Consider the following 72,089-nt stretch of genomic DNA (forward strand, 5'->3'; position numbering starts at 1 on the left):
GGCATAAGCACCCATTAACCCTTAAAGAGTACGCATTCCGAACCAACTGTTTCAGATATTCATTTTTCCCGCTTGCCATAAAAGAATGGAATAGTTTGAACCCCTCTATTACTACTAATACATCTTTGCAGAAATTTGTAACTTTGGTAGAAGAACAGTTGAGCGATAATTAAATAGATAATTAAAGTATAATTATTCAAGTACAACAGACCACTCGTATCACTGCATGTAACAGCATCTTTATGAACATATTACTTACAATGTATAAAATTGCACCCTTTTCTGTGAAAAATATTCTCTCGTTATGTGTTTTATTTTCTGTTGTCTGTGTTTTTTTTTCCCATACTCATGTAATTACTTGAAAATAACAGTGTTTTTAATGTATACCATTCCATTTGTATTCGCTTTGTACCTTCTTACTATATGCCCATCCTGTAAAAATCCCAATGCGATTGACAGTATGTGAAATAAATAAATAAATTTATTCACGGAAACCTAAAAAAAATAAAATAAAAGCGAAGCCGCCATGCGCCTGCCTAAAAGGCACTCCACGCGTTAGTTGACTCCCCCTACCGTCTGCGGCAAGTTAAAAAACAAGCGGCAGCTGGGCCGTTTAGTCCAATTTAAATTATGGAAATCGGCCGCACAGAACAATAATGCGAAGTTTCTAAGAATGCTCAGAATGTATAGATCGAGTTCCTGCGGCAAAAAGACGAGTTCAGATTCCTCTTAAGTGCACCTTTAAGGCGATAGTGACCGTCAATCACCTTGTATTTCAGTTCTGGTTTGTATAAATAAATAAATCTAAACATTATACCTCCATATCCACTGCAAAATATACAGTGGTTACGACAACGGCGTGCACTCCCCGAGACCATCAGGGACGCAAAAAAAGAGAAAGAAACAAGCAGCCAGAGCCATGTGCTTTCTCCCTTCTTCTTTTTCGTCGTGACAGCGTAGCAGTTTCAGGTTGGTCACGCACGCGTACGAAGCCGTAACAGCTTCTGGCCGCAACGAACTCGGGCGATAGACAGAATATCTGCCCACACGTCCTTCAGCCATCGGAACGTGCTCCTCAACGGGGGATCATTGTGTCTTGCGTCACCTGCGAGAGAATAATCGATGCACCCCTCGAGTTTGTTACACGCAACCATGCCGATAGAATAGCTTTTGTGGAAAACAGAGAGGCAGGAAGAGGGAAAGGGCAAAGCGGGGTGGATCAAGGCGAAGGGGAGGGAGCAGAGCAGAGGTCACACGGAGGTTTTGAACTTGCGGTGGAGAGGGAGAAATTGCCACGTGCTTGTTCGGAATTCGTGTTCTATCTGTTAACGCTGCTGATTAAAGCCGTTCCATCCAGCAGCTGCTGCCTTTTTATTCGTATTAATCTTTCTTGTTTTTTTTTTCCTTTAGCTAGGCCTTACACTGCCTGACGCTCAACTGCAATAAGAGGTCTCAATGTTGCCAAAAGCTGCACGCCTGCCGGCGCGCACACAACATTTGGTGCCCCCTTGACGCCGGAATCGACTGCTGCTGAATGCGCACGGAACGGACGGCGCGACGCTAACACCCGCTGTACCAACAGGCATCGTGATAGCAAGAAGTGGCATGAAAGATTCAAATACTTTCTGATCTGGGATCAGCGAGTTAGAAAAAAGAAGTTCACGTATTATGGCGTTACGTTGTCAGGTAGTTGTGGTGTAGTTCATGCCTGGGGCATGTTGTAAATTAAAGCTCCAGAATATGACGGACAGGAAAGGAAAACTAGAGCCAAATTAGCAACCGCAATTTATTTAACAGCTCTAATGCTATAATTGATTAAAAGAGAGTGGGGCATGGCGCGGGCTCGACACCTCGTGCTAATCAAACGCACTCTCGGCGTTCAAATAAATCTTATCAGCTATTAGTATTACTTAAATGAGCCTTTCTCTAAGCCCACACTTCACCGCTGAAAAAAAAAAGAGCACCAGGCAAGAAAAAGCTTGCACCCATTAGAAAACCGGGCTGCACCCTGTGGCTCTATCGTATACCTCGCCTGCTGACACATTTTACGGTACGGCTGAAAAGCAAAAGCCAGCCATGTGTTCCGAAGACTATGCACCAGTCCCGGCATATTTCGTGAGTAGGTGCACAGAAATTAACGCTTTTAGGAACGAGAGAGGAACATGAAACCAAAAAGGCGGAAATGGAAAGCAGAAGGCAGGAAAGGGGCGAAGATTAAAGGACGCTGTTGTGCACTACGAAATACAGCAATCTGGATGGGAAGCTACTGGCCTAGCAGTGAAAAATTCCATGCCAGTAGTGACTCCGCCCGCCATTCTCTATCGGAGCCTTGAAGGCCATCTGCCCCGTGAGCTGGTCTAATCGGTTCTGTGTTTCTCTCTTTCCCCGAACGACTGAACTTCGGAAGCGAAGTGCTCGTTGAGAGGAAACTCAGGCAAGATTCCCTCTGCGGGCGGCCGGAAAATCAAATGAAACAAACGTCCCGTGCGGATAGCGCAGCAGCTGCTTTGTTGGAATTCTATGGGCAGGCGGAGGATGATTGTCGCTCTCGCCCTCGAGAGGCTGGCCGTCAGCAAGACCCACTCGAGTTCGCCCCCGAGCTAGAAGCCGATCAACGGCAAAGCCGTATGGAGGAACGGCGGGAGACGAAGACCTCGCAGCGGCGAGAGTGGCGACAGGGACGGCAGTTCCTTAAGTTCAAGGCGAGCCTTGAACTTAAGGAACTGCCGTCTAGGACGAGGTTCGTGCTAGGAAAGCCGAGCGAGAGCCTGCGCAGATTGCATCTCCCAACCGCCGACTCACTACAATTGTTTAACTGGGCCATTCTCTAGTTAAGTCAATTTTTGAAGCGAAAGCCTCACTACGGGACCTCGTGCTTCGATCGCAGGGTGCCCAGTTTTGACCTTCAACTGACTTAGAGGCAAGCCATGAAAAAGACAAAAAGAAATGGAATCAATATCCATGACTGGGAGTAGAACCCGCGGCTGCTTCAACAGATCGCCTTTAAGGACCGCACAGCGGCCTCGTGTTAAACTGCATCACACTCTCGCGCTGTGCATTGGAGAGCGTCGTCTTCATCAACTTCCATCTGATCCGTCCCGCGGCACCGCCCGCTCACCGTCGTCCTCTACGCAGCACAAACCCGTGCTAGAGTTTTTTTTTATTTTTGCTCTGGGCTCGCAAACCATGTGCAAGGGAGACATTGAACGAGTATGGATTCGGAGACGTTCCATCATCTCCTCAAACATGGGTGTTATTTTCCACTGTCTTGCTCGCATACAGTCATTAGCCCATTTACACATGCCAGCGGGTAAAAAACGCGACCGCAGCGCACTTAGCGGCAGCTACAGGGCTCCTCACAAATAGGAACGACAAACTCGGGAAAGGTTTTTTAGAGAACCTTCATCTGGAAGCCCGTCCTGCGTACGCTCGGTGCTTGCCTAGCGGCAGGGACGCGCCTGAGCTTTTTTTGTGTTTTCTTTTGCGAGCAGCTCCGCTCTTTTTCGGTTCCGTCGTAGGCAAAGTACACGCCTTCCGTGAGCCGGCTCAGGCCGTGAAAAATCTTATAGAACTGCTTCGTCCTTGCAGGTTGCCTACACAGCACGACAAAGCCCATATGGTCTGTGACACGCTGCTCGAAGTCATTGATTCGAAAAAAGACAGTGAACTAGGTATACAACGAAGAAAACCACATTTTCGGGTGCCACTGCAGCGAACGCCAATGCGGTGATCGAGATAGTATGCCATGTTTAGCTTTCTTCTCCGAAGGCTTACCTTGCGCCAGGCATGAGAACGGCCCAGAGAGTTAATCAGTCGATGCTGTGAGTTCTTTTTGATGAGTAGCAGCATGGCACTTTGCTTGTTGTTCACAGGAATCACGCAGCTGAAATGTTCGCTTCTCACGCCGCCACAAGTGAGTCCGTCCTGCAGTGCATGCTACTATACTGCTCTCTGTCTTCAATCGGCGCCTGTATTCTATGGTCTTTTAGCATAATAGAAAGCTACAGATGAATAGATATTCATCTATTCATCTATCCATTTGTTTTGTTTTCAAAAAGGAAGGGAAAGTATGTGGGTGTATGTTATTGTTTGTTTGAGACTATTGTATGTTCTATAGTGTGTTTTCTGCGTTTCAGTAAAAGGGTGCGTGTTTTTATTTTCAACAAGGAAAGGACTATCAGATGTATATGTGATCAAGTTCTTGTTTCGGTTTAGAAAATTGTTTTGTGACTCGTCTTTGTAAACGTGTACTTGGCAATTGCCTATAAGTGTCAAGTGATTCAAGTGTATTTATGCCGGCGTGCTCGTATAATAAAGTGTCTTTGGTCTTCCGTCTACCATTCGAAGCGAAGCCTCGTCTCCGTTCCCTTCAAGGGCCCTTCCCCCCCCCCCCCCCCTCCCCCAGCACAATTCCGACAAACACATTTGCGACGCTTGTGGAAAGGCAAAAACAATGAAACTTTTCTTACTCTCTAGCCGAAGGTTCGCGTTTCAGAGAAGGAGGCGTCCAGAAATCAGCATTTCAATGCTCGGACTTATTTAGTCGGTACCGCTTCTTCTCTCCTTCGGTGCGGGCCACGGTGTAAGAATATATTTAGGTGTTGACACTGCGCTCGGCGGCGCGACCAGGACTTGTTCGCCGCTCCCTGCGCTTCTCTCGAACGCTGACAGATGGCGCTACGCACCCGGGGCCCCTAGCAGCGCTGGGCATCGAGGCACCCTAGGGGCCCCTAGTCGCCGAGCTTCGGCAGCCGTAATGCAGATGCCACGGGATCTTTCGGTGCCGCTGCGTGTACGCGTGCTTTGTGAAGTGCGGCAAGACAACGAAGGATTGAAACTGCTGTCGACACCAAATAATTTTGGGCTACTTCGTGTTTTTCTTGCTGAGACTGCATGAATGGGCGGAACAGCAGCGAGGACGCAGCCCTGTGCTGCTTCCGAGCTCGTTATCGAAATGCGTTCATAGCAAATTTTTTTTTCGTTCATCCGCACGACTGCTGTGAGCATAGTTAACTACACTGCCTCTTAAATATAAAAGGTCGGACTCAACGCGCCCACATTTGGCCTGAAGAGCCTACGCGTACATTCAAACATTGCTTGAGCAGTGTATTGCGCCAATGCTGCGAGATGACCGCCGTGTTGTTAATATGGTTAACTTCGGCCACCTGGAGTTCTTTAATTTGCACAGAAACCTCAAGGACGTTTCCGCATTTCGCCTGCATCAGAAATACTTACTCCGCAGCCACGAATAGAACCCGCGCTCTTGGGCTGTATTGCAGAACGCCACTGCCGCTATACACGCGGACGCCGGGACCAAAACAAAAATCCAAGTGTGCATTTGCGGCTTTTTAATAGCAAGTGCAGTCCACAATTAGGTACGCGAAACGCAAATAGTTACTGGAAATGCCACTGGCGTTGTTTCTGCCAATCTTATCCCTCAGGTCGGCACCGACGATGCTGAGTGGTTGTCTCTAGCACTAGGCCCGAGAACGTAGGTGTAATGCCGGCTGCGGTGGCCGCGAAACAACGCGAAAGGTGCCCGTGTGCTGTGTGATGTGAAGAATCCCATGTGGTCTAAGTTTGGAGCCCTCCATTGCGGCATCTATTAATGCCCATATGCCCCTTCGGGACATTAACAGCACAATTTGCTTTTTTTTTTGCTCAAATGCGGCCTGAATAGCCATTCTGTTGAACAAACAAATTTATTACTACAAGTAGCCTCTCTGAGAGATGTGATTTCCTGTAGTCACTAGGTTACGCACAAAACACAGTGAATCACAACCTACTGGGCTACTTTCGTGTAATCAAGAGCCAAGACCGTGACTGCAATTGTGATGATCACTGCATTCGTTTATTTGGACGATACACTGAGCGAATCATCCTCTATCATCTAGGATGAGCACAGCTTGGCCTGTTTCTTTTTTTCTTGACACTGCTTTGTCATGACTGCATTGGTGTGCTTACAATGCTGCCTCATACGCATGCTGACGTAATAGTGGAGGAGCTGTGCGAGTACTTCTTCCTTGTGATCAGCACATGGGAATGTCATCGTGTATGTATCTATCACTGCGTCTATGGTGTCCCAGTACACCGTGTGGCAGTCTGCATAGTCAACAAAAAACCGCTCCGTATGCTTTAGAAGGTCAAATATGTTGACGTTAGGGTGGGTAAGACCCCCTCTGGTCTTCACATTTGTTAGAGCTGCTTCAGCAAAAGAATTATTTTTTACGGTGAAGGCTGACAAGCAAGCAGCGCAGCTGGTAACTCTTCGCATCTTTCTGCACAAAAAACCGGTGACATAATAAAGTATGCAGTCTGCAGTCTGTGCATATATCGACATGCGTCGATATATGCACACTCGGGTTGGATGTTGTGGTACATCTCGCCACCGGGGCCACCAGCGCATACGTGCAGGTTGTGAAACTTGTGAATCACACTCTCCAAGTCGCTTAGGCCGCATGGAACAACATCGCCGCTTATGGCGTTGACAGTTATAGGGTGACCATAAATGAAGGCACGCAGTGACAGCATTCCGCTGGATGAAACTGTAGCATCTAATGACTTCCTCAGGAAAGGTGCCTGGTCGCGTTTCTTCGCCAAAGCCACTTCTGTGAAGACTACAGCATCCACACCAAAGCTATCAACAACTTGTGTTGCCCACGAGGTTCCTGGAAGTTGAATGCTGGATACATAACTCGAGAGACATGAAAATGTGAGCGGTTCCTTTTCATCTTGGCCGCTGACAGACACTCCCTCGTGACTTTCCTCGACTAATCCGAGGCTGCTGCATGCTGCCAATGGTGCTTCAGTCTGGACGTGACACAATCCATCTGGACCACCCTGATGTGGACTCGTGCGGTTGTCCTGACGAAAAATGAGAGAAATTATATCAGTGGAAATGGATTTAAGGTATTGTTATAAAACATATGCTACTATCAAAAGCAGCCAAACCCAAAAAGCTACAGGCAAAAGTTTCGCGGACTGCTTCAAAACCTAAGGGCTTAATCATGCTGTATGTTAACAACAGCTAAATTATTTAATGTCCTGGGCTGGGCAGTTACTATTAACCTGTATTGCAAGCAACTGTATCTCGTTATCCAGGGGCACCTATAGGTATCTATGGCATGCCGGGAGGACGGATACGGTTAGCAGAAAGTTATGTACAGGGAACACTAAGCACCTAGAATATTAAGTACCCGGAGCAGTGCAGAAGAGAACAAACCTTAACGTCATGAACGCCAAGGAAGACGGAGGTGGCACTTGAGGAGGTGCCTCCAAGTTCCATGGTGGGAGAAGGGCACGTTCCTTGATCACTCCACTCACATGTCTGCAGTTTCTTCTGAGGGCTCGATGATGGATCGGTGCCTTTTTGTTTTTCACAGACCGTCCCAACGGGCAGTGCGACAGCGGCGGGAGCGGGCCGCTTGCTTGACTGATCGCCACACGTGGCCGTAGACTGTCGTTTTCTAGGAGGCTTTCTTGACCTTGTCGGTTTTGTCAGATATTTCGGACACCCGGGAAAAATACTGGGCACAGCATTCGCCGACAGCACCGGGATCTTCTTCGGTACATTTAAAAGTACCTTGCCATTGAACTCGGCATAGTACGATTTTGATATCATATGCTCGGGAAAGTGCTTCGCGCAGACGTGGTCGCTCGGTTGCAATATCCTATCTGCTCTGGGAATTGCCCGGCGCCAAAGTTCTAAGCGAGCAGGCTCCGACGGAGCTTTAAAAAGTGAAACTTGATCCGGACAACTCCGGTAGCCCGAACTGCAGTTGGGTACGAAGCACTTCTTACCCATAATTGCGTCTAGCAGACTTCTGGACCCGGCTGAAGTTGACAGGTGTGTCACAGCAACAAACAACAGATCACAGACACAATGCACATAGGCCGCGACGACCGTCCATGGCGTCGGCCCGCGCCACCACGTGCGTTTCCACAACTGTCAATCCGGCTTGTGCCAAACCGCGACACAAAAAGCTAGTTCTAGCAAAATTTGCTCGTCCACGATGGAAGCTGACGACGTGGAAGCTGAGATCGTGGTGTTCACAGCTTGTGATGCACTCTCTCAGCCCAAAACATCGACCAACGCAGCCTAAAAGGGCACCTAAAGCAGGGCACGCCGGAGAAGGGAATATACGGCTCTGGGCACGCCGCTTGCCGCACCGAAAGCGAGGGGCCTCTGCTCCGCAGCGCCCCCGCGCCGCTGCGGTCGGCGCATGTACTAGAGGGCGAACACAATCTGTGCGCGCTCTCCGCCGCGGCGGGCGGCCAGTGTCAACACCTAAATATATTCTTACACCGTGGTGCGGGCGTTAGAGTTTTTCCATTGCATCAAATTTGCGACTACCTTTACGATTGCAAAACAGCTACGGCAGACTCCCTCGCTAATTGTATCCCAAATTTTCAGAATTTAAAAACACTCGGAATTCTTATTTCGTTCAATTCAACGACCCTGTTTCCTACATTTTTTATATCTTCAATTAACCTTATTATAACACCGAGTGCATTCATTATCTTGCAGCCTCTTCTTTCTTTCGGCCCTCCTCACTGAACCTTGCCCAATCCTCCTTCGTTCGTATATGCCATGCCACTTACGAAACAGCAATAACAAAAAAAAACACATTTGGGACCGCGTTCCAGGCAGTGGACAACGAAGAAGATTTAGAAAGGCAGGTGCCACGTTCCAGGCACGTGACAAAGAAGAAGACTTGGAAGCGCGTGCCACGTTCGCTGCCCCGTTCGATTTCCGCAGAACAGCAGGCCGCGCGGAGCGTCCGTCCCCGGTCCTGTCCAGGACCCCGTGGCGGCCAAGGCCCCCGGAGGAACCACAATGGCAGCCCCCGCCATGCTGGCCCAGGAGCGAGAGCGCGCGGCGTTCCGCCACAGCCTCATGGAACTGTCCCGATGCCTGGCTCGCCTTCAGCCTACGCCTTGGCCCAAGGTGAGAGCCGCCGCGGTGGCTCAGTGGTTGCGGCACTCGGCTGCTGACTCGAAAGACGCGGGCTCGATCCCGGCCACGGCGGTCGAATTTCGATGGAGACGAAATGCTAAAGGCCCGTGTAATGTGCGATGTCAGTGCACGTTAAAGAACCCCAGGCGGTTGAACTTCCGGAGCCCTTCTCTACGGCGTCCTTCATAGCCTGAGTCGCTTAGGACGTTAAACCCTATAAACAAACAAAACCAAGGTGAGAGGGCGACGGTTTCGAGAGCGGTGGGTGAGACGACCGTGGTGGAATGGAAGTGCCACGATGCTCTAGCAGAGGCCAGTTGCGAGTACCTTGAAATTGTTTCAAGTCAGCCGCCGCGGTGGCTCAGTGGCTATGGCGCTCGGCTGCTGGCCCGAAAGACGTGGGTTCGATCCCGGCCGCGGCGGCTGAATTTCTTTGGAGGAGAAATTCGAGGTCCGTGTACTGTGCGATGTCAGTGCACGTTAAAGAACCCCAGGTGGTCGAAATTTCCGGAGCCCTCCACTACGGCGTCTCTCATAGCCTTGGTCGCTTTGGGATGTTAAACCCCATAAACCAACCAACCTGTTTCAAGTCATGACTTCTTCACACCGGCATGGTAACTGAGATCAAGCGGGAGCATAGTTTCCTGGATTCCGATTTTGACAAGTTACGCTTTCCGGGCCACACGCGTTGCAGTAACCATGATAAGCAGTTAACCGCAGTGCAGTTTGCAATGTGGTTATACGCTAGGGTTCACTAAACCATAGTTAAGCCTTGGGCATGACATTAGGCTTAGCCTTCGGCTAGCTTAGACGCCGTTGCCAGTTCTTTGCTAGCTACGCAGCGTATGTATACGTATCGTGCCATCGGTTGAAGCGAGCACTGTGTGCATCGGTGTCAGATGCAGCCGTGAGGGCCGAATAACGAACTGAAGTGCAACTCACTCATGATCGCTTTACCCAGCAGCCTGCAACGCATACAACTGGTATTGTACCATGTCAGTCGCCCTGGTATGTCATGGCCCTTGGTAGTGAGATTGTCGTCTTTGTGCGCAGTGCTTTAGCAGCAGGAAAGATACTTCCCGTTGATCTACCTACAGGGTAGCACAGCTGACGTGGGAACTTGTGCACGGCTCTGTATCGATGTAATGGAGTTAATTCCCGACAGGTACAGTTACGTGAGGGATTTCTAGTTGGTTAAACGGCATGGGCATCCAGTGGTCGTATGCAGCTCAAGACCGCAGCCACAAGTGTCCCTTGAAGGAAGCAATTCAGTCAATGGCGCTGATGTTTCGTGATGACACCGTGGTCAATCGCCTTGCTCCTGCTAGCTATCTGTCACGCCACGCTAGCAGGTGCGACACGATCAACCACGACAGCCTGACAATGGGTCGCCGCCATTCGCTCGATGGTCTCCTCAGAGGAACACGTAGTCGAGAACTTCCGTGTTGGTTTTCTGCCCGAATAGTTTCCGATATGAGCCTCAAACATGTGACCAAGGCAATGGGTGCTCCTGAAACTGGTGTTTTAGGCCACGTGGTCTAAGAGGTTCTGGGGTTGAGTGAAATAGGCGACGCAGGTGGCGTAAGAGGGGGGAGAGGATGATTTCTTGTTAGCACTTGCTTCTAAGAGCAGGCGTAAGGTTTGGTTGAGGGTGTTGACTCCCCGCCATTACCACCACACGTGCCCCTGTGCCCGCAGGTGGCCAAGGTGATGTCCGCCTGCCCCGCGGAGATGTCCCGCGGCGTGTACCGCATCGACCAGCGGGGCCAGGACGCCGTGATCGCACTCAGCGTGTACCTGATGGAGTCTGGCTTCCAGCACCGCGAGCGCATCGTGCCCTACCTGATGAAGCTGCTGCGCGGCCTGCTGAAGGCCAACTTCGCCGAGGAGGTCAAGTACGAGCCCGACGAGCGGATCCCAGTGCGCGAGCGATTCTGCTTCCTGCTGCACACTGTGCTCTCGGACGTGGCCTACCACTGCGAGGAGTTCAGCGAGGAGATCGGCAACTGCCAGACGGAGTTCCTCGGAGCCCTGGTGCGCATCTGCGCCAGCGCCCAAGCCGCCAGCACGGCGAGCCCCGAGCCCTCCAGTACCGCGGCCACTCTCAACGTCAAGGCGAGTTCCCGCGTCTTAGGCTTCTATAATGCAGTCTGCGGGTCTGAATGCGTGTGGGTACTGAGGAAACGCGGTCTTGCTTCTTCTAGATGAGCTACCAATGGGATTGAACGGGTTACGACAGGATAGGTGTGTTACGGTTTGTTTAATCGCTGTGTCCTTACGGCTACTTCCTATTTATGTGCTGTCGTCGTGCCTTGAACGGTTATTGTCATTAGCCGCATGCTCTAACGTAGTGTCTGTAGTCGTTGTCTCTACTTTATGGCGTTTAACGCCCCAAAGATACTCAAGTGATGAGACACACTGTAGTAGAGGGGTCCGTATAATTTCGACCTCCTGAACTTCTTTAACGTGCACTGACATCGCACGGTACACGGGCCTCTAGCATTTCGCCTCCATCGAAATGCGACCGTCGCGACCGGGATCGAACTCGCGTCTTTTGGGTCAGCATCTGAGCCTCATAACCACTGATGCCCAGCGGCAGCTTAGATTGTCCTTTAAACGTGTCGTCTTTGATTGTGAGAATATTAGCTTTCTTTGTTTAAACTAAAATTACTTCACCTTCACAGTGAAGGTATACTAAAATTACTTCAAAGCAGACAGTTTAAAGGGCTTGACTGATGGAACATGCATCATCGGTTCTCAAACATAATTCACGGCAGGGCACCATTCCTATACTACCCTGTCCCATAGACTCGGTCCTATACACTTTCTACCGTGTTGTCAGCGTAAACCTGAGCAGTCCAATCAGCACCAGCTAAGACTCTCTGCAATGCTGGCAGCTTCGAACAAAAGCTACCATGTAAGTCTACGGAGACCTGAGCGAGTTTATTGTTGTCCATCCCGCTTAAAAACTGTGCAAATTGGCGCGATACATAGTCGTGGACCATCTTCGTTTGGCGCCATGCCTTGTTCGCGCTGTTTTGAAGCAGAAAAGTTCCAGTGGACAGCACTTGCGAAGCAAATCCGCGCTTGTATAGGGGGATATTACGCGGCTGCGGCGGATAAGTGGCGGTCTTTGACTTGAATCACGGACCAGGAAAAATTTTTCTTCAGCAAAGTTGAGCAGTGCAGCTTTCCTCTGTGTAGCTGCATATTCAATGCAGGTCGATACCAGTGTTAAGTTACTCTACTAATTAAAACCTACCCCATTCTAGGAGACTCCTGTGTGCACATTATGCGAATTGCTCAGGTCTGACGCGGATATGCGGCTTCTCGATCTCCCCCAGGTCGGCCAGACAGTGGTCCCGCTCATAATCGGCACCTGCCGCGCGCTGGGCCGCGCCAGCCTCGAACCGCCCTTCCTCATCTGCCACATCTTCCCGGCTCCCGATAAGGTGGACTACATGGAGGAGGAGATGGGCGCCGAGAATTATCTCAAGCGGAAGAAGCAGGCCGAACTGTACAACCCGATCCTGGTGTCGCGCCGCGCCATGGTCGACTACTGGATGCCCAGGGCGTACCGCGGCTCTGCCCGAGAGCGCAGGGAGGCCCTGAGGCCCTACGAGAACATCACCACGCCCATCGCGTTCAAGGCGTCCTCATTCCTGTTCAGGACGTTCGGCTCATGCTTCAGCCAAATGCGGATCATCAGTGAGCGCCATGACATCGTGCGCAAGAGCCACATCAAGTTCTCGGCGAATAGGATTCAGGTGAGCGTTGTATTGACGCGTGTGCGACCAGTGGATACCAGCACTAGAACCAACAAATAGGACAATGCATGGCTCCTAAAGTAAAATCGGAGTATATTACAGCAAAATTTTTCAATAAAACCATTCCAGGATAGGTTTACTTCATATAGCTAAATGCGTGCGCTCAGGTTGTTAGTGTTAGTTCTTTTTTCTTAGCTTTATAGTGTTACATCTATTGCAGAGTGCTGAACTGAAACTTTTGCTTGTGCAGCTCATGAAGTCCATGCGGGGGCAACGGCATTAGCGGTTTTCCCAGTACATCTCCTTTTTTGTACTGGGCGTGTTCCAGGTAATCCTGGCATTTGCCGACCGAATCCTTTCGGACGAAATGATCGAGTACCTTGACCGGTGTGCCGCGGAAGCGTACGAGAGCGGTCAGATAGTCATCAACCCGTACCGCTCCTTCGGCGAAGTCCTCAAGCTGGTGTGGATCACGCTGCTCCAGGAGCTTCTGTGCTTCTACACGCTGGCCGAGAAGGAAGAGTGGAAGGTCAGCTCTCCCCTCTTCTACAGCCTCTCCAAGGACCTCCAGAAGTTGGCCAAGCACCTGTTCCTGGCAGGCCAGAAGGACATACAGGTGAGGGGCATAGCACCAGGCAGTTTCGCTAAATCATGTCGCTACATGTATTTGCACATTGCAGGTCTTAATGGCTGCCACCATTTAAAGCTAGTTACCGGCACTGTACAGGAGTGCAAGCTCAGATTGATGTCATGCCCACAACAGGACGCATGCAAAACTGCTCAGTGGAAGAGCTATGAACCCGACGTCATAACCATTATGTGCAGATACCTTCTAGGAGAATTGGTCCATGTTTCTTACTGAAGAGGTGTAACGGTAGAAGGTCGAAAATGAAGGGGCCCGCAAGAAGTTGGAAGATGCCTGTACTCCGTTCTAGTACTTGTAAATTTTATACGTACTCCTAAAGTACATATTTTAAACAACGTATAGCCAGCCACTTATCACGCTAGATTCGACTGCCTGGGGCAGCAGATTAGAAATCTGAAGAGGGAACGGCCATAGACTCGGCTGTTCTGCTTCGTGTGAAGCAAGCTCGACATGCCTCTTCCCGTTGACAGGAGGCAGCCGGAACGCTGTGCCAGCCACCGTATGGAAATATTCCCCAGACGTTACGCAACCTGACCACATTGCGATGTCAGTGCACGTTAAAGAAAATATCCGGAGGCCTTCACTACGGCGTCCCTCATAGCCTGAGTCGGTTTGGGACGTTAAACCTCAATAAACGAAACAAACGAAACATTTTTTTTCTTTCACAGGCAATAAGCTTTCATACGAGTGCATTCGGCACGCGTCGCGGTGTTTTGGCAACAATGATGACTGACCTCTACGGAAAAACTAAGGTATAGACGGGAGGGGGACAGAAGGGCTCTGGGGATATCGCAAACAAAAAACAGGAGCCATGACAGGCTATCTCCTGCTCATAAATCTTCTGCAGGCTGCGACAGTGACAGGCTATCGCCTGCCCATAAACCTTCTGCAGGCTAAGGTTCCGAATCTTCTTTCTTCTGCACAGGTGAAGGCGTACGACGCGAGCGAGCAAGAGCAGAAGGAGCTGCAGCACACGTGCGTGAACCGGTTCCGCGTGAGCGTCCAGACGGTGGCCACCTGCGTCGACATCCTCGTCTGGTCCGAAGGGGACGAGAGCGGCGCCGACCTGCTCTGCGGCAAGCTGGCCGAGAAGCTCATGACGCCGCACGGACTCAAGCTGGCGCTGGGTGCGAGCCATAGACTAGCTATCTGGTCGATGGTTCGCGGATGGTTGCAGCTAGCGCCACCTGATGTATAGCTTAACACTAATTATCACCAAAAGGGTTATCTGCGCTTTAGACGTAGGAACCCGCCCCCTTCCCTCCCTTTTACAGTACTTATCTACAATTGGCAATGTGATCGTAGACGATTTGAGAGAAGTTACGTGGTATGGTTTACAGAAGCCGTCCATATAGAAGTTCATTCACTGAACTAATATGTGTAATTCTATAGATGTTATGAGTTCGCTTGCTACTAGCACCCTTGCGGCTTTTTTAGGTAGCTTCCATCATAGATATTTAGATTAACCTGTTTGGTTACGTACCGATATTTAATTTGCCCTTTCCAGACTATTGTTATATTGTTTGCAAAGCTTTGTTTGATAATAAAGTTGAGTTACTGATCTGCTAAACGGATATTGGTGCCTTGCTCAGTCAGCAGCGTTCGAACTACACCACGCAGATATGCGAGAAAGCAATGAAATCGACTGTAAACAATACAAGCCAATAACCCCGCTACTGTCCAGACAGTTAAATTTAGGCAACAAGGCACTCTTTTGTGACTACATTTTGTACCAAATAAGCCTTCTTGCAACGGGGATAGCGTTTAACGCAGTTTATATTTTTTGAACAGCTGGGAAGGGCGTTTGTATTACGTTAGCTTCGATGCATACGTACTGCACTGCCTTCTGTGCCACCTTTCGAAGTGACATCTTGGCAAAGGTCCACTAGATTACTTATTACGGTCTTGCAATGGCAGAGAGTGAAAAGGAGGTTAACAGGTTTTCAAGCAAACCATAAGCAAGTCGAAGCTTATGAATGATGTTCGTTGCTGAAACACGCACAATGAGTCAACTTTAAAACTAACTGCAAGCTGGACGCCTTTCAGCAAAGAGCGGACAAGGACGGCCAAATTATGTTCCGCTTTCTGTGCGGGAAAGCGTACAATACACAGTGAATGAGTGCCGAAAGTGTCTGTGCATTGTATATTCGTACGGCGAGGTTGAAAATTCGTGATTTCTCTTAGAAATGCTAGACGTCTCCTTCACCTGCTTACAGTGAGGAATCAAACATAGATGAGCTGATTACGGTTTGCATCAACATGAACGCTTACAACCCTAGCACACAAGAAAAAAGGCAATCGTGATGGAAGCACGTATACAAAACTGGTTGTTCAGGTCACCTTCCGATCCTGATCGTCTGCTTGGATGGCATCCGGACACTGGGCGAGATGTTTCCCCTGATCGTTGACGTGTGCGTCCTGGCGGTGCGGGACTTCCTTAGCGGCCCGGCGCCCGTGCTGCTCAAGCTGTACCAGTGCATGGAAGAGCTGACCAGCGGAGACCACGCCGCCGTTAGGACCATCTGCCAGGCAGCGCTAAGACAAGTCAGTGCCTTTGGATAGAGGTCGCCTAGAAGTGTGCGTCCGCTTGCGACCATCATCATCATCACGCACAATCCTCTGTAGACACTCGTTCCATTCATCTGCAGTGTCCCTTTTTTCCCATAGAGCCGATTCTTTATAACGGGTCACTTCTTAACTGCTTTCCGCATAACATCCTGGTGCATTGAGGATGCTCCAAGCGAGATTATTAGGCAACAACGCAAGGCCTACCGGATAATGATTGCCCGCATCGGTCTTTTCTTAGTTTCGCTCGCTCGAGTGACGTTCACAAGTGGAGGGTTCAGCCGGCAGTTGCCAAGAGCGTGCAGCGCTTTAAACGATCCTTTCGCGCCAAAATGTGTAAGGCAAGTAGATCTAGACTAACTTTTTCAAGCAGTAACTGCAAGTGGTCTGCAGATAAGTAGTCTCACTGTGTGGCATCCTTTCATCAGACCCTCTTGTCACTCATTGAAGGGATGAACATGTCATAGCCCACCCATGTCCACTCGTAACACGAAGTAAGTAATGGCATTCATATGTACGATTCCGTAGGTCTTTTGAGGGCAGGGCTGCAGACCCTCCAAAAAAGCTGCATTGGAAAGAATTTCACTCTTAAGATTCGAATAAATCACAGCAATAATGCTTCTTTCGCAGGTTCGCGATGCGGCCATCGAGTGCCTCTGCGGCCTGCTCCGAGTGGGTATCGAGCGAGACCCCGAGATCGTGCAGGCCTACCTGGCATCCGCATCGAACAGACTGTTCCAGGTATGCAAAAGAGGGCATAGTCACATAATAAAACGCTGTCGCGGCGTCAAAAAATCGGATGGAATAATGTTTCGATGCAGGATAGCTTTAGCATAGTTCACGCTAATAGCGGACTACTTATTCCTGTGATATTAATCGAAATAGCGCTCGCTGAACGTATGTGCGTTCACGGAATATGGCAACTGCTTCTTTCTAAGCTGGTTAACAGAGTCGCGTGGCGGGGGCTATAGGGGCCATTAATATCCACAGAGGTTATGTCGATCAGTAAGGAATTCAGTCGGTCGCACAACCAGATGAAAACTAATAGCTCAGATGATAGTCATGTAGCCGATGATTGTTACCCGCCCACCACGTGACATATGGGCCACAGCGCATTACGCCACTATTGGGTACCTGGGAATGACGTCCTTACGCGCGGACAACACTATCTCCACCCAAGTCCCTATAGCTGACCTAGTAAAAAAGCTGTGACCTCCTGGTCTTAATTATTTGTTAATGCATAGCTACGGCGTTGGGCTACTGAGCACGCCCTTATAAAAATGGTCTATAGACAGTCTATAGACTTCTGTACACTCTATTGCCTTCTTATAGATACTTCTTTTTCTCTATTTATAGTCTGTAGAAAAAGTCTCCTAAATGTGTGTGGCTACAAATCTAGATTGTCTATGGCATTTGTATTGCCTATAAACTGTTCTCTAACATTTTTTGATAGAGAGTCTATAGACTTTACAGGCAAAAGTGTATGGAAATTCTATAAACAATCTAAAGATATCTTTATAAGGGCGAGCTCACGGACGCCCGATTTTGATGGCGGGAAAATTTACGATCCACGAGGATACGCTCATTGGCGGAAATTAATGCAGAGCTCTCCACTGCGGCCTGTCTCATCACGAGGGTGTAACTATGTCACCCGACAAAAGCCTATCTGTTGCTGTGTTGGCAGGCCGAGATCAGCGGCGGAGAGGGCGCCCTGATCGCCATCAACACGGTGATGGCTCTGGGCAAGCTGGCGGTGGCGCTGCGGAGCACGCCCAGGACGGAGAAGTCTGTGCTGCAGTTCTTCCAGCAGCGCTTCTGCAAGCCTCCGTCGACGCTGGACACGCTCATCGTGGACCAGATGGGCCGCATGCTGGTCGCCAAGGGGAACAGGGCCGTGCGCGACGAGATCATGAAGATGCTCACCATGGTCACCCTGGTGTCCAACTCGGTGCAGGCAAAGCTCGCCGACGCCGACACCAAGTGAGCGTGCAGACACACTGAGAGATCGAAAGGAGGGTGTTACTCCTTCACGAAATGTTCAGCTGCAGGCAATAAGGAAGACAACCCTCACTTCACGCAAAACAACGAAATTCATGAGCATCAGCTCTCCAGAATTAACACAGAACACAAAGAATACTCGCCATCAGTTCAAGGCCCACTGTAAGACGAAGGCATCCCCCGTTAGTGCCAAATACCTTCCAAAGCTCAGGATAACGGAGTGGATGCCAAAAGAAGGCAAGCGTAACAGGGGACGGCAGAGGGTCTGTCGGGCTAATGTGAATAGTAATGTTTATCAAGGTTTATTTCAATTTCAAAGTTTATTTCCCACATAACACTACAGATGGAGGAATCCTAGAAAAAAGCTGCCCTTGGGCAGCTTGACGAGTCTACAATCCTAATTATTGACAGGGAGGCAACACAAGAGTTTATACAATTTTAAAAAACAAGCACATCAAGGAAGGACCAGAGAATACACGAAACAGCAATATGTATACATAATGAAACTTAAACCATGTTATTCAAAAACAAATTATGTAGTTCACGACGTGAAAAAGAAAACAAATCGTGGTTAATGTGGATATACCTATTTAGAAGAGATGGAAGAGTGTACTGAAGGCATTCCCTACCAAGATTTACTCGAGGTGTTGGCACTGTGCATTCTTCGCCACGTCTTGTTGAATAGACTGATTCATTTTCCTTAGTTCTGCTAAATTTTTAAGATTTGGTACATTTTTCTTGATTTCTGTTTTAAAAGTAACACTGAGGCGATATTTATAAAGATTATGTGCTTTAATAACTCTGGAATGACAAAAGAAAGCTGCACTTGGATGTCGGAATGGTAAATTGTATGTATTTCTGAGATATCTTTTTTGCATTAAATGAATACGTTCAAGGTTGGTGAATGTTGTAGTGCCCCACACTAAGTGGCAATAGTTTAAATGCGAGTTGAATATTGAATTGTATACCAGCATCTTAGTTTTTGTGGGAAGTATGTATTTTAGACGGCCTATAAAACCAGTCATTTGAGCTATTTTTTTTTTTTCAAGATATAATTGACATGATAATCCCATGACATACTCGCAGAAAATATAAGCCAGCAGGGGAAATATTTTTGTCCGGTGATGGGCGTAATTAGGATGTTATCATATGCCATCGAAATCCACCAAAGAACCCCAGGTCGTCAAAATTTCTGGAGCCCTCCACTAAGGCGTCTCTCATAGCCTTAGTCGCTTTGGGACGTTAAACCCCATAAACCAACCAACCAGATCACATTGCAACCACAACCGTTCACCGGTCATCTCATAATGCTTAGGGAGTAATTGCTGCATAAATAATGGTGACTTGTTCCATTACAGACTATATGCGCACTTTAGTCATCGTGCTATTACCTGAGGCGTCAGTCGCTGCGGCTTGATCTGCTCTCGCCAGGAGTGGTTTCTCGCGTAATGCATTGCTTTTATGCTGGTTTATAACGCGAACCACGTGCTCAGGTGCTGCCCAGCTGCTCAGCGCATACGGGACGTTTCACATGCACTTCAAATGCAAGAATCCTGCATTGTGAAAAATGTTTTCCTGCTTTTTTAGTTTCGGACCTTTCTGTGAGGGTGTTTAATAACTTCCGGCAGTTGTGGCAAGTGAGATTAGGACGAAACTGTACTGGCTGTTATGCTGAAAAGTTCGCGTTGGAATCAACCGTTGGACAGCTTTCCAGCCTCGGAACTGTGTAATTCAGAGAAAAAATTGCAACAAGCCACACAATCGGCTTCTTGGCAGTGATTTATCTTGAAAATTTTGCGCGGGGAACCTCTGCTGGGGTCTTCTTTATTTACTGCATAGCTGAAATATATCCTATCGCCTTTTAAAAGTATAGATGGCATATTCCAGTAGGGCACGTAGCAGTCTCAGTATGCCCCCAGCCGCAGCACATTTCGAAGAAAGATCATCCGCAGCTCCACGACGAACTTCGCAACACATGCGTCGCCCATGTTCAAAAGTGTCGTTTGTCACGAACCTAACGGGCTCCACCGACAGCTTTCCGCGCTGAAGTCGAAAATCGCACTGTTTCCTGAGCAATGCAAGTTCCCATTCGCTATCGCGCTGATTTCTGCCGGTGGCCATTCAAGCTATCAATCTGTTTGCTCATCATTTCTTCTGAGCATGAGAGCATGACAAGTAACATTCTTATACGCCTTTCTCCCTTTTCAGATTCCCCGGCTACAAACACGTTGCTTTGCCCGTAATCAAAGTCCTCGTCAAAGTGGCCTCTGCAATTGAAGGAGCCGACGAACAGCTCGAGTTGCTCAGCACGCTCCTCGAGCTGTTCGTGCAGATTGGCCTCGACGGGTGCCGGTACTGCGAAAACCAGCTGGCTTTCAAGGACTCCGGCTGTGCGGCCAATATGGGCGTCCTGATACCCGTCATCTCCGCATTGGTCCAGCGCATGGACCCGGTCGTTGGTGCAAAACCTCGCTTGCACAAGCTCTTCTGGGACTTCTGGCTGTACGCCTCTCTGATGGGCTTCACCGTACTGTCGGGAGTGTGGCCCATTGACTGGTATTACGGCACGGCGGACATCGCCCTCAAGTCACCCATCCTGGTCTGCAAGGAACACCTGAGGCCGATCCTGCAGTTCAACAACCCTGTGCGCCATGAAGCAGCGGCCATCGTTGACCTGAACGACGTCAAGTTCCAGCTCCTCAAGGAGCTCAAGGGAGGCACTGAGATCAGTACCATACTGTACAAGATGAACTTCCAGCAAGCCACTTACCTCTTGTCGGTGAACGACTTGGAAGCGCTGAGGATCCAGAACTCAGTGGCGACGAAAACGCCGTACCAAACTATGATGCAATACCTGGAGTTTCCGCTCATCCAGAAGGACAAGGGAGGCATGTTCGTCTGCATGTCTGCGGTGGCTGACAAGGTGTTTGACATGTTCCTGGAAGTCATGACCGATAAGCCCAAGCACGAGGACCGCGAAGCTGAATTAGAGGACGCGTTTGTCTTTCTCCTGGTGAAGTTCGTTGACCCCGAGAAGCAGATTCGCCGCGTCGCTGACAAGTTCATCTCGAACTTCATTGACCGCTTCCCGCACCTGCTGTGGAGCCGCAAGGTATGACGCGGAGTTTAACGGTTTTATTCTTGTCAATAAATAGCAGCTTCAAGTAAGCATATATAGGCGCCTCATGGGAGCATGTGGCTAATGCAGAAAGCAGCTGTTTTGGCGTCGTACTCAAAGCTTACTTTATTACTTGTGGTGTGCTGCACAGCCAAAGATATTAAAACTGCAGCGATATGATCGTACATGTTCGCCGCTTAAAATGAAAATGTGTTTGGTTTACTCCTTCCTAAGAGTAAATTTAGTTTCTCACTCGGTACACGTTGGATAGTTATTGTAGATAAAATGAGGAAGTGTTCTAGCAGACACGCAGGCCTGAAGAATATAGTCAACAACCATCGTAAATACTTTAAAGCATTTGTTATTGTGCGCAAACGCCCCCTTGTGTATGAATCGGCTGTGTTGCTGTGAGAAACGTTCCCCATGCTTTACCCAGCACCACATGGAGGCTTTTTGCTAAGAAGAGCAACTCTTTGTGCAAGGTAGTGAAAATTATTTATTAAAAAAAATCATTAATCGGAAGTCTTCTGAATGATCGCGGAGGTATACTAAGGGACACTTAATTGCGGTTCTGGCGGGCAGGTCCTCTGGGCTATGCTCGACATCTTGCAGGCTCTGGCCTACTCTCTCGAGCTCGACCCGAACGAGACCGGCCAAGAGGTGATTGTGCCATTCACCCAGTACTCGGTCACCCTGACCGACACGATGGAAGGCCGAGAGACCATCGTTCGCGACTTGGCCGCGCACTGCCAAGGCATCGTACAAGAAGCCGTGAAGTGGGCACCCATAGCCACCCGCTCCCATCTCCAAGAGTACATGGTCACAAACTCGGAACTAGTCGAAGCCCTGACTCAGCACACAGGCGTCGGATTAGCCATTGAGAGCATCATGCTGTTTGCCGGCCTGAATGCCACCTCCTCACCGCAGTCGACGTCACTGCTGGAGCGGTGGCCAGCCTGTGTTAAAAAAGACTACTCCGAATTCGTATGTTCCATGGAGATTCGATGTCGGTACTCGGGCGAGGTCGCGGGCTTGCTCATGAGCTCGAAGAACACAGAGTACACCAGGAAGGAGCTCGCGGCCAAGCTTCTTAACCAGCTGCACACTAGCTGGAAGACCTGCAACAAGAAACTCCACAAGCGGTGCATCTTCCGGATCTGCGCTCTCCTGGTCAGTATGAAGAGCCTCGACCGGAAACTCCTGCGAGCGCTCTGCTGGTCACCCGTCGAGTATTTCTCGGAGGAGCCGACCAGGAACGCCATCTACTGCTGGCAGTGGTTTCTGGCTGCCAAGCCAGAAGAGGAGCTGCGCTTCCTTCACGAGATGTCGAACGCGTGGCTCGCCACCGTCGAGCGCGAGCTGGGGATCTTCTCCAAGGACCCCGTGCAGACAGACCCTTGTGCCGTAGGCGAGAAGAGCGACCTCAAGCCCAAGGCGCCTTACATCGGCCCTCACGAGGTCTGGGTGAACTTCATCGTCGAGAAAATCGAGTCAGCCAAGTTCAGCAGCCAGGCCGAGATCGAGATCTTCACCAACCTCATCTACCGCTCGTTCTCCCCCAACATCGGCGAGGAGAAGTTCAGCTGCCGGCACATAGCTGTCGTCGGCACCAGATTCAACCTACTGAGCAGCGCCATGTCTCTTCTGCAGAGCGACGCCGATTCTCTGAGTAGCCAGATGATCCGGAGTATCCTGCGGGAGCGCGTGTACTCGGCGAGCCTCGACTACTTCTGCGGCCCGCAGTTGTATCCGACCGAGCGGGGAGGCAAACTGCGAGAGAACATACTCATGATGGTAAAGTTCTGGATGGCCATGCACAACGACAAGAAGTTCCTCCGTCGTACCAGCTTCGGCAGGGACATGGTGGGCAACCAGCTGGCCAATCGCAGCCAGGGATCTTCAGCCGGCAGTTCGGCTCTCGAAAGCGGGGTCACACAAGCGGAGTCGTACCCGACGACACCAGCGGGGTGGCAGCAGCAGGGTTATAGCCGGCAGTCGACCGAGAGCTCCTCGACCACGAGGCAAAGCACGACGACAACTTCGAGGGAGATGCGTGAGACTCCGTTGGTGACGGACTCGGCGTACGCCAGGGAGTACCTGCGCAAGCGATCGCTGATCCTGGCGCTGCTCTCAGTGGAGATCGAGTTCCTGATAACGTGGTACAATCCACTATCTCTGGCCGATAAGGTTGTGCCCGGGGAAGAGATCATCAGCGCTTGGAGGAGCCAGCATATTACGGAAAGGGGCTGGATTGAAATGGCCCAGTGCGCCTGGAACCTCTCGCCAGTCTTGGCAGTCTACTTGCCATGCCGTTTTCGGTGAGCTATATGGAGAACAAACTATTTCCATAATATAAATCAACACATGAATGAACCATATGCTGTCACTGCCTATATAAGTCAATCTAAAGCAGAATCCCAGATTTTAAAACTTTTGTACGTTTCTGACAATTTTATTCACTCTGTCAAAGCATAAACACTGATACTGTTACTTTACTAGACCGTTATTTCTAACTTTTCTCATGTGATAACATCTGGACTATTAGAATCCATCTGTTTATGGGAAGCGATGTTTTATCCCTTGAATAGCCTATACAAAAAAGTACGCAGAATGCATGGTTTAATGCTCAGTCGTATTAGTGGAGCACTTATGCTACTCTCAAAGCTCTAAATTTGTGTAAGGTAAAGAGAACTCTTGCTTACCATTCAAAATCTTGTGATCTTCAGGACAGCTATAAGGGATCCGCCATACGAGTGGGAAGCAAACCATGCAGCCTGCTTACTGTCGAGATAAGAATGTACATCTCTCATTGCCTTTTTTTTCTAGCCTAATATGTTTTGCACTTTTTGCTCAACACAATGACTCGCACATTATAGGCTAGACAGAAGCAGGCATTACTGAATATCGTTAGGTTATGAATGGAAAATCTCTGACAAGTGGAATATCCGTGACCGAAGTTGACCCAGGATAGGTACCCCCTTTCGTAGGATGTAGTCTCTGTAGTAAGCGCTATCTTCCTCACGTCCACAATGGCAGAAAAGCTCAGAGTAAACAATAAAAATGCGTACAGGGCACTTGGTGACTTTCATCGGAAACATTCCCGAAAACACGCACACAAAGGCACAAGCTAAGCTCTTGGAAAAAATGCTACGCCTCCTTGGCCAGGGCCAGTGAAATCACAGCTTATATACTATAGTTCCTTAGTGCTGCTTTGGATAGTTAGGCTAAATGGGGATGAATTGAAAAAAAAATTCATTTGCAGTCAGCTCGCTTCCTGCTGTGTTCCTCTATTCGCGGCCTTGGTATGCTTCGCCTCCCTCTTTTAAGGCGAAAGCCTTTAATGCCTCATGCTGTCGTTTGCAATCCATGTCGGCAGCCGTGTCGGCAGCCGTGTCGACAGATATGTGAGACAGTTACTGCGTAATTTCCGTTCCTCAAATACAATTTCTAGTTTCTTCATTACGGCCCCCCTTTCTTCTTTCACTGCCACTTCCTCCCTTCCTGTACTGTGCGGTTAAGGTGTCCACCGAGATGACTGAGAATTAGAGCGCCATTTCCTTTCCTCAAAAAGCGTTGGGTTCAAAGGGCAAGGAAGGCATCGCGCCGAACGCATGGTGGCGTTCCGCGGACTCCCTGGCAGCGCTACAACACGCTGTCGCGTTCCACTCCTAAAGGCGAAGCTTAAGAGCCATTAATTAGCTGTCAATTAGTGATGAGTGATTAATCAGTAATTATTCATCAATTAGTAATTTGTCATTACTTCGTCATCAGTTATGTGTGACGTCATCTAGTGGTGACGTCACCAGTGCCACAGAGGCAGTCAAAGTAGTGCGGAAAACGCTTTCGCTTCTACGCACTTTAGACAGTCAAAGTGCCCCCTGAATTTTTTTTCAATCATTCTCAATCAACTCTCAAACGTTTTTTTTTTTTTTTTTTCAGGTCGTCCGACGCCTTGCGCGCTGAGGTCATCAGGTTGGTGCAGGCCAACCCCGATCTCGTGTGCCACATGCCCGAGGCCCTCCAGTACATGATCACCCCGGACTTCGTGCTCGAGGACAACCCGGACCTGTCCTACCTGCAGGCCTGGGCCCCCGTCTCCCCCGTCAAAGTGCTGGCCTTCTTCTCTCGCCTCTACTCGCCGCATCCGATCACCGCCCAGTATGCCATCAGGGTGCTGTCCTCGTGTCCCCCGGACGTGCTCATGTTCTACATACCGCAGCTGGCGCAAGCCGTACGCTACGACACCATGGGGTACATCCGGAACTTCATCATCACGTCGGCCAACATCAGCCAGCTGCTGACGCACCAGTTCATCTGGAACATGCGCACCAACATGTTCCGGGACGAAGATGGCCAGGAGAAGGACGCCGACCTGTTCGAGGTATTCAACTCGATGATTGACACCATGGTCGGCAACCTGACTGGCAAGGAGAAGCTATTCTACGAGTCCGAGTTTGACTTCTTCACAAAGATCACCGCCATTTCGGGAGTGCTACGACACTTCCCAAAGGTGGGTGGGTGGGTGGGGGGGGGGGGGAGGATTTGTCGCCTACGACTGGTGTACACCATTTCAGTTTAAACGTATGGTGACAATCGTTCTGGCTTATCAAGTAGTAAGCTTTGTGACGCGTTCGTTGGCACTAATGGGGTTTCGCAGTCTTGCTTGACTTCTCAAACATATAACCATGAGCAACAGCTACATAATTTCCGAATTAGCAATACGACGGTTTTAAGATGATCGAACTCCCTAAGCGAAGTTAAAATCGTCTAACCCATACATTTTTTCGCTGTCTGTGGAACACAGCTACCTACACAGTAGGCGAAAGCTCAGTATTTCTTTAATTATGCACGAATACATTGCATTGTCTAAAATTTACCATTAAAATTTCTCGACACGCTCCATTCAAATTCGTTGAGGACGGCCATATAAGTGCGTTTGCCGTTTGCGATCTACTGAGCGTTAACAAGTTCAAAATGGCGGTTGGCACCCATAGGCAATTTTAAAGTTAATTCACATGTTCACGTCACTAGAACCTAGTGTCACAGTAAAGCGACTTTTAAAGGGACACAAAGGAAAGTTTGAAGTTCTCTGTATTGATAGGTTACCGCGTTCTACATCAAAAAGGGGCCACTCTCGCCGAAAACGAAGTTTTTTTGTTTTTATTTATTCAATTTTTGTTTCGCAAGTACGCTTAATAAAATACGCTGCGGGGCTAGTCGGTGATGCAAGACATATAGGATAATAATAATTCAGCGCTACTTATTTCGAGCGCAAAGACATGCATGGCGGGTCAGCGCCCGTCTTACCATGTCCGTCTGTGTGTTCCTCTGAAATAAGCAGCGCTGTATTACTACTCTAGAAAGAGCTTCGCAAGTAAATTACGTCATCATCATCAGCCTCACTGTGCCCACTGCAGATCAAAGGCCTCTCCCATGTCTCTCCCCCAATTAACCCTGTCCTTTGCCAGCTGCAGCCACCATATCCCCGCAAACTTCTTAATCTCATCCGCCAACCTAACTTTCTGCCGCCCCCTGCTACGCTTGCCTTCTCTTGGAATCCACTCCGTTACCATTAAGGACCAGCGTCGAAACAAATTTAGGTACGCGGATTCCAGAGGCTAGACAATATAGCCATTAACTGCAGTGGCAGCCAATCCTGTTCGTTTTTGATGTCACGGTTTTCATTGAAGTGGCGGAATCATAAGTGATTAGAACAATCAGAACTTGTTCATAAGCTTGCGAGGCAGTACGCATTTGATCCCCCTATTTACAAGAAATCCCTGGCATTTCAAGGCAAAAGTTCTATTCATTCACTCGTGCAGGGCCCGGAGCGCAAGCGGGCGTGCCTCTGCGAGCTGTCCAAGATCAAGGTGGAGCAGGGCTCGTACCTGCCCTCCAGCCCGGAGGCCGTCATCGTGGACATCGACTACGCGTCCGGGGCTCCCATGCAGAGCGCGGCCAAGGCGCCCTTCCGAGCGAAGTTCAAGGTGCGCACTGTGGGCATCGAGAAGGTGCAAGAGATCGCCACAGCCGGCTACAAGGACCTGCGCGACGCCGGTTACTTCAGCTCCTCGGACCTGCGCAAGGAGCACTGGCAGGCCGCCATCTTCAAGGTCGGGGGCCGTTTTGTTCGCTCAGTTTGTTAGCGAAGAGATAAAAAAGGATGGGGAAGCGAGTAAGAAAACTAGACGCACACAAAAAATTATTGGGGTTAAACAATGGAATATTGCGTTTACAATTCAAGTTCGCGCACTTCAGTAGGGTTCGCACTGTCTTACGCACGTCCGCTCATATCGCTCTCGCACCACGCACTCTCGCTGTGCTTCCTGCCGCTGACGCTGACGACGCGCCGCCCTCGCGAAAAAACACACGTCACAAACACAAAAGGCGTCCTGACGGCGCCGGAAGAAAATGGAAGAGGATAGGCAGGCGATGCGGCATGCACTCCGGACCGACGAACGCAGCGAGCCATATTCACGTGAGCGCCACTGGAGGCAGGCGATGCGGTATGCACTCTGGACCGACCGGCGCACCGAGCCAGATTCACGTGAGCGCCACTTGAGTCGAAGAGACGACTGCCGCCTTCTGAACGGGAGTAGGCGCCGATGAGAAATTGCGTCGTACGATCGCTTACAAGTTGGGATTTGTAATGAAAACTTCAGCGCAAGAAAATTTCGCTTTCAAGTCCCGGTTTCAAAAGGAAGACTGTGCACGTTCATCAAAGGCCAGTTTAAGCGTTCAGCGGCTTTCGGCTATGTTCTTACGAAAGCAAGACTTGAAAACTCCTTGACAGCTCAGCACCCGCAGATGTACAGTCTTTGTCAAAAGTAACCAGGCTGCACGTTTTTTTCTTCTCAGTCGTATATTAAAGCCTCATGCCAGCCCTCAAGCTTTAAATCTCTATATGGTAAGAAAAACTCCTGTTCTCACCTCCAAAGAACTTTTCGATCTTTAGGGAAGCCGTGAAGGCTCTGTTATACTTATGAGAAGCAAACCATGCAACCAGGTTACTTTTGACAAAGGCTATACGTAGCTGGAATCGTGTGAAACAATTTCACCACTGTTTCGTGCGCATGCATGAAATTCAATGTTCTCGATCACTACGTGTCGTTGAAATGAAGTGAGCAAGGTTACAAGCATGCACACAGCCTGCCTTCTCTGCAGGCTGCCTTCAGTACGAAGGCGTTCGCACTAATGTCCACAACAATGTTCTTCTAATACACTGCGGCAGAAACGCGGCTACAATATATTACCGGTGTGAACATATCAGCTAGTTCTCGCATTCCTTTCCTTCATTGCTGCCTGCGCGGAAATAAACTGGTTGCGTACAGTTCAAAACATTTTCGCCATTTTTTTTGGAGGGGGGGGGGGGGGGTGCGTTGAGGGGGTGACAACAGTTCCTGAGCATTTTCTCTCCACAGTAACCAGATGCTAGAAAATCAATAGAATGTGGAAGAGGCACTCGCTGGAGCCCACACGGCCTGCAGGTCTTTCTGGCTGTTATTTGCGGACGCGTTGCATTCAGAAATTATGGTATTGCGCTACACATCTTTAACGCCCGCTGTAGATCCCTACGGTTTGTAAAGGTAGCAAGAATGAGCCCTCCCCCGCGACTGACACGATGAAAAAAAGTATTTCTGCGCCAATGCTTAGAACCTTTAGAAGAACAGGATAAATTCGTAGATTTCGAAGATAAGCTGTATTTTGTGTTGTAGGTACTTCTAGGTGCAGCTTCGTGGTCGGCAGCAAATAGGAGTTTGCAGAAGTTTCGTCTTCTTTTTACTAGATACCTTTGTCCTGCTTTCATATTATACTACATTCCGGTGTAGTTCTTGTAGTATTGGAGACTTCATTGCTGTGGAACGTTCGTTGCTTTCAAGCCTACGTTATTGCCATTTCCCACAATTCAACAACGTGGCAGTTCAATGCCTTGTGGGATGCAGGTGCACAGTAGTCTCCTTAGTCAATAAAAAATTGGCGGGGGCTTAGCTTTGGTTAAGTCTGGTAGGTTGTGAAAGCAGGTGTTTTATACTGCATATGCAGCGCCTCTAGCGGGAAGAGCGCGGCGCGCCGTGCCAAGCGGCCGCCGTTACCCGACGAGCCGAGTTGTTAGCCCGTCTCTCGCGCCTGGTATGACGTCACGCTGTGACGTCACTAGCCATGCTATGACGTCAATGGTCATTCTAAAGGTCAAACGTGCCAAGGGGCCGCCGCTACGCGAAAGGCCGTTCCTGGGAGAAGCATTGCTTTCGCAATAAAAGTTCGCTTTTTCCAAGTTATAGCCCCTTATCACCTTTACCGCACGATAATATCCTGAGGTTTCGAGCCCAGCTTTTCTCTTTATTCGCATGCAGGTAGGCGACGACGTGCGTCAGGACATGTTGGCGCTGCAGGTCATCTCGCTCTTCAAGAACGTCTTCTCCATCGCCGGCATCGACGTGTACCTCTTCCCGTACCGCGTGGTGGCCACCTCTCCTGGCTGCGGCGTCATCGAGTGCGTGCCGGACACCACGTCGCGCGACCAGCTGGGCCGCCAGACGGACATCGGCATGTACGAGTACTTCCTCCAGAAGTACGGCGACGAGACCACGCGTGCCTTCCAGGAGGCACGCAGCAACTTTGTCAAGAGCATGGCCGCCTACAGCGTCGCTATGTTCTTGCTCCAGGTGAGTGTTCATACCCTGGGTTTCATTGACTCCCGGCCATTCAAGCTGTGCAGGAGCGGACATTAGTGCATAGAGCACGCTATTTGGTTCTTAATGGAGTGAGGAGGCTCCAGGCAAAAGCCATCAAACATTGGGTCCATAAAAAAGGCGGCAGCGATGACTACCAGCCTATGCCATACTTGCGAATTTCCTTGTACAATTCGGCAAATATGATTACAAGTCCAATAGCGCATTCCATTCACTTCTATGGGCACCTGCACATCATTGAAGCAAATGACTCTCTCCATTGTTATGTTATTGCTGACAGCGGGAACGCTACAGTGCAGGAGAAGGAAAAGACAATGAATACAGGAGAGCTCTGCCTGGTTATTAGTCTAGCATGCTACTCCAGAACTTTACAGTGTGGGTCATTCCTAGGGGTATGTCACAAAGCTTTGGCCTCAGCTATACTCTTTGACGAGTGGTGCAAAAGTGTGTAGCACACTCTGGGACGGTGATCTGTAGCAGGGGGACGATAAATGTCAAAACACTCGCCTCTTGTGTAATGTAAGTGCACGTTCAAGAACCCTGTGTCGCCCAAGTTTACCCGCGGAGAATTCCACCACTGAACTTAAACACTCGATTGTGAGGGTGCCGAGACCGCAGGAGAAAAAGATGAGGAACGGGTCCGTGTTCGTGAATTTAACCTTTATAACACCGGCCCAACTTACGGCCTAATCGTACTTAAACACTTACCTTACCTGCATCACATAAGGTCTGTTCATTCTTTTACCACCAGGTGAAAGATCGCCACAACGGCAACCTCCTACTGGATGACGATGGCCACATCATCCACATCGACTTCGGCTTCCTCTTCGAGAGCTCACCCGGCGGCAACATCGGCTTCGAGCCGGACATCAAGCTCACCGAAGAGATGGTCATGATCATGGGCGGAAAGCAGGAGGCCGAGCCGTTTAAGTGGTTCACCGAGCTCTGCGTGCGCTGCTTCCTGGCCGTGCGACCATACCGCGAGGACGTGGTCACACTTGTCTCGCTGATGCTGGACACCGGACTTCCCTGCTTCCGCGGCCAGACGGTGCGACTCCTGAGGCTCAGGTTCGCGCCCACGGCCACGGAGCGGGAGGCCGCGGCCTTCATGATCAAGATCATCAATGACTCGTACCTCAACATCAGGACGAGGACGTACGACATGATCCAGTACTACCAGAACCAGATCCCGTACTGATCCCGTACGTGGACGCGACGCCCGACGCCGCAATGCGTTCTGGTGGTGTCTGGTACTGGGGGCGTCGTTGGAGGTCCTTCAAGATCAGGACCATAGGCCGGAATGAAAATTGCAGGCTGGGGACGTGCGCTTGTAATTTGCTGACATCGGTGACGTCATCCCACCGGGCTTCAAGCGCTCACGACTTTGCAATGTCGACATTGCCCAGGACTTGAGCGAGGCTTGTGCGAGGGCGTCCATTGGGGCAGTGCGAGCGGAACAATCTGGGGTTCCTCGCCGCAGGTCCATGAGACATGCCGCGCGGCCTGCGGCGATTTTTCGTTTAATAAGTATTGAATCCAATATTCTATAATTGAAACTACCGGAACTACGTCGTTCGTAAATTACAGAAATCACAAATATTTTAAGCTAGGAATAAAAGACTGACCTCCGTCGTTCATAAATTTCAAGCATAAAAACTCAGCGTCAAAGTGTGCCGGGGACAATGGCCATGTCTGAAGGCGTTAAGCAAGCAACCGCGGTTTTAAAAGTTCTCGCGCTTCTCTTGTCTGTGCGGTCTACTGAGAGCTCACCATACGGCATGCGATCTGCTGACAGCGTCGCCGGTGCTACGCTTATGAACAGTTCTCTTCCAAAGAGAGCCCATGAGACTGCGGTGCTCAGTCGTTAAAATGTATTCGTGATGTAATTAAATTCATCAAGTTATAACGAGTTACTGTGCCTACGTTTGAACTGTAGCCAGCTGTGATGCTGCATAGTGCCCACTTTTGATGTATGAAGTGCTGAAACAAAGAAAATGCTATTTAATCTGTGTGAAACGTTATCTGTGCAACCAATGTCCACCATCATCCTTGCGTGTTTCTGAACAGTCAGCGGTGCAGCACACCAACTATTCTATGCCACGTTGTGGAGCATAGAAAATGTTCCTAAGAAGTGCAAGCGCGCAATTAACAGCACATATTGTCGTTGCTTCTGTGCCGCAAGGAATTAGACCACTGCTTTAGAAGGCGTGAAATAGCAATTCGAATGCCACTTTTAAACACCTTGTCTTTTTTTTTTTCAGAGCTTATACCACGCAAAAACTTCATTTTCCCAGAGAGGTGTATCACCTTGTCGGCCGCATTCTGAGATTTTGAGCGAAAAAAATTGCTGTTTGAGCCACTGAATAGAAACCAAGTTTAACGTTTTTATTTATTTGAAAAGCAATTTACGCAGCCCGCATGCAGGTTTCATTATGAGGGGCTTTGAAGTACAACTCTAGCCAGGAGTCAAGATAAGGACAAGTTTATGCACGGTATCGTTAACGGAATTGAAATACGGCTCATTCTTCACTGCAGCCTTTGCTACCTATCCCTTGCAGACATCAATAACAACGAGAGAAACGTTGCACTTTGTACTTAGCTGCATAACTGCACTTTGAATCTTTCAGCCTATACTCTCAGGTTAGTCGATTACGTAACAGCTTTGAGGCGATAAAACACGCACACACTAATATGAATAATCCACTTGAAAGATCAGCTTTCATCTTCTCCGTACTACAATTTTGATCCAGGGACAGCCATTTTCAGGAATTGTTCCCGCTCCTAACTCCTTCAGTACAGATGCAGTGGAACTCCAAAGACCCGGCATAAAGCGAGTCGGGCATCAGTTCTTAGGAGCTACAGAGGACGTAGGCTCTGGAACCGTTCAGAGACGAAGAGCACATCTGTCGGATCATCATAGCCCGTGTCCCAAAGGTGCGCTGGGATCCGTTTTTCTTGCCTTGTATATTTCTGTTTCTCCTACTGTGCGAAGAAAAAGTTGCACAATGTTTTCTACGCCGCATGCTGTTATAGGGCAGAAACCTATGGCGCCGAAACATGAAGGCTAACAAACAGCGTTCAGCTTAAGTTAAGGACAACGCAGCTAGCTATGGAAAGAAAAATGATAGGTGTAACGTTAAGAGATCGGAATCGGCGGGTGGAGTGGGTGAGAGAACAAACTCGGTTTAAGGACATCCTAGTTGAAATCAAGAGGAAGAAGTGGGCTTGGGCAGGGAATGTACTGTGAAGGCAAGATAACCGCTGGTCCTTAAGGGTAACAGAGTGGATTCCAAGAGAAGGCAAGCGTAGCAGGGGGTGGCAGAAAGTTAGTTGGGCGGATGAGATCAAGAAATTTGCGGCGATATGGTGGCCGCAACTGGCAAAGGACAGGGTTGATTGGAGAGACATGGGAGAGGCCTTTGCCCTGCAGTGGGCGTAGTCAAGCTGATGATGATGATTCTACGGAAATATTAAAAAGGATGGTTCATTCTTCTGATGTAAGAAAAAATGGCTGAGGCTTAACTTGGTTAACCCTGGTCAGATGCGAAGCATATTGATGGCTAGGCTTGGTAATACATGGCTTTCCTTGGTTGAATACTTGGTCATTTTAATACAACCACTAGAAGCCTTCGTCGTGGGGGAAGACAACGGCATGGCTACAGCGGAACGCCGACTAACCCCGAGACGCGCGTTGGGTGGGCGCCTGGATTGCCACGGAAGCCGCGTCCGCCTGCCCGGTGGAGCGAGCGTTTCACCGACACCGAGTGTGAACGCGCGTTCGAAATGCTCGGGAATGCCGCTCGAGGACATTCCGGTGTCTGTGCGATGGCATCGTTCTCCCTCTCCCAGAGCGTGACGGCGATCTGTCGTGACGTCATGTGTCACGTGGTATGTCACGTGGTGTGTCGTCACTGTACCACGTGGTCTGCACGGCGTGCAACCACAGGGACGGCGCGAGGTGGACCCTCATCTTCCTCTGTCGTGACGTCATGTGTCACGTGGTATGTCACGTGGTGTGACGTCACTGTACCACGTGGTGTGCACGGCGTGTAACCACGGCGAAGGGCTGTAGTGTACCTCCGTCTTCCTCTGTCGTGACGTCATGTGTCACGTGGTGTGACGTCACTGTACCACGTGGTGTGCACGGCGCGTAACCACGGCGAAGGGCTGTAGTGTACCTCTAGTAATATGCTTCGCAAAAAAATCTTTCTTTTAACGGGTTTCCGTCGAACGCATCGAGCAGTTTGGACTATCGTAGAAAACCAGTGAGGAATGCTTTTGACGACAGCAAAAACGTAATCACAAAAAAAAAGATACAAGACTGCCTTCGAGTGAACTGCGGATATATTGATTGTTGTAGTGGAATCTTACATTATATGAAAAAATTGCTTTCATACACTTTTTCCCGCTCAAAAATGCTTTTGTCCAGAATTGTTGGGCATGAATATAAAACGCCGCTAACTGGTTGACGTGACTCTTCTTCGGCATTCAAACAAATCCCTCGCGTAGCGTAACGGAAATAGGAATGCTTGGATGCCTCGACGCGGAAACACACAAGCGCCTTTTATTTTCATAAGAAGCTAATATTTAGCGTCTTCTACGTCGAGTGCTAAGAAAACGCATATAAGCACAAGTGCTCGTGCACGGGTTTCGACAGTCATTCAGTCAGTGAGAGAGAAATAACAGAGAAATAGTAATATTCGGCAGCGTAAACACACTGTTATGGCTAGGACACGTTCTATTGCTCGGCAAAACAGAGCAAACAGTTGCTATATTCTTTACAAACTAATGCGTAAGAACAAAATCTTAACAACAAGGCGATTAGGCATTGGTACGAAAGCAGGAACTTAAAAAAACTTCTCAAAATGTCAATAAATGCAAACGAGAAGGCAAAGAAGACAACAAAATTAAAAAGGATGTTCTGGAAATCAGTATCAATGAATGCGCCATAATACCGGGATCTGCGTTTTTCACTTTACCGACTGAGAACCACTTGGATCACTACTCTGTATTACTTGCAACTAAGCTTCAGTACAGTGCGACGTATTAACCTTCGATATTTTTCCCCCAAATCCCGCATGTACCACTATCCTGGTATTTGTTTCCGCATTCCCAAGTTTATGCGTTTTGACATTTTTTATTTAAAATGTCGTTCAGAAGACGTGCCTAGTACCAGTCACTTGACATAACTATTATCTGTACATTGAGTATCGAGTCACCAGTTGCTCTGCATCCTCTTCATCAATGCCGTGCCAACAAAACCTAACTTCGCGCCGTCCTGTGTTCTACAACAGAGTCGTAAGCGTGTTACAGTCTATTCATTATTATCATCATTAGCAGCAGCCTAACTACGTTCACTTGGGGAGAAGGGCGTCTCCAAGTGACGTCAAATTAAATCTGTTTCATGCCAGTTGCAGCCACCGTTTCCCTGCTGATTCGCTAATATCATCCGTCCACCAGATTCTCCGCCACCCCCCCGCTGATCTTTCACAAATAAATACCCTTGGAATCCACGCTCGTATCCTTAACGGCAATCGGTTATCTCTTCCCTGAACCATATTCTTCGCTCTAGTTCATTTCATCTCGTTTATTCCTGCTATGATATCACTAATGCCAGGTCGCCTTGTAATCGAGGCTTGTTTCCAAAGGGCAAGATTGTCAACTATCCGCGGTGAGCTAGATATCATTACCGGCACCGGCATTTGTTCTGGTAGTAAAATTACGGTGGATCTTCCAGAGCGAAAGATGGGGACATAAGGTGGTAGATTGACTATACCACCATACCAACATACCCAAATTTCTATTCATCTGAAGTTACTCTCTCTCTCTATGTCCTCTAATCCACGGGGCTCAATTTGCACCTGTTAAAGCTGTCATAATTACACCGCCTCTATCATTGTCCCCACTTTGTTTCTCATCTTCATCGTTGTTCACGGAAGGAAGCGCCCTTATCTTTGCGTGTTGAGCTCCAAAACTACGGTCACATGACGAAGTTCGCTGATTGTTACCGTTTCGTGCCAGCGCCCGACAGGTCGCCGGTTGGTTTGCCTCACCCACCACAGGAGGGGACATCACCCCTTGCCCTTTGAGGAGCTCAATCGGCCCACTTGGAAAGGTGCCCCATCAGAGGTCAGCACCCCCGCGCCCACGGGGAGTGCTTCAGTGACGTCAGCGACATATGGCGACCATTGACGAGAGATCACCCCCCCCCCCCTACCTCCCGACCCGTGGCCAATTCGAGGAAGCAGCAAGTGGTGCCGCGGGATCGCATTCTGCGAAGCTCGCAACAAACAAACAACCCCGGCTTTGGTTGGAGCAGCAACGCGGCCGCCTCGACTGCCGGCCTCTTCTTAACTCAAGCTTACTCCGGTTCCTTTTTGTCGACGGGGTCTTCGCTGCTCTGAGCAACCGTGGCTAGAGTCAGCGATGAAGAAAAGAGTAGCGGAAAAAATGCCTCCAGGGGACGTCGCTCGGAAGGCGGTAACCCTTTGCCCCCCTCCGGAGCCCTTTCTTTGATACCTTTCCTGGAGAAAGGGTCCCTCTCCGTGGGAGAGCACAGACATCGCAGACGCTGTGTGGTGGATAAGAGAACGACACTGTGCCCTGTTGCGGTTCGCCGCCCTCTTGTTCATCCCGAGGACCTCCGTTGAGTATCATACGCGTACAAACATTTGATTTCTTTCTTCCATTGCGATTTCTCTCGGATTAAGCACAGTGCGGTGCCTTCGTTTAGACTTGGCCCGGTTAACACAAGTTCTTTGTTGTGCATCACAAATGCAGGGCAATGGCACACTCAAAGATTTCGATAGTTTACAAATGCATTAAACACTGTTGTGACTCACTCTTCCTGCGTTTGCTCTTACCTCTCATGGGACAATTTTTCATGCTTCCGATAAGAATCTTGATACCGCACGACTTTTCTTTTTTAGCATTGTTATTATTGTTATTAGTATTATTATTAGTTTTTATTGAAAAACACAATAAAACGAGTAAAAAACGTGTTGCTAACTGCGGCACCTGCTACCGAAGCTTGAAGCGTCTGCGGTACTGCTAGCGGAAATAAAAGAGACAAGGAGAGGGAAGGAAAAGGAAAGATAGAAAGAAATGATAGAAGCCTTTTTCCCTTAAAAAAAACGTTTTGGTGCTTTCGACATTCTGCGCTCATTATTTTCTCACACCAAAAATACATCTAAATGTTATTTCTTGTACAAGGCCCTTTTTTTATCGTTTTTTTGGGTGAGCGTTTAAACCATAATGCAGCGCCATTTATTGGTTATTTTTCAGTTCTTATCAAGCGCTCCTGTTACGTGTGCCCCTCCTGGGGTACTGGCGCGTATAACGTATATGTTCTCGATGTTCTTTATTTTAGTTTCTGGCCATCCGCCTGTCCTCGTGTTACCGCGGTATATATGTTGCACCCGAAAAATATGAGGCCGGCACGATGAAGGAAGTGATTGATTTTTCTAGCCAAAGTGTTTGAATGTAAGATGGCGAGCCCAAGAGAGGCGCGTGCCGCCGGCACGAGAGGCGTGCTCCATTAGGCTAAACTTCGGCGTCATCGTCATCGGCGGCTGGTGCGGCTCCTACCGCGTGAGGCCGCTGCTATTGCTACATATATACCAAATGAAGAATGAAACGGCCCGTGATTTTGAGTATTTGGCCCTCATCCAAATGCGACCACAGGGCGATCTAAGTCTCGCGAAAATGGGCTACAAGGCTAAAATCTTCCGTAAATATAGGCGACGGAGGTGTTCGCAATGGAAAAAATAGAAAGAGACACTGCAGTGATGGAACCGGTCTCCGATCTGTTTCATTTACAAATACCAACCCGGTACTTGCCCCTGCACTGTATTGCATTACGGGCTCTTCGAGGGTCCGTAACGTTCTCTCCTCTTGATATAAAAAATGTTCTGAGAGATCGAAATGCCTCACAGAATGGTAGGCACTAGTGTTTAACTTCTTAATTGTACGGAAAGGTGCCGCTGGTCACATGCGGTTGGTCACATTTCGCTCTTTCCTTTTTGTCCTTTTATTGTGATTTGTGACTTTTTTATTGCCTCTACATTGAGCAATTGACAGCCCAGCACCTTTGTAGTGTGGGTTGGACTTCTGTACCCAAGAACACAAGTACCAAGATTACGTGAAATGACCTACATCCCCGAATATCAAACAGGCATCAGAATTTCAGGAAAAACCGGCATGCTCTTACTGAAACGCTGTATTCTAAATAAATGGCAGGTGTCCTCTTTATTTACGTAGAAAAGGCGAACCGCAGAGCTCATGAAAGCAGACGTTTCCGAGTTAGCTAAGCTCTCAAGTGCTTCTAGAGTTAGGTACCTAAACTGATGGCTCCAGCTCCTACTCTGGTCACTTTTATCCAATCATCAGAAACCCACGTCACAGTGTGGTGGTAATGGGCCAGCAACCCTTGCCATCCAACTTCCAGATCCTGGCTTCACTACACTACCCACCCTAACGTGGGGACGTTCTGTGGGCTGCTTCTGACGTCATGCTGATCAGATCGGCAAGCCACCTGTAGATGTGAACAGAAGGAACCCAGTCGAAACAAAGCGAAAAAGAATAAAACAGGTGAACATGTCACGTTTCGACAGCGTTCCCTTCCCCATTTACCCTTGCCTTTACTTCACTCCGCCATGATCGTGCTTCTCTCCCTCTCACCCATTTCTTTCCTTTGCGTTTGGGTGCTTTCTACGCGGCGGCTTTGTTTGATGCCTCTTTGTAAATAACCGCGGACAACCCGTGGCTCCCCCTGTCGGCAAAAGCCAGAACAATGGCACCATTCGAGTCCGCCTTCGAGGGCCAGATACGTTGCATGCTTCACATCGATGGAGCGAGAGGTAGGGACCCCCGGCGACCCCAAGCGCCCCGCGCCATTGATGGAATCTCGCCCTCGACTGCACAGCCCTCCCCGCATTCTCCGATCACCGACCACCTTTCAAGCCTTCTGCCGCAAGCTACACGGCCTCCTTTTCAACGCGACAAAACTGCAGAAAGAGCACACTGGAGAATGCCGCCGCCAGCTGAGGAAAAGAAAAAAGACCGTCCGTCGCCATATTCTCTCTGCAAGCCACGTAACGTCGATGAAAATACGTACGCAAGAGGGGGCGACTGCTTCGTCAACGTCACAACTGGAGGAGTACAAGCATTTGCATAGATTATTCCCTTACCCCCTGCCACGACGCCATGCGGCCGCCACTCGACGCGGAACATTGAAAGATTCCACCTTTCTTTTTACGTCTTTTCTTTTTTCCTGCGGGAGTTCAGTGTCTCGCATTGTAGGGGGCGCGCTTTTCAACTGGTGAAAGCCACGCGAGGCGATGCTCCGATGAGAAACAACCCGGCAGGTTCGTTCCGCGCCGTGTGGAAAGAACGCCGCGTTACCAGGACAGGCGGGCCATTCACTGCGCACCTCGCCAAAGCACGCGGTCGAATAGTGCTTCGCGGAAGACGAAAAAAAAAAAGTGGAGGGGAAATTCACTCGCCCTTGGTCCGTCCCGATCTACCTTACTGCCCGCGCCGATCGGAGCCATCGGCGTCGCTGAGGACACTACATCACGCGGGGACGCCGCCTCTCCCTATGGCGCCCAACGTGTGGAAGCGTGAAGCCGTTAATGACGATGGTGATTGGGCTCGGGGAAGAACGCGCCTTCCCGAAACGACCTTCGTGGATTCAGCGCTCTGGCTATGTGCTCCCGCTGAGTCGATCTATGGGAAGAGAGGCCATGATCCTGGTTTATGAGCTCAGCACGAGCACCGTACATCACGATCGACTGGCTTCGCGAGCGCTTGGGAAGTGGCCGAGGCGTGAAGCCCTTAGGGGTGCTAGAGATTATCTGAACGACACTTAATGGGATTTGAGAATGGAGGTGCCGACGGGGCTACCGGCTTGGAATTGAAAACGTATTCGAGGAGAGGGCTGAGTCGGGCTGGTTGGTTCATATTGAATGGTACGGCAAAACAGCGCTGACGGACGGGACGGAAGAAGATGAGACAGACACATGCGCTGATTTTGTCGAGTCGCGGATGCTCGCAGTATTTTGGCCCCAGCACGAGCAGGTTATTCACCTTCGGGGGGAGACTTGCGTTCCCCAGCACGACGACGTCTTGTTGAGGCGAGGTAGGAGGCGCTGTGTCTGTCTCATCTTCTTCCGTCTCGTCCGTCAGCGCTGTTTTGAAAACGTTCTTGCTGAAAAGAGCAGGTCTGGGGAGAAGATCAAGGGTGGAAGAATGATATGATCACACTCAATACAGGAATCAATTCGGCATTAGCATATTCCCAGATAGATTTTAGAATACAGCTACCCGAATAATTATTGCTGTTTCGCGCATAGTTCTGTTTCGCTGTGATCACGTAACATCATTTTGTCTAGTGTATTTACTGTTTTGAGCGTAGTCTGCAGTTTTTCAGAGTAACTTTACTTTTCAATGTGACAAAAATGCAGAATGTTTTTAACTGTGTTCATCTGTTTAGCCATCTCTCAGTGTAATTGTGGGATCTCCTTCTACTTGAAATCCAGCTAATTTTTATCATTTTCTGACGTTTTCAGGACCATTTCTTAACGGGTGTCTATTTGCGCGTTAAACAAAGAGGAGTATGTGGCATGCCAATAAGCGGCAAACTCTTTAATCAACAATTAACTAAAGATATTCTAAAAACCCTTCCTCTTGATTCACTGGAAGGCGAGCATTTCAAGCCCGATCGATATCCACGGCGTTTCAGAACCGCTAATGACGACCTTGGTTTGAAACAGAGGTGGCTAACAGTGCGATTGTATTGTTGGCACTTTTTGGCTTGTATACATGACAACGCGACACGGCGCAAGAAACATGCATTCCTGCAGCAGTATAGTCCTGCGTTGGCGCAGCAGATGCGACTGCAAACTTTTTTCTTTGCTAATGCACCACAGCGACCGCCACACAATATAGGCGAACGAGTGAACAGCTGGTTAAAGATCACCTATCAAAGCGCCTTACCAGGGAGTTTTGGCTGAACGTTCGTATTCCGCGTTCCCCTGATGACGTGGCGTAGACCAAAGGACGCTCCATTGATTTCTTAAGGAGCCCAGTACAGACTGGTGTTTTCGGACAGATGCTTCTGTATTCGGAGCTGAACGATGTGCTCTGGACAATTCATTCTGAGGCTCAGACGATAGCATCACGCAGAACCTTTTTCCGACATCCCGCACTGAAGTAATGGGCAGACGCCTTATTCCTCTGGCAATTTGCGGTCAGGAGTAACTGTAGCTCCCTATAGTCATTTTTGCAACAACTTAGTTCTCGGGATCGGCAACGGCATCCATCGTAACGCACCCATAAACGTTAACAAAACGGCGAAGGCTGATGGACGCTTTCAACGTCCAGCCGGTGGTAGCTTTCATTTCGGCCGCTGCTATAGATCAGAATCCAGAGTCGCTCCTGGGCGCGGCCATTTTCCGCCGACTGGTGCGCCGCGGTGCGGGCGCTTCTTTGGGGACTGCGGGGCTGCGGCAGCTCCGCGGCCGCGCCTGCATATAGCCGCGCTTCGGGCGCTAAAGAAATATTGCCGAGCATACTTCCGCAGCGTGGCTGTGTTGCAGGAAGTATTCACATTATCAAAGGGAGCACATTGATGCGTTTTAATGACATTTAGTGTGACATTCACGTGAATTGTGCTGACGCTTAGAACGCGCTCCAGCTTATATCGCTACCGTCTTGGTGCTCCACTGCAAAAAAAAAAATTTGTTCAATATCAAGTATTTGGTGTGCGGCTAGCTTGCAGTTCCAATTCCCATGCACTCTTATCCTTCGGCCATAAAGTACCACCCACAAACAGGGCTTTCCTGTCGCATGCGTGGTGCGCCAGTTTATCAAAACAAATTACCGCTGTGAGCTTAACTGAGTCGCAGCGCCAACAAAAAACAAAATCTGTCATGGTTTCTGCAACCTGGCGCATAAAAACGTACTTTTCCTCAAATTATCAAAGCTTGAATAGATATTAGCAGCGAATCCAGCTTTCACGAATTCGGAGGTCCGAAGTCGCGTTCATTTTATTCGGTAGCTCTCGCCGCGTGCGACAGCGTTGCGTAGGCGTTTGGCTAAGTGTGAATGAATGTATTAAAATCGCGCATTTTCCCATGATTAAGGTAGATAGCAAAAGTAGAAAGACACTACGGTAAACCCTTTACCCCCCCTTTGATCCCTATGACATGCGTGCGGAAAGAGGAACTGAAATTGGTAGCGGTCGTGCTTACAGTCCTGTGCATGAAATGTGTTTAATGGGAACTAGAGCAAGCTCAGCGCAAGGAGGTGAGCGAAAACACGCCCTTCATTGGGACAACCTTCAGTCTGCAGCTCGCCTATCCAGTTACTACACCACTGATTCAAATCAATCCACATTCCTGCGCCTAAAATTATCATAGATGATAGCGCACGTAAAAGACGGCAACAAACGACACGCCAGCGCAGAAATCTGCTTAGAAGTGCCGGTTTCCAGTCCGCACGCTACCTGGCCGACTACTCCGCGGGAAACATCCTTGCTGTTTGCAATACTATTCCAGAATTTCCCTGAGCAGCGCCGCCGCACCAGCGGCTCGGTGGAGCAGCGTCGCCACTGCGGTGCCAGCGTTTAGAATCCTGAGCCAGCAGAATATCATTGAAAAATGTAGCTCGAAAAACGAGACACAGAAAAGGTGAAGACAGGACACGAGCGCTAATCATCAATATCATCATGATGGGCACAAACAACGAGACAGACGCGCACTGCCTCGCCGCACTTACTCACATCCAAATGAACTGAAAAAAACTCGGAGATGTCAAGTTAACGACTAACTGCGCGCAAGATAACCGCAGTACTGTCTGTAGAGGGAAAATGTGAGTAGTGACGCACAGCACACACCCTCAGACGTTATGATGAAGCACTACAACGACAGAAGCGAACACGTAAACATGCATTCTACGCGCGGCGCCGGCGCGACCCGCAGTCCATCGGTCCGCGCGCGCCGATAGATGGCGACTGGTGTCGAGAGTAGGGGCGCGCCAGCAGCCTGCGTGTGAGGTTAAAAGGATCTGGTCTATAGGCCAACGTTTTTAGATCCCTCTAAAAACGTTGCTATAGGCTGCACTGCTCGCAGCCAGCAATCACGGAGTCCCTGTTTAGGTAAGTTTACGTCATATTTCGTCTCGGAGAGTCCGGAGTTTCAATCGCAGCGGCGGGAAAGCGTTTTTAAACTTAGAATCCAAATCATTTAGCAATAAATGCACCTTTCGCTGCCGGACAAGCGCTAACATGCCACGTAATGCCAAACTATCGGATTTTGATAACAAAAAAAATTTTGACATCTTTGTTCACGCTGTCTCTAAACTTATCCGTTGCTCATGCACAGCCTTCCAAGCAACTAAGTTAACCGTACACTTCCCTGTACACATCGTCCCTTCCGCAGGGACAAAAAAGATAAAAACAAATGTGCGCGTCCTAAGCACTTTAAGCACTCGCAGGTTGTACCGGCCGAGGGGATTCCCCTTCTGGCACGCGTCCTCTGGTGCGGCCGCACGCTTCGCGTGGTCATAGACCTCGCTGTTTAAAGAGCTGCACTGCCAGCTACGGAACCTGGGGTCACCACCGGCACTGGTCGGGGTGAGGCGATCACCTGCTCGGCCAATTAGCTAAGCCCGGCCGGCTGCGCGATGTGCTCCAGCATCGGTGCTGCTATATACCCTCCTGCACCGGACGGGACCGTTGGCGTTTTGACGCTGCTGTGCGGCCGAGTGAAACGAAGAACTACAGGACTGTGCGAAGGCAACGGGAGAGAGGGAGAGTGGGGGAGTGGATCAATTCCTCCTCTCGCATCGGGCCAACACCTGCGTCCTCCCTCCGTATGATTCGGCCGCGTCGACGGCGGTCGCACTTTGACCCCGATGAAAGGTGGTACGGCGACGCTGCATTTAAAAAATGCCGAGTGCTGTCGTCGTTCTTGTTTCTCCTTCCCTGCCTCTTCCCTTTCTCAACTGAACGTTTCGGTCGTTGCCTTGGAAGTCCTTCAGGCCGAAGTGATGGAGTCTCGTGACAGTTTCTCGAGGACGCGTTGTTTATTTATTTATTTGTTTATTAATGGTAGAACAATTTATGGCTCGGTCGCGTCAGCACAAAGTGTCCGCAAATTTTTCCGCACGATTACGTCGTTCTCTTAAGTTGAATGTGTGAAAGTGTGATAGTATGTGACAGATAGTGTGTGATAAAATGTTGCCATGGGAAAAATTTGGGTTATTAGGTGCAATTAGTTAATTAATTAAACTCGAAATATACACCTAGATGTCAAAATAGCCACGGACGTCGATGTAGAACATGGACGTAAGAATAGCCACGGACGTCGATGTAGTATGTGGACGTTTTGCCTTCGCGTTGCTCCAATGCGTGTCGCCGCAGAAATCTCAAGCTTTTTATTTATTTATTTATTTATTTATTTATTTATTTATCTCATTTAAGGCCAACAGCGAAGTGATGGGATAAATATGCGGATGCATTACAAAACATTTCATAATAAAGCATAACATGCTGAGCATAAGCCATGCCTTTTAAATATTAATTCTAATTAGACGTATTAAGCACGATATCATAAAACTACAGGTGGCGGATATTCAAAATATCGGATGCAATCGGATATTCAAATACCCACTATTCAAAAGTGCCGGTGCATTCGGCTCATATTAGATTGTGAAAATGCGTATTCCAAAATTTACGAGTGTTTATAATCGGACGCTTCGCAATTGCTGTGAAGCTCCGCAAGCAGGCTTTCCCACATACCACGTCTGATGGAAATAAAATGGCCGGCCACCCGCTTTCAACAGATTACGTGAAAGCTCGAGATTTTGTTCTTTAAACCTTCCATAATGTGCTACGTACCTAACGGACACACCACTCGCACTTGTCCTGCAGCCTTCAAAACTCTCCTAGCGAGAGTTTCGCCATCTCGTTTTGGTAATCTGGGATATACGGTAAAGCCAACTGCGAAGTTTTGAGTGAGTGTCCAGCAGTAAGGAAGGCCGAGTCGAAGTGTCACCGGCAGGGCAAGCGACCGAGTAAAAAAATGGCTGAGGCTTAGCTAAGGTTAAGCCTAGTCAGATGCGAAGCATATTGATGGCTAGGCTTGGTAAAGTTCCTCGCTTTGTTCTTCAGTAGTTCTAGAACGTTGTCGCCGAGCCGCATATTGAGCACGCCGCTTAGCCAGGCGTTCATCCCGCTCTTCATCGGTCTCTGTGGCACGCTGAAGCTTTCGCTTCTCGTTCAAATCAGCCCTGCTTCTGGCGGCATCCCAACACCTGGCCGCCTCGTAAGTGCCCGGAGAGCGAGGCAAGCTCAGCTTTATACCGCTGCTGTAGCGTCACGTGGTCAGCTGCAGCGCCTCTGATGTGGAGCCTCCACCGCCGCGGCCGACCGCGCGAGCCGGCAGCCCATCTCTCCTCTGCTGTGACGTCATGTTGTCACGTGGTCAGCCGCCGCGCCTCTGATGTGGAGCCTCCACCGCCGCGGCCGACCGCGCGAGCCGGCAGCCCATCTCTCCTCTGCTGTGACGTCATGTCGTCACGTGGTCACGCTAAAGGTCAATGGTAGCTCCACCGCCGCGCTCGACGGGCTGTAGTGTAGCTCTAGTAATATGCTTCGCATAAAATCTCGCACACCGCATGGTGCACTGTAGACCTCGCAACTATGAGATACGCGCAAAGGAGAGGGTGACGACATCAGAAGGGCCCCTGTCGCTAGGCCAAAGATAGCCTGGCCAACCGCCAGCCGCCAACCGTACCGACAAAGCTGCGCGCAGCGCCGCGCGTCGCTGGCAATTTCTTTTTCTTTTTAGATGCAGCCTCGTCGATCCGACGTCATTGTACCTTGCCCTCGCTGATAGCACACAGAAACTGCGCGCTCGTCACATACTCACAACGTTTGGCTGGTGAAACCTCCCCACACGGTTTTACCACATTTTCGAATTTTAATCCGTTTCTTTTCATTTTGCAGGGGGGGGGGGGGGGGGGATCACTAGATCTTCGGGTAATTTTGCCACTTGTACTGGTGCCTTCATTAGCTAGTTAAGGAGGTTCTGCGACCTGTCCGGTTATTTTTAGCAGCTGTAGTCATGTACCAGTTCATGCTTTTTCTTTGGTCACTATGTTCGCATGACCGCATTACAGCTTGCGTACTACCATGCTGTCCAGTAAAGCAACACACTTCTCTGTACAAGTCCTTGTTTTACATGGGGCTGTATTAAGAGTAGTTTGATTTAATTTAACTTCATCGCCCCGGCTCTTAATCTAAAGCAGAGGAAGGCTTCTTATACCTGTGTTGAATCAACGCTCTGTAGTGCGCATGGAAAAACCTACGCAGCGAACGCACCACCGTGACCGAGAAGTCCGTCACACAAGGTGCTGTTCGCCACTCCATCGCTGGTGAAATCATGTCCAGCTTTGTCGGGCAAAAATCTTGAGAGAGAGAGAGAGAGAGAGAGAAAAGGACGGAAAGGCAGGGAGGTTAACGAAGGGATGCCCAGTTGGCTACCCTACACTTGGGGAGGGGAACAAAAGTTTTAAAAATTCAAAAATTGTAAGACCCTATTATGGAAATATTGAAGGCAATGGTCAAATATTCTTATAAATAGCAAAATCTTTCTTTTAAAGTGTTTCCATCGGTCGCATCAAACAGTTAACACTGCCGTGGAAAACCAATGGGGAACACATTTGATGACAACAAGAACGTTAATAGAAAACAGAATACAAGACTGCCGCCAGGTGATCTGCGGATGTATTGACTGTTATCGTGAAATCTTGCATTATGTGAAAAAAAAATGCATTCATAAACGGTTTCCTGCTCAGAAATGCTTTTGTCCACAATTGCTGGGTATGTTAGTATACTCATCACCGGAGAAAGTAAAAGTTATCCACACCACTCGTTCAGCAAACGTCTTGTTTCTCTTTCCTCTTCGCTCCCCCCCCCCTCTCCCTAACCCCTCAAAAAAAAAAAAACAGCGCTCCAATCGACCCCCTCGGAGTCAAGACACTAGAGACGCCCATACGTGCCTGCCGTACTCGGCAACATCGACTCCGCGGAACCAGCGAAGCGTGTAGAAGTCATAGCCCCGCGATAGGTCTATGCGCCCGCTTATGTGTCGCCAGGAAGCCCGTTCTGCGGCAGAATACCAATCAAGCCTCACGGCGCCGATTAAGCCCATCTGCTCGGTCGTCGTTCGAACGCCTGCAAAGGTGCAACGCCGAGCGGGCGGCCGTAGACCCTGCCTCTCTGCATAGTATGCGTATACTATAAGTGAATGGACGCCGATGCAAGCGGCGCCGTGGGCAGGACGATGGCCCGCTGACACAGAATGCTCCTGCTGTCCCGCGCACCAGAAGGCCTCCCAGGAACGGAGGCAGGAGAGGCAGGAAAACGCTGCAGCCGGCCACAGCGGTTCCTCCCGGAGAGGGCCTTCCCACTGCACCCCTCCCCCTCTTACTTTTCCGTTCTTCCGACGCTCGGAACAACACCTGCTTGGCGCAACACGCGAACGCCGATAGGAGAGTGCATCGGCCGTCCTCCCCCGTCGAACGGAGGTCGGGAGATCGACGATGCTGCGCGTGAGGATCGACTGTGGGCTGTCAGAAGCGAAAGTGTGTCCGCGTTTCTGTTGGTTGGAATGAATGAATGAATGAATGAATGAATGAATGAATGAATGAATGAGCCTGTCTGCCTATCTTTCTACCGGGCCGTCAATCTGCCCATCCTTTTATCCATCAGTCCATCTGTCTGTTTGCCTATCTATCTATCTATCTATCTATCTATCTATCTATCTATCTATCTATCTATCTATCTATCTATCTATCTATCTATCTATCTATCTATCTATCTATCTATCTATCTATCTATCTATCTATCTATCTATCTATCTATCTATCTATCTATCTATCTATCTATCTATCTATCTATCTATCTATCTATCTGTCTGTCTGTCTGTCTGTCTGTCTGTCTGTCTGTCTGTCTATCTATCTATCTATCTATCTATCTATCTATCTATCTATCTATCTATCCGTCCATCCCTCTGTCTGTCTGTCTGTCTGTCTGTCTGTCTGTCTGTCTGTCTGTCTGTCTGTCTGTCTGTCTGTCTGTCTGTCTGTCTGTCTGTCTGTCTGTCTGTCTGTCTGTCTGTCTGTCTGCCTGTGAATGTTTTAGATATAACAGAAAACGCCTGAAGGCGTATCTTCGGGTAGTACTACGATAAAATGAAGGCATTTCAACCTCCGCCTGAGTTCATGCGGGCTTCGTTTTACAAGCGTTGCTACCCGCTCTTCTCTGCTGCCTTTTAGTGCGCTCAGAAACGCCACCTGCTGGCCGAGAAATTTGCAGACTCGTACCCTGAGCTGTTTTTCGCCCTCCGTCCAAATCTCAGAATCTCCAAGGAAAGGCGACCACCGCGACCCTTTGTCACACCTTCTTCTTTCCAGTTGTCGATTCGCCTTGATGTTTATATCACCGCTGCGTTCAATTTTCTCCAGAATGCTCCATGTGCAATGTGCTAGTAATTATCATCTTTTTTTGTTATACCTACCAACAATTCGAAGCTTTTTTGAGACTGTGCTCAGGCACCGACTAGAAGCTGAATAATCTGTCATGAATTTAACGCAAACATCACGCGCGAACAATGCTCTTTTCCATGCCGGTCTTCGACCATTCCATCGGCCATCGCGCCCTGCTCGCTCCCTCGTGGTCCGCCTTCCGGCGTTGCTCGCGAAACCAGCGCTTTAACACCTGCTCTGGCCTTCGGGCTGTGGGGTCGACAGCCTTCGCCTTGCCCTAAACATCCTCCCTGCGTTTTGTGTTCTTATCACTCAGCTGGCGGCGGGGAGCATTGAATGAAGTGTCCGCGAATGTGAGCAGAGTATCAATTAGACCCTCGTGAGGTACAAATCGATCGCCTTTATCCAGAAAGACTGCCTTTTATTTGTTATTTTTTCTTTCAAGAAAACACATTCCTCAACAACTGTAGCCGTTTGTATTCTGCTTCGAGAGACCAGGAAAAGCGCTGCAAGACGTCTTTACCTGAACTTTCTGATGTATGCGACTGATATGAAAATTCAGCTGTGAAATATTCAATTCTTTTATTTTCTTTTCTTTTCAGTTGCTTCCCTGCGCGTCGTAAACACAAAGCTAATGGAGAATCGCGTTTTATAAACAGCGGAGGGAACATGTTCATTTATGCATTGCACGTCGTAAGATTCTCTTGTTCTCCATGGATGATAAGACCGGCAGGTGAGGTTGGAAAGAATGTGTTTGTGCCCAAGCAAGAACGAATTAGGCTCCTTCGCTTGGACGTAAGTGCGAGTGCGTGATCAAGATAAACGATATTTTTAAACTGTTTTCGAAAATTGCGAAATTACATCAGTAAGATACCTTTCGCGAAAAAAGCTTAAACACCACAAAGAAAAACTGCGCAAATAAAACCGCGACCAGTGCAACAGGTCTTCAGTAGTGAGTTAGTCACTGCATTAATACCGGGGTGGTATCGTTCTGTTAGAGAACTTAGCTTATTTGACAATGTATTAAATAACAAGTATCATCCCCGGATGAATTGAAAATAGTTAGTAAAATAATTCCAGTACATTTATTGCTTTGGCATACTGAGCACGAAGCCATGGGTGCGACCTCGACTGCGACAGCTGCACTCATACGCGAGTGGAATGCAAAAACGACCCTGTAAAAAAATTTTTGGTTTGATTAAAGAATCCGTGGCGGTCAAAATCAGTTGAAAACTAACTGTAACATCACTAGTAGTCCGCATTGATTCTTTCAGAAGTTAAAAACCATTAACCGTTAATTAGTGAACAAAACCTAAGCGGCTGACGGGCAATAAAAAGAAGAGGATCCTGTAGAGTTCCTGCACAAAAAATTGCCTGCACTACTTTCGACGGTATACGTTCAGCTTAAATTATGCAAGCGTTCGAATTTTTAAAAATTCCTATGAAGTTTATACTTTTTTTCTTCCCTGACGTTATGAGCAATGATATCTCTGTAGTGGAACGCGCTCAGTGCAGCGATCGTGTCAAAACTGTATAACAATTCAGCTGCGTTGTGTATACGCTCTTGTTAAACCTCGTAGCGGAGATTATCGTACAAGAAACGACAGCGACACGCGTACAGCGAGCACGTCCAAACCAGCAGCTGATTCAAATCCGGCGCTTCTGGAGGAGTCGCGTGCCACCTGCCCGGGACCTGAGCCATCGCCTACTCGAATACAGTAACCCCTTTCCTTCCGTCCTCCCCCCTTCTTCTACTTCCGCAGGTTTTGTTTCTATTCACCCATAACACAGCAGCAAGGCCCGAAGTTACGGATAGTTCAGCGGACACCTTGGCTGCGCTGGGGGGGAGGGGGGGGGGGTATGCATCAGAGCTGCAACTCCGCCGGGTGCGTCGTCGTCAGCGAAGAACAGCCGGCGACGCCGAGAAAAGGACCGGTGAGATTCACGGATCGCCGATCGGCGCAGGTGTTTAAAGGGAACGAGCCCAACGATGCCACCTCGAGAACGAAGGGGAGCACGTGCCAACGGTCGAAGCACTTTCCGTGCGAAGCACAACGCCCCCTTCCCTTCAGCTAGGCCTCTCCTCCCCTTCCCTTCCCCCAGTTTTGGCCCTCCTCTTGAGCTGCCATAGAAAGCGAATAGGTGGCTTTCGCATAGCCTGCATTCACTCCCGGGTGGAGAGAAAGAAATAAAAGTTACGGAAACAGAAGGAGTATGCGTTTTCGCCGAGTTCTAGTATTGTGGCGGAGGCTGTCATTGTACGCGCAGAGGAGAGGATTTAGAAACTGACAGAGAGAGAGAGCGGCAGGTGTGATGGTCGATGCGGTGCGAGAGGAAAGAGAGGGAGGAGGGGAGGGGGGAGGGGGGGACGCGCAGTGGGCTCGTGGAAGTTCCATACACGTGACGCGATAAGGCTGGCTACACGGCTTGATGCCTCCGGTGGAATCGGCGACTTAGGAAGCCGAGAAAGTGGAAGGGACGGTGCCGGGAGTTTTCGTGGTTCTTCCGCGTGCAGGCGTGGGCCCGTCAGCGTCTCTGGAATGGAGGAAGGAGTGGGGGAAGGTCAGACCAATGGGTGATCAATTGTTTTGAAGTGTGGAAGAGTTGCGGCAAGAGCGAAGCCGCTCACGATTGCTGGACAGAGATATAAAAGCACCCGGTGATAACACCAAGAGAAGTGGGTAAAGCTCCGTGCACATGAATTGCTGAAGCTGAAGAAAATATATGCGTATATGTATTTGTCTTTGTCTTTATTTCATTTCATTTTCTCACAACAGAGAAAAAAGGAGCAGGAGCTAAAGGCTCACAGCCTGACAGAGGCTCCTGCCCCAGGTAGCACAATTTGGCATTTCAGTGCACACTTAATAAAAAGAAAAGATAGACAGGGAAACAGCTCTCATTTACATAAACACATTTGAACATATAAATACTTCAACATATAAAAGTGAACATATAAATATGGAATTAGACAACACTTAGTAGAATTTAAGGAAAAAAGAAACGCTAAATGCACATCTCGGCACTCTGCAAAACTCATGTAATTGCAAACACACACACACACATAGATTACAGACACATAGCACACCGTACTCTGATAATATATATACACCTTGATTACACCGAAAATTAATGAATACAAACAATGTCTTATTGAAGGAAAGAAATGGGTTTTTTAACAAATACGATTTGACATATTTCTTAAACTCTGGTTTTTGGAATTTGATTTCTTGCCTGTAGACATCTGCTGATTGTCAAACCATAATACTTAGGACATGTACCCTTTTGCTCTCTTATTGGCCCTCTCAGATAAATATAAAAAAACGGCATAAAAAAGACAGGGAGTCCGTGCCAGCATTTTGCCGAGCTTAACAAAATTCAAGGAAAATGAAAAAGAACTAAATGCTCAAAATAAAAAAAAAACAATTTAAAAGGGAAAACCAGGGAACTAAAAACAAAAACAAAAAATATGGAATAAGCAAAATCACACAACACTCACCAACAAACTCATAGTCAGATAGTCAAAACACAAGTGCAGGTCACAACGAAAAGCATGAAAGTAAAAAAATGATATAACTAAAGTCAGAGCACAGTCAAGGTCTTAGTAAAAGTCAGCCAGAAGCACAGTGTGCAGTAGTGCACTGCACGGGCTCGGGCCGGCCAGAAAGCCCGAGCCCGGCCCGGCCCGCGGGCCGGGCCGGGACATGGTTTGTTTTGCCGGGCCTTGGCCGGGCCCGGGCCTGAAGTTTCGGGCCCGGGCTGGGCTCGGGCTTAAAGCTGCGGACCCGGGTCAGGCTTGGGTCCGTACAGAAACGGCTGGTGTCCGACTATTCACTGACTGTTGCACAGTGAAGTACACAACTGCGGCATTGGAGCAGTGACACGGATGAGCTATGGGCCATGGTACGCGCCGAGAAAAAAACTAAGCTTTATTCATTGACTTATATATTTCCTTTTTTCCACGCCGTGGTGGCTTAGTGGTCAAGGCGCTTGATTACTGAGCCGGGGAACCACGGTTTGCTCCTAACCTCGGTGGCCGCATTTCTATTTAGGCGGCAAGCATGACAGCCATGTATTTTGTAGTATCATTGCTCGTTGAAGAAATTCAGGTGGTCGAAATGATCCGGAGCCCTCTGCTTCGGTGTCTCTCACAGCCTGACTCCCGTTGGGCCCTTAAGCGCCAAAAACATAGCTTTTATTTTATAGCTATATTTTTCTCATGTGGTAAAATTCAAAAACTAAAGCGTGTTTGGTTTTCTTTTTGATCAGCTGACCGGAACGTCTCGTAAATGAAATAGCCACAAAATCTCGTGAGAGTTTGTAAATCTCATCTCACAAGTCTATCCCTCCTCGCGTCTTCATCCTGATTGTCATGACAAGTGTTATCACGCGGTTCGCGCGTTATCTTCTGCTCCACCAATAAGAGTAAAATTCAACCGGTCTTAATTGGCAATTGATCGTTCGTCATCCCAAAACATGCTTATACACTATTAGAAATGCATTCGGGAAGAACATATTAGTCTAGGACGTTTATAGTCTTCAAAACACACACCGTGAAATACTCAAGCCTTTCAGCTTTTCGTTTCTGCTGAAAGGCGACCAGTTCGGCTATGAGCTCAGCCTCTGAGATCGCGTCCACTAAAAAAATGTCATCCCACTGCTTGCTAGGCAGCTTTAATGTTTATACATCCGGGCGGCAAAATATAACTGATTAAAATCATGGGGGAATGGAAAGTAGTCTACTGCGCGCGTATGCAGCCCTTTTTGTTTGGCTCTCGGATCTCCCCGAGTTTATCTTTGCGCACCTACACGAGATCACTGTCCAAAAGACGGGCCTGGCGAGCACAACTCTTAATCACTTTCTTCTGGGTTAAAAAGAACCAACTTTCTGCAAGCCAAACTGTGGTTTCAGAACCTTTGTCGGCCAGTTTCTTATCGGTCCAGTAGCAGTCTACTTGCTCAGAGTGAGCGGTATACCTCAAGCGTTACTGTGAAACGGGCCAGGCCGGGCCCGGGCTGGGCCTCACTCTGGGATTCACGGGCCGGGCCGGGCTCGCTACAGCGATAATTTAGCGGGCCTGGGCCGGGCCGGGCTTGAAGCCGCGGGCCTGGGCCGGGCTCGGTCTTCAGGTCGCGGGCCCGGGCCGGGCTTGGGCCTCAGATTGAGGCCCGTGCAGTGCTCTAGTGTGTAGGCCACAACGACAGGCACCCATGCCCAACAAAGGAGAACGGAGCCCTCTTCTGTGCACAGCTTGTGGAAGAAAAATGAAAGAAAAGAAAGAAATCAGCGTGTATACTGAGCATCCCGCGTATAATACTCACTGCTCAGTTCCGGGCGAGAATAAAAATACTAGTTTGTCCGCGCGCGGTACGCGTGTTCGCCAAATGCAGCCGGTACAGCCAGCGATGACAGCGCCGCCCACCGGCAGGTAGCAGCCATATTGAGGCTGGTTATAAATATTCATTCAGAACGACGGCTTGACATCGCCGCTATGGCGCAGTGGATTAGAGGCACTTGTTGCGTATGGAAGGTCGGCCGTTCGACTCCGCTCTCTGTACTGTAATTTTTCAATTTCATTTTTTTTTCCATCTTTTCCCTTTTAGGTCGCAAATCGTTATGCTTAGTGGCATATAACGCCGTTTAAAAGGATTTATTATCCCTTTTAGGTAAGCCATTGTGACAATGTTCAGTCACCGTGATCAATTCACCGTGGTTTCAAGCCTTGTGGCTGTACAGGCTGCAGTTGGCGAATACGCGCGCGGTACATACTGTGGAGCAGCCAGGCCTACAATCCGAGTATTATGACTTATTTGTATGCGTTCAGTTGGGTTAGCTGTTCCACTGCCACCAAAAGCGTATGCACCAGCTTCTCAAAAGATTAGTGAAACTGATTTCTCAAAAGTTCAAAGATCACGAGGCTTAGCTTCTTGGCAACGCCGTGTGGCTTCCTAAGCATCCCTAGCATTCTAAATCACCTGACTGAGCACTGGTCCTCACCCTATGGAGACGGCGACCTTCACGGATGCTGGAAGAACCTCACTTTACCGGGCTTAGACGCAAACTTCCTTGGACTCTAAACTTTTGAGAAAGGTTGTACGTTTTTAGCGCCTGTGAAACACCTAAGGCATTGAACGCATCAAAATATGCCTCTTTGAGAATTCACTTGTTCACAATGAAAAGCCGATTATCTCACCTGAGCGTCAACCCAGGCCGCTTTGAATTAAAGCAAACAGCCTAAAGTGTAATATGGCCTTACTTTTACCTGAAACTGCTGAAAAGACAGCCAGATGAATGAATGAATGAATGAATGAATGAATGAATGAATGAATGAATGAATGAATGAATGAATGAATGAATGAATGAATGAATGAATGAATGAATGAAAGTAGCGTATTATTAGCGAGCATCTCTCAAGGTTGGTTTGCTAGTGCGGCGTAAAATTTCAATAAATGAGCTATGAGAGCCTTCAGCTTTGCAACGAACAAATTTCCATTTGTCAGTGCAATCAATATTCGGGGTCAGCCTAACTTTAAATGGCGCAAAATAATTTATAGCACGCCTATGTTCAAAGTAAAGATACCTGATATACAGAATAAAAAGGCACCTTAGATTAAGAGAATGCTTGCATATATAGGGAAAAAAGGCACCTTGCTCGCAGTTTTCGGCTTTCCCTCATTCTTAGTAACCCTTTCATGACGCCCATGTGGACGCCGCAAGTCTCTCCCCATTATGACGAGCCTTGAATTTCACTTTCATAGACTCACGCCTCAATGCGGGAGGGAGGTGCCTACTCCCTCTCTGCCTTTCAACTGCAGACGCTCTTCACGTCACCTCCCTAAACATCAACACGGTCGGGATGCGAAACCCGGCTGTCTTTCCCCGTACAGCGCGCTTTCACCCAAGAAGCAGCGGGACAACAATGGCTTCCTTCTTTCCAGTGGCAAAAAACGCGCATCTTCGATAGAGTCCCTGCTGCATCGCGACGCGTGCAACGTGGCACGAGGGTTCCGCATTATTTACTCCCTCTTTCGGGAAAGCGCGGCCCCTTTCAAGGAGCGCCATCTAGGGACCCGCTTTTCACAACGCGATGGTGCCTCATTTACCGTGACCACAATACAAGCGTCTCTTGGTCACGGAGGCCTATTATTTGTTCTCGGTATGCAAGAGTCTTCGCAAGGATGAAAATAAAACGAGAAAAGGTTTGATACAGCGGGCGAATATTGGGGAAAGGCGTGATGTGGGAGAAGAGAATAGGGAACGATGAGAAAAAGTGCTATGCGCAGGCCGGTGCCGATGAAGAGGGTAGGAATAGGAGTAAGGAAAATAAGGAAAAAAGGGAATGGAGAGGACGTGCAGGTGAAAAAAGGATATACGGCCGCTCATTGGGGAAACGAAGAGGTGATTTTTGAGCTTGCTATGAAGAACAATACAAATAAAATAGAAAGAAGTTCGGCTTAGAATACAGCAGTTGGATGGAAAATAAGCATACGTTGAGGCAGAGACAGACATAGCCGGTTAAGGAATTTGGGGGGAAATTATTTCACCGGTGCATAGGGGAAGTATCCCAATAGAACTGTGCTTGTTGAGAAAGGACGGAACTGGAAAGGAAAAAAGGAAAAAAAAAACACAGTAAAGGAAAAGAAAGCAAAGAACGCCGTGTACGCAACGAAGCTTTCAAGTGCACTCTGCGTTATGGTAATGAGTTGCGGCTCAATGAGTACGCGTCCTCTCGGCATTTTTCCATCGGCGTACCTCAAAGGCGCCACACTGAGTTGTGGAAGGCGCTTTATAGTGAACCTAGAATATTTTTTTCTTTTGATGTTGGCGTCGTGCTTCCCCCCTTTATTGTTGAGCTTAGACTCTTTCATCTTCATCAGGGCTTGCGAGGAAGCGGCAAAAGCGTTTTCCCAGCCATGTCATTGTGATTACGCGCAGGGGCTTCGATGTGCACGGTTTTTCGGAGTGTCCCCTGAAGAAACGGCGCATGCAGGTAGTCTTCGTGCCGGGTGTTTGAGGGCTCTCGGGAGGCGCGATCGAAGGGCCTCTTGTATGCTAAACTCGATGGGCATACATTGCCGTGCAAAGCGAGTGTGCTATGGTGGGGGCTGCAATAGGCGACGCCCGCAGAGAATGTCGTCATCGTTCCTTCAAGCTCTAAAGATAGGTGTGTGGTATGCGGTTACCCTCTGGACAAAAAGGTCTGACTTGGCATGGGGCAGAAATATTTGGACGCTTACGCGTCTCCGCCATCAGATGCGGAGATACAAGTTCGGGATCGTGGTGCCCCTTGGCGTCGCAACGGTGCGGAGATGTAAACATGATCTTGGAAACAATATTAGTTACGGGTACTTGGCGCAGCAGTCTTGCCGCGCCTTATCACGCTGTTGGCAGGCTCACCTGGCATAAATTGGTGACATAAGTACGGTACTAAGTAAAGAGATCAGAGATGCTTATATATATACACAGGGTGTTTCACCTAAGACTTTCTGCAATTTTTAAAAATAAGCTATTTGAATTAGATGCGCTCTTTTTCTGGAATAGCATTGTCAGTGGTGTAGTACATCATAATTCAGCTAAGACGTGCTAACTAGCAGGCTTGTTAACCAATATTTAATAGTTAACTTTTAAGCTATTACCGTTGGGCCCCTTAATTATTGAGAGGCATGCAGCCCACCGTAAGTAATGTCCATATCCGATTTTAGAATTTCGAGAACGCGATTATCCTCGGCGCTGTGGCCCAACAAATTTCGCCTACATCGCGCCAAAATACATGCGGTTGGAGAAGCTTGCAGGCAAAGCAACCTCTCCAGTGAACCTAACTCGTCGAAATAGCCCAAATTTGTTGGGCCACAGCGCCGAGGATAATCGCGTTCTCGAAATTCTAAAAACGGATATGGACATTACTTACGGTGGGCTACATGCCTCTCAATAATTAAGGAGCCCAACAGTAATAGTTTAAAAGTTAACTATTAAATATTGGTTAACAAGCCTGCTAGTTAGCACGTCTTAGTTGAATTATGATGTACTACACCACTGACAATGCTATGCCAGAAAAAGCGCGCATCTAATTCAAATAGCTTATTTTTAAAAATTGCAGAAAGTCTTAGGTGAAACACCCTGTATATACATATATGGTATAGTTAAAGAGGCTTATGTATCAGCGTAAACCTATAGGGGTTGGCCTCGCAGATATTATAGTTCCCGTGAGGGTGCTTATAAGCTATAGCCTAAATGTATGCAATGAATATCGTATACAGATTAAAGAGATTTGAAAGGGGCCATAGCTTGTACGGAGGGGCAGCTCACTTTTTTATAACGCTTGAGCTGCATGTTGTCGGCGTGCTCCTGACTTCATGCGCGACATGTAGCGATAAGAGCTGTTCCGAAACCGGCTATAGATGCGAGCATGAGCGGCTTGAGTCATGGCATTCGCCTTTCCTTGCCATGCAGGTCACCACGGCTCCGACAGCTGTTTTCGCAGTCCTGAGCAGGGTTATCAGGTTTATCTCATGCTTGTCAGATGTTATAGACAACTTTTTTGCGCTCTGCACGAGGAGCAGGGGAAGAGCGCAATGAACAGAACGCTGAAGTTGAACAAATGTAGAAATTCGATTCGTTGAAATAGTATTTACCGTCGTACTTTCTCAGAGGCAGAATTCCGTGCTTGTGCCCAGAGTTGGAATAAAAAGACGCTGTGAGTGCTAATATTTTCCATACGACGGGACCCCCGATATCCCCTTCGACTTTCCTGTGGACGTTCCCGAAGAGAGGCGGATGTTCTATGTGGACTGCCAGTCGGAGCGGCTTTCTCGAAAACTTGGCCTTTCGTTCTTCCGCATTTGGACAGACTGGTAGTAACATTCCCAAATAGCACGCCTTCCGTTGTGAATAAGACATAAACCATTTACTTCGCCACTGTTCTTGGTACTGCTTAGAAAGGCAGTCGCTCCTTGGGAGGCCTGGACGATCGGCCAATGTTCGAGCAAATCGTTTTTATGAGGCAGCATTGCACCCTCCTTCGGCCAACACGCTAAGTTTTGAAGGCACTGCTGCGGTTTGTCGACTTAGATCGTCTCTCTGAATCCGTAAGATTGCCCAGTATGTCCCTTGTTGTGTGCGATAAGTATCCCTTCTTTCCTTTTGTTCCTGTCAGCTCTCTTCTTCCTGGAGGTTACACACCAGATCCAAATCAGGATCACCTCCCTGCATTTATATTCTTTTATCGCCTCTCAGGGCATCGAAGAGGTATTCCTACTTCTCATGCAGCTTGCAAATAGCTTTCGAGAAAAAAAGTTCACATTGTATTTTGCGTTATGCCTTACTGTGACTCGTACTTAATTTATCTTATTAAAACGAGGTGAACTTGTGTGCACCGTCACAGTTTTACAGCTTAGTAACACATTCTATGAATTCATATATCGTACGAAATATCCTCATAAGTGGAGGTAGCTGTGGTGAAAGACAGGTTCCTTGCATTGCAGCGTTTATTATGCTGTAGCTAAGGCTCCGATGAGGCATCCATGGCAGGTTTTGCCCAGGGCAAAGTCTGCAAATTTATCGGAAGGCAGAATGAAGCATTCTTATGTGACCTACATCTTTTACGGGATAAACGCTGTACTGTACGCCATATCTGCAATTATCTAATTTTCAAGCTATCACTTGCGCTTCGACCAAGCGCTGTCGAACAAGTTTCGAAACCAACTAACGCAAGTAGAAGACCGGTTGCCGAAGGAAACTTTTGCGGGATTTGTCGGCAAGACGTCATGATCGGACTGAATCATCTTTATGCACCGGCGAGGCTATGACGTTCTCGAGGTGCATAAAGATAGCACCAACGCAAGGTCAAAATAGCAACCATGCCACGAATGCGCTTACGACAAACGCGCATTAAAATGGCCGCCAGGTCGACTAGAGAACTGCCTTCGACCTTATCGAAAGAAAGGGAATTTGACGACAAGCCTTTTGCTAGAATCGCTATTCATCCAGACACCGGAATGAACTGCACAAGAATGAAGGCACCTTGACAAGCATTTACACCAGACCATTAAGTCATATTCTTCGCATATAAATATGCAACTGGTCCTGTCTCTCTCATTATGAACAAGGAAGTCATAGCGGCTTCGAAACGACTCTCTTTAGTTTTAACTATTGTCAGTGAGTGCTTCTTGATTAGATAATAACCTTCCTGTGCAGAGATATAATTATGCATGCGCTCATGCGTGCATATACCAAACAGTGATTAATTATTCCTTTAATTTCAGTCTCCTCCACCTTGGGGGTTTCCTCGAAATGCAGTGGACTATCATTACCGAACGGTGATGTTCAATAATTAATTCAATGTGGTAGCTCGGTTAGTTATCAAAGCACAATCCAGCACCGACATTGCATATTCCACTCCTATGTAGTCGCACTAGTAGCTTGACGAAATGCTTGTCGAGGTATAGCGCTGCTGTAGCTCTGGCCAGAACTCATAAACGATTTTTAAAATGCAACGCCATGTTTATCCTGCGAAGCAACGAAAGAGAAAAGAACGTGTATTCGCTCGCGCGACAAAAACAGTGGAACGACCTTTCGGAACGACAGCTCTTCCTTTCTGCGCTCCGCGACTCGACGCAGCACGCAACGAGGTACGTTCACACGGCGACGCGACCGTGAAAAGCCACTGCGCGGAGTAGTAATCGGCCTCCATACGCGTCTTTCCCCCTCGCCAAGATGGGCCTACCCACTACCCTCTACGCACCGTGACCTCTTGGCTTCGTGGCCCTCCGTGCTGCTCCGCCCCTTGCTACGCGCTGCTCACGGCAGTCACGTCCCGTAGTAAGAACGCGAGAGACGAGCAAAGGCAGCCAAGAGACGACGAGGCCAGAGGGGACGGGGGTGAAGGGGAAGGGCACTTCCATTCATTGTTCTTACGCGCGTATCGTGGCGGCGCCCCCTCTTACGCGCGCCCATTCACGTAAAACCGTGGGACAGTTCGCCCTCAGAATGCGCCGGGGTCACTCCGGACAAGAGCGGGCGCAGGGGAGGGGAGAGGGGGGATTCTCGTGTGTGGACGGGCCATCAGCTTAGGCATTTCCGTTTGCCCGCCGCAAGTGCTTACAAAGAAGAGCCGTAGACAGCACGAAAGCAGGCTGGGCAGGGAAGAGCGCACGGAGAGGTCGAAGAGTAGCACACGGAGGCCACGGCAAGAAAGAGGAGGGGCGGAGGGGGCACCAGCTGAGAAGAGGGTGGTAGGGGGGGGAGGGGGAGAAGGGGGGGGGGGGGGAGGGGGTTGCCAGCTTTGCCCCTGCACCTTGCGTACGCTGCCCTGGCTCGTCCGCTTTCGATTTCGTGAGCCTCCTTCAAGACGTAGAGAAGAGACGGGCTGTGGCGATCTTGTCTCGCCTTACCCCCGCACGCAACCCTCCCCTCGTTTTACTCCGGGAGTTGGCAGCGTTCTTTGGCCCACGTCCACGAAGAATGCTTTGTTTAGACGCTACACGAAGATTACGCACTCGTAGTGTGTTGCTGTTTTGTTTCCTCGCAACCTTCGACTTCATTTAAAAACCTTATTGTTTTGCCTTTCGCTTTAGTGTCTTCACCTTGTCCTGGCTCCGTGCTTCTGCCGCTCCACGCAAGAAGAGTGGACCTTTTGCTTGCCTTTTTGCTGTCCCTGCTTATGAATGAACGACGTCGAGTCTTACGTCGTGGGAGCCGTTTTTCCCGCGCTACTCGCGCCGACGTAGTTTTGCACGACAATGAGAGTGGCGTCACGATCATTGTCTTGGCGAGACGCCGGAAGCGTTGCTTTCTCAAGCGCGGTGGCTCTCTCACGTCGTTGGAGGTCACGGACACAAGGCGTGAATGAGCGGCTGACTGTGTGGTGAAGCGTGCCGGAGCTCGGAACAGTCATTGGCGTGTCAAAAGAAGTGGTGATTTGAAGCAATTGAAGCGAGTGCCTTTCGAGAGAAAGCTCAAATTATGCATCCGCATCCAGATGTACAACAGTAGGGTTCAACTGCTTCAGCACAAATAATTTCTTGTAAAAAGGCCTAGCGGAAAGTGTGAATCCTAAAGAACAGCTGTAAAACTTTCTACACAGGGTTCTTTTTTCTAATTGCGCTTTCTTTATATGTAAGGATTTCCTGACTGATTTATTTTTGTGGTCGCCTTCGTATTGAGCCCTTGTCACACCGCAGTTCACTTGCAAAGGGTGGCCTGTTACGATATGTGCTATCTCGATAGTGCGTGAGATGATATACTTTTCTGTCGCTTCAAAATTTCCCCACAACATTGTTTTTACAAGCGATAGTGTCCAGTGTTTTCCTCCCGTGTAACTTTGCACTTTGAAGTAGTAAGAGCTTTATTCGAAGAATTTAGTTCTACCCCCCCCCCCCCCCCCCCCCCCCTCGGCGAATAGGATTTCCTGACCTGACTGCTTCATTTTTGTTTTCGTCTTCGTACCGAGCCGTTTTCACACCGTAGTTCGCTTCCTAAAGGTGACCTGTTACGCTATGTGCTATCTCGATAGTGCGTCAAATGACATACTTTTCTATCGTTTCAAAACAATCCCCCAGTATTGTTTTTGCAAGCGATACAGTCCAGTGTTTTCCTCCCGTAAAACTTTGCACTTTGAAAAGTAGTAAAGCTATATTCAAAGAATTTAGCCATCAAACCACAATGCGCGTACATCAAAGAGACTTTAACCACCTGTTTTAGTTTCGTTCGGCAAAGTAAATCACCCGGAAACAAACAATATACAGTTACTCCCGGGCACGACGCCTCGCCCCTCATCACAAAGACGTGTCGACGGAAGAAAGTGAGGAAAGATATTCTCCTTGTTGAGGTAGCATAGTATCACAATGTGGCACAGTCCAAGCCAAAACCGCGTAAAATGGACATAAGTGCACCACTAACACCTTGCGACGAACGCTTTGCCAGTGCGGCGACAGAAATGTGCTAGTGATATCATGAGGGTCGCCTTCTCAGGGACGGCTTATAAACTATTAAAATCCCAGGGACCAGAGGCAATTTTAGTCCCTTCTCGCTTGGAGTGCAACAAAACATTCATTTTTATTTCTTATAAAAGTCAGTTATCTGGTTCTTATCCATGCTTGTCCAAGCCGGCGTCCGCCGAAGAAACAAAGGAACTTCATGGTCCTGTGATCTCTCACTCGCAAAGCCCAAAGAAAAACAACGCAATTTCACCAATGAAATCGAGCGTACGCAGCAAACACCGTACGTAGACTCAAGACTTCTAAGGCTATGGGAAGCTAAGAGGGGACTCACAAAAAGGTGGTAACGATAGAAATACAATAGGAAACTCAAGCTGTAAATCGCGGAAATCGCAAAAAAAGCAGAGGAGTACGCGACGCAGCTAGAAAGACAGAACTGGCAACAATTTAGCGACTCCCTAATCGGAACCTTAAGCACCGCAAAAACATTGCGCATACTCAAGGCACTTCTAGATGCCGCAAAAACAAAGACAGAAAACAACAAAGCCATATACCGACTGGTGCACCCATACGAAGGAACAGACTCGAAATTATTGGACAAAATACGCAAAAAGTGATGCGGCGAAGGCAACCCAGCAGCCTACAAAGGAGAAAAAAACTAAGCTTTGCCAGTGATATCATTAGGGGCGCCTTCTGAGGGACGGCTTCTAAGAAACTATTAAAGTCCCTGTGGCCAGGGGCAATTTTAGACACTTCTCGTTTGGATTGCAAATAACAACTCTCGTTTTTATTTCGGAATAAGCCCAGTCATCTGGTTCTCAATGTTCGTGCACATCGTTGCTTATACATGTTTTTCCAAGCCGGCGCCCGCCGAGGAAACAAAGGAACTTCATGGTCCTGTGACCTCTCACTGGCACTGGCCGTTTCACGATGCCATCAAAGACTTTCCGGATGCGCAGCCAGGTAGCATTCAGATCGCGTGATGCGAGCACATGAATTGGTCTTGTGCGTCCCCCTCAGTTTTCGCGGTAAAGGACGCGTGTAGGTCGCGTAGGAGGACTACGTAGCCTCATCTCACTTTCCATTGTCTCCCCCCGGGTGCGTCGCCAATGTGGGCCACGATGGGTCGCTGCCGTCTCGGAATTCGCTTCCTGCCCCGCGAGTCTGTCACGCACCGGAACGGCCTCTTGTCATCTTTTCCCAAGGTCTAGGACGCGCCCTTCGTTCTCTACGCTCGTTATGACTGCGGCTCGGAGAAACTGACGAAAGAAAGAAGCGGTTACTGCAGCGCTCTGCCGGAAAGCCAAATACCCTCCATCAGCTTTGGTCTGGAGGGTATACAAGCTCCACTGGAGTGGCAGTATACGTTCATTGCACATATACTATAGGTATGCTTATATTAGAGTGGTACAGTCGGGGACCGGTACTCACCTATGGAGCAGAAACGTGGAGGCTAACAAAGAGGGTTCAGTTTAAGTTAAGGACAACGCAGCGAGCTATGGAAAGAAAAATGTTAGGTGTAATAACGTTAAGAGATCGGAAAAGGGCGGAGTGGGTGAAAGAACAAACGCGGTTTAATGACATCCTAGTTGAAATCAAAAGAAAGAAGTGGGCTTGGACAGGGCATGTAATGCGAAGGCAAGATAACCGCTGGTCCTTAAGGGTAACGGAGTGGATTCCAAGCAAGCGTAGCAGGGGGCGGCGGAAAGTTAGGTGAGCGGATGAGATTAAGATTTTGCGGGAATATGGTGGCCGCAACTGGCGAAGGGCAGGGTTAACTGGAGAGACATGGGAGAGGCCTTTGCCCTGCAGTGGGCGTAGTCAGGCTGATGATGATGATGATGATGAGTCGGGGACAAAAGTCCCTGGACCACGCGTTCCTCAAACGAAGCCGATAGCTGAGCGATTAGCCGGCGACTGGAGACAGCACTTGTGGAGGTGAAAGACAAAATTTTGTTCCGTCATCTTTACACGTGTAGTCTCCAGCCGCCGTCTAATGGCAGAGCTATCGGCTTCTATTGAGGAACACGTGTTCCAGAGACTTTTATCCCCGACTGTACATCCACGGGAAGACTGTATGCGGGAAACGGCGCAAGAGTCGCCGTTATTTCTGTAGTATGTGGTAATAGGAAACTCTTCTGCGCCCCTACTGACCAAAGGTAGTGTCGATGAAGTGTACCGCAACTGCAAGGGACATGTGGGCCAGGGGGTAACCGCTCTTGAGACTAAGCCTCTTCCAGTAATAGAGTCCAGGTACGGATCAGAGTAGGTGAACTCATGGTTTCCGGTACTGGTTGCGACATAGCTGTAACTACTACTGCTGTGCCTTGAGGGAAAGGTGAAACGCCTGAGAGTACCTGTTTCTGTGTAGCATTAGCTTTGGTCGCAGTGTCAAGACGGTAATGTCCTTGGGAAATTTATGTGGAGAAGGTGTCGACATTGCTGAAGAACCTTGAATACCATTGGATGCTTCTGTAGCTTATAATTAAGAAACAGACGAGTTAATGACTGATTTAATTGATGAAGAATTACCTTTATTATTTTATAAACGACGCGCTTAGGTCTTTGGGAGGCTAGGGAGAGCATTTTAAGTTTTTAAGGTTGCTACCTAATAATTATTCTGACGGTGGGTACCTGGTAAAAGGTGAAGCCAGCATGCAACAGGGAACTTATTTAAGCTCTTTTGCACTGCGACAAATAGTATTCAAGGCAGCCTTTGTCGCTGCAAGACAGTGGATTTAGCACGGCTGTTAGCATTTGGCCGCCGGGTACATGCGAACCAATTTCACTGTACTGCATGTCTCAAGGCACGCCTCAGGCGTAAAAGGTCGCATATTCAAAAGTGGGTCTCAAGAATGCAGCATAACGAAACTTTTTTTTTTAATCCACTACTATACAGGGTGTTTCACCTAAGACTTTCTGCAATTTTTAAAAATAAGTTATTTGAATTAGATGCGCGCTTTTTCTGGCATAGCATTGTCAGTGGTGTAGTACGTCATAATGCAGCTAAGACGTGCTAACTAGCAGGCTTGTTAACCAATATTTAATAGTTAACTTTTAAACTATTACCGTTGGGCTCCTTAATTATTCAGAGGCATGCAGCCTATGGAAAGTAATGTCCATATCCGTTTTTAGAATTTCGAGAACGCGATTATCCTCGGCGCTGTGGCCCAACAAATTTCGCCTACATCGCGCCAAAATACATGCGGTTTGAGAAGCTTGCAGGCAAAGCAACCTCTCCAGTGAACCTAACTCGTCGAAATAGCCAAAATTTGTTGGGCCACAGAGCCGACGATAATCGCGTTCTCGAAATTCTAAAAACGGATATGGACATTACTTACGGTGGGCTACATGCCTCTCAATAATTAAGGAGCCCAACAGTAATAGTTTAAAAGTTAACTATTAAATATTGGTTAACAAACCTACAAGTTAGCACGTCTTAGCTGCATTATGATGTACTACACCACTCACAATCCTATGCCAGAAAAAGCGCGCATCTAATTCAAATAACTTATTTTTAAAAATTGCAGAAAGTCTTAGGTGAAACACCCTGTATAACTAGCATTTCATTTTCACAGCTTCGACGAAACCATTGCACACTGAACAACGCTAAACAACGATGACGATCGTATCCAACATTAGATAGCCCTATCCAATATTAGTCGTATGTGAGCGTGTCCGGGTTTCTTCTTCCTCTATTCCTGTCTGTATATATTTCCTTTTTCGCGGGGATAAACCTTCCGTTGAAAGACAGCGCCTGTCTTGCCTTCTCTGTTGTCTTCGTTGTTTAGCGCTATGATGTATAGTTCAATCCAACTAGCCCAACTTTCCGTTATTTTGGTTACTCTTCGGCTTGAAACAATTTCACCATCCCTTGTTTGGCGCCGACGAATGTACAAACATGTTTCTGCCCACCTAAAAGCCTCACGCTTCTTCGCCACAACTCCGCTCCATACGAGGCCTGCTCACCTCCATGCTCAAGATGTCGCAATTTTTTTGCTGCGGAGCTATAGAACTCGGCAGAGAATAGCAGGAAATGAACGCATTCCTGTCTGGGTCTTTTCCCTCCCTACCTCGATTCTGATCCAGAATACACGTATCGCGTGCGTAAAACGCGTTTCGAAGAAGAAATTCCAGCGACGCAGCCAACTGCGCGGCATCGTTAGAACTGTCCCCTCCTCCACTTATTTTCCCTTCACTCGAAAAGCAGCATTAGCCATCCATGTGCTGTGATGCCCGTCGCAAGGTCTTCACGAGATGTACCTGACGGCTAATGGGGTTCTATGCGAGACGGCCAACGCTTATGCACAAACTTCTCTCCACAAATTAATCTTTGAAGCAGAGTTATTATGTTTGACAATGCACAACTCCAGCAGCTCCACCCTGGCAACACTGCAGGCTGTTGCAAGGTAAGGCTTTGGCAGCTGAAGCAGGACGCGTTCCTCTTTCTATGACAATCTCCCTTTGGATCACGTTTTGTTAGCTTCTTTCCTTGTCCGTCGTAGTCACGGAAGGGGAACCCCATGCGTAATTGTGCGCCCGGTCGGGATAGTGCGGCTCTCCACACCTGTAGTATCACAGCAACTTCCACATAAAAACAAACAACTTGCAGTTGGAATTATTCCCGCTAATTCTCTAAACAGCATGATGCATTTTGTTCAGGCGAGTCATGATGATGATGATCAGTAACGGTGATGGTGATATCATTTTCTTTCCTAGATGTCGTCTTAATTATCCCGTCAATGTCGTTTAAATACAACTGGTAATTCATAAACAGCATCCTTTGTATTTATTAGCCTGTGAATAGCGGTGATAGCACAAGAGAGATAGGTGCATGCTATCCACTGCTTGTTGAAATTCGAAGGTTGTAGGAGATTGTGGCACCGCCCGATATATTGAAAGAACCTGCTTATTGTTACTCGAAAGAAATATAGAGATCGGATGCAAGCCGCGTCCGTTGACTGACTAAGGAAATGATGAGCAGCATTTCCGCGAGCTAACCGCCAGAGGCGGTAGTGAAAGCTGCGTCTAAACTTTCCATACCGCCGTCAAGTGCTCCTTAGCGCAACGCTACGTAACCGTAGAAAATAGCTTCTTCTCTTCTCTTCATAACAGATGGTCATATTTTCAGGCACTGCATGAGACAGAGGAATGCGGTAATCTATAGTGTAATATAATCTCTATTTGCAGCATACTACGCTGGGTACCAACGTTAGCGCTTTTACTGTCCGTTTCTTTCTGTTTTTTCCTGTGTATGTTCCTTTTTGCACCGTTAAAAATATTGTAACCTGAACCAACAAGCCCTGCATCAAATACGTTGGGTATTCGGTTATGCTTTTTAGTATAATACCTATCTTGTGAATGTAGTAATCTATGATGTAATATAAATATGAGCATAACTGCTATATTCATACATGATTGTAACTGCAAACTAAAATGCGATAACAATAACCGCATCTGCTGTAGTTCTCGCATCGGTTTATGGGACTATTATCTGGCACCCCTACACTCAGAAACATACGGCAGGATTAAAAATACAGAGCAAAAGACGCTTCGTTTTTTTTTTTTTAACAGCTTTCGATGCACGTCAACATGATTTATTTGGAACAAGGTTACACTGCCCGCACTAACCGAAAGAAATAACGCTTTGCGTCTGAAGTTTCTGTTCCACTTAATTATGAAACATTAAAATGTAGATCTTTCACACGATTTTTTTTTCTGCAGGATACGATACAAGATACACAAAGATACCAGCTGGAGTTAGCGATGTAGATCGGGTTGTTTATAACCTGGATGGAATCAAGAGGAGGTAATAAACTTCTACAGGTCATGCAATGGCACCGAATAGAAAACTGTAGGACCCGCTGCGATAGGTTAATGGCTATGGGGTTCGACCTCTAACAACGAGCTCGCGGGTTCCGGCCCAGCGGCTGTGGCGAAGCGGAAAACATCATGATAACGATAATCTTATAATAACGAAGAGGATCGTAATATCTCTTTAGACACTGAGCAGACTCTCTATAGACTTTGTGTAGACAAATCCTATATTCTAGTCTATAGACAGTACAAATCATATCCACAGTCTATAGATAATTTATTGGTTTAGGGCCATAAAATTTCAGTGAACTTCTGTCGATAGGCAGCCTATAGAGTATGAATTTACAAAATGAAATATCGATAAAAAGTCTATAGACCATTTTTGCAAGCTGACAAAGGCGTTTCCTAGTCGAGAGCCTGTCTCTAAAAACAAGAAAGGTGTTAAAGAAAGAGGACCCGGACCTCATCTTCCTCGTGTGAATTATCAATGGACAATACGACGAGATTTATTCATCGGGCTCTATTAGAGCGACTCAGACAAACGCTATTTCAAGCCATGCTCCGAACACGTGGTGTCAGGCGTGTTCCATATGTTTCCATATATTTCATATGTTTGCATACGAAACAGTGACAACGGTTTCCCTAAACAAACGCAACGGATGTTATTAGCATAGTGCTGCGGCCGCCATAAACGATCAGTCCAAGCTGCGAAATGCACTTGTGCGCCCATTATATCCTTCCGGTGGGAAAACACACACCCGCAAAAACAAGGATAACTGGCTCCATAAAAATCTCACAACCACAGATAACGAGCGTTTATTACTTGTACCTACACCATCAAATAACAGTTTCGTTCTAGCCGCATATACGACTACAGATCCACGCACAGCTTTATGCTCCGTCAACTGCGTAGAAACGTAGGAGGGATAAACAGCAACACAGAGCTCAAGTCCCCCATACAGCCCACTTGTGCTCAGGCGTGCGTGCCCTAACAATCGCAAGAGCTTTTCTGTGCTTCGCGCCGCCAGTATGTGCCTAGGCCGTCGACCGTTAATTGCATGCAGTACCAGCAACGCGGTACTTTCGGGCTGTGTTTGCTGGAAGGACACCATTCGTACTTACATGCTGCAAAGAGGTCCAACAAGTGCAGGTTGTAGAAGTATTTATTTCTTTATTTTACCGTCCATGCCAGAGGTATTCCAGAGGATGGTTACTATGACAGCAAATAAAACAAAGAAAAAGAGGATAATGGTAAGTAAATCTCCTGAGTATGCAATATCCGCTACTTCGGTTTGAAAACGATGAATGTCTTCGATGGTGGTAATCCTCCGCGCGGACAGATGTCACCAGTCCACTGGAATCGGAAAATGCCTGGAGAATGCATGCCACTCCATCGTTCTAAACACCGTATGGTTTGTGGTAAGAATTCTTGCTTCCGTCTGCGCTCTAGTAGAAAGGGTCTCTCTGGTAGAAAAGGTCTCCGGACGTCTCTGCATGTAGTCTTTTATATTATGACCAGTGTAAGGTCTTTCTTTTGAAAGAGGACACACAATTGAGAAAGATGTTTCTTTCTTCCTTTCTTTCTTTCTTTCTTTCTCTTTTTTTGTTGTGTTTGAAAGAGAAAGCGCACTTGTTATAAACTATGTATCGCTAACAATCCCACTGGCTACTTTCCATAGCCTTTCACCTCTTCCACGGCAAAGCACAAAAAGGCACCTTAACCGAAGGGGTTGCCTAACAAGGATGACAGCACACATTTTTCTCTTTCTTCTTCCGTTGTTCTCAAACAAAGAGGTAAACAGTGAAGAAGCCTATCCGGTCCTTAGAGTGGAATTGAGAGAGAAGGGGAATAAGCTACCATTTATTTGTAGCATCTTCGTAATGCCGAAACAACTTAAGCCCCGGCAATGCTCCACTTCCTCTCCCTGAGCGTTTCCAACTTCGGAACTGCATCGCACAGCCACGCTTTCGCTCACACTGCACGAAACTGGCCAGATCACACGCAGTCTTCCCGCCCGAGTTAAGCCTAACGACGAACGACGGCGTGAGTACCTGCCGTAGCGACCCCTGGCGGACGCGTTTACGGCCGCTTTAACAAGTCCGCAGCGACGAGGTTGCCGCGCCTGCGGCCTCGTCGGCGTGAAGCACGGTCACGGCTTCGAGAATGTAAGTACTTGCACGTTCTCGGCCGCCGTGGGAGTATAGCAGCGCCAACACCCAACAAAAGCGGGGCCCAATCATTCTCCGCTCAAGTGGAATAGACAGCAGCGGCCATCGCCAATGTTGCGTGAAGAACGGCGGTCCTGCGGCCGCTGTCTTTGCGTCTGTACGCGGCTGAGTTCGCCTCTGCCATGTATTATGGCTGCGAGAGGAACGACTCGTTTATGTCCTGTCGTCTCTTCGCGTGCTGCTTCACGTGCTCGTACAGGTTACCGCTACGAGTTGGTCCTTTTTATAATAAAACGGGGCTCCGAGCTGGTGGTGCTAATCATTCATAAGTAACCAAAACGCCTTCAATGTAACATCAAGCTTGACAATACGAAGCAAGAACAGCTTTTTAGTGTTTAATGCCAAGGAAGGAGCTTCCTTGACAATGACGAATGTGAATCGTCATTGCATTGCCAACCAATGATGACAACGACGAGTCACATTCGTCGAGACCGATTCTGCTTTGATTTCACTTGAAGTACGCCTGTGGTGGAGATAAACTCGTCCTTTCGGCAGTTCAGACACTAAAGATGATTACGACAACGTGTTTATCTCAGATATGGAGTCTGAGATACTCGTTGAATTCGAAATGGAATGCGAAGAAGACGCGCTAGACAGTGCTTGCGTGTTATGAAACCTTGTTTTCGCTACTACGACACAACGTCTAAGTCCCTGATATTTTGTTATGGTGCGTCTGTGCACCGCATGGGACAGGCACCCCTTTTGGCGAGGTCCTATCGAGAAAACAGGGGGAGGGAGATGCATCTTAAAGCGCGCCGCGACACCGACTCCCTTTCTCAGCGCCGCTGCCCGCTTCTAGACATTTCGGGCTTGGTTATTTGAGAGGATTTTGGGTATAGTTAGTCGCTTCTTGGCCAGGATTCGCCGAAGGATGTTTACAGGCCCCAATGAGTGTTAAACTCAAGTGTAACCTATTGTATCAGATTTTGTAGCTGAGCATTAAGTTTGTAGTCAGCTTCGGGAGCTCAGTGAAGCTTCTGTTTCTTCAGTGTGTATCTGGTACCGTATTGTTTTAAAGGTATTATCAAGTCCGGTTCCTTTGTTCATCCGTGCATCGTCGTCCATCGTCTGGCTATCCGCTTCACGTCCAACTCCAAATCAACGTGAGCTCGAAGTAGCTAGGTGAAGAGAGACAAAAATGATCTTTATTGGTAGTAAAAGAGCTCCATATTTGAAGTTCTTCGGTGATAATAACAGCTTTGTTATCCCAGGTACTATAGGATCATGCGGCCGAAGGCAAGGCGCGAAGCACGATAAGGAAGTTTAGTTTAAGATCACACTGTTTAATATCACTGCACTCACTGGCCAGTGCATCACCCTGGCGAAAGCAGGAAGCCAGTAATTCACGCACAAACAGTGAGCAGTCAGCTCCATCAGCGCATTATATAGAGACAAAGAAGGAAAGCGCAGACAGGACGAGTGAAAGGAGATCAACAAGAGTGGCGATATTTGCTATGTGCATTGCTGATATGCTTTTTGTCCTTCGCTGGGACATTTTAGTCCTAGGTCCCTGGGTTCGTATCTTTATAACTCTTTAATACCTGTGTAATTTTGACTTTTGGCGCCTGCCCTATTTAGTGTTTCACGTCTGGTAGTTCTAGAGTGTTGTTTCATTGCATTTCATTTATTTACCTTAAAGTCCCCTTTCGGGGTATTACATACGGCGGGGGGGGAGGGGGGTAACCAAAATTTTTGTTGCATTTTTTCACGATGACATGATGAGGCGCGCCATTAGCATAACTGATTATCACATGGAGAGGCAGAAGCAAATTTCAGTTTCAAAGTGCAATCTTTCACAGCTTGCAGCCTAGGCGAC

The 72,089-nt window shown here is 48.4% G+C and overlaps 1 protein-coding gene across 1 annotated transcript; it reads left to right on the top strand.

Moving 5' to 3' along the window:
- Positions 1-8,836: 8,836 nt before the first annotated feature.
- Positions 8,837-30,941, top strand: LOC149328990 (phosphatidylinositol 4-kinase alpha-like). Its single transcript, XM_089559158.1, has 14 exons — positions 8,837-8,947; positions 10,655-11,071; positions 12,301-12,723; positions 13,052-13,339; positions 14,295-14,496; positions 15,705-15,913; positions 16,565-16,675; positions 17,619-17,914; positions 20,141-21,044; positions 21,633-23,368; positions 24,990-25,560; positions 26,873-27,163; positions 29,405-29,716; positions 30,495-30,941. The coding sequence occupies exons 1-14, from the start codon at positions 8,837-8,839 to the stop codon at positions 30,939-30,941; spliced, it is 6,318 nt and encodes a 2,105-aa protein (XP_089415284.1).
- The last annotated feature ends 41,148 nt before the right edge of the window (positions 30,942-72,089 follow it).

The sequence above is a fragment of the Amblyomma mixtum genome, chromosome 9, assembly GCF_055824585.1.
Source record: "Amblyomma mixtum isolate Tamu chromosome 9, ASM5582458v1, whole genome shotgun sequence".
Classification (NCBI taxonomy): Eukaryota; Metazoa; Arthropoda; class Arachnida; order Ixodida; family Ixodidae; genus Amblyomma; species Amblyomma mixtum.

What these genes read in the sequence shown, in the direction of transcription:
- LOC149328990 (XM_089559158.1), top strand. Translation starts at nt 8,837, where the DNA reads ATGGCAGCCCCCGCCATGCTGGCCCAGGAGCGAGAGCGCGCGGCGTTC. An exon ending in CGGCCACTCTCAACGTCAAG is followed by an intron (nt 11,072 to 12,300) that starts GCGAGTTCCCGC and finishes GATCTCCCCCAG; the next exon opens with GTCGGCCAGACAGTGGTCCC. An exon ending in GCCAGGCAGCGCTAAGACAA is followed by an intron (nt 15,914 to 16,564) that starts GTCAGTGCCTTT and finishes CTTCTTTCGCAG; the next exon opens with GTTCGCGATGCGGCCATCGA.